We start from the raw sequence: 72,089 nt of genomic DNA, 5'->3' as shown, positions 1-72,089 counted from the left end.
ACAAGAAAATAAGGTGTTTATACCGACAAACTCTACTTTCTTGGAGGAAGAACACATGAGGAATCATAAACCACGCAGTAAGTTAATGTTAGGAGAAGCTACTGAAGAGCCAACAAATATTGTTGAAGATGAAGCTGAACCTTCTAAATCGTTGAGAGTGTCTCGATACATTGGGAGGGTTATTACACGACCCAACTGCTAATTAGGTTTAATTGAAACTCAAGTTGTCATACCTAATGATAGTGTTGAGGATCCATTGTCCTATAGACAGACAATAACCAATGGATCAAAGCCATGGACCTCGAAATGGAGTTTATGTACTTCAATTCAATATGAGAACTAATAGATTTACCTGAAGGGGTAAAACCCATCGGGTGCAAATGGATCTATAAAAAAAAGAGAGAGAGATGCAACTGGGAAGGTACAGACCTTCAAAGCTAGACTTGTAGCAAAGGGTGAGAAGGGGTTGACTATGAGGAAACTTTTTCTCCTATTGCTATGCTCAAGTCCATAAGAATTCTCTTGTCCATAGCCACATATTATGACTATGAAATATGAAAAATGGACGTCAAGACTGCATTTCTAAATGGTAATCTTGAAGAGAATATTTTTATGTCTCAGTCTGAGGGGTTCATAATCCAAGGTCAGGAGCAAAAGGTTTGCAAGCTGAATCGATCCCTTTAAGGGTTGAAAGAGGCATCTAGATCTTGGAATATTAGATTTGATACTACAATCAAATCTTTTGGTTTTGACCAAAGCATAGATGAGCCTTGTGTTTACAAGAATATCATTAAGAATAAAGCAGTTTTTCTAGTACTTTATGTGGACAACATCCTACTTATTGGGAATGACGTAGGGTACCTGGCTGACATAAAAAACCGGCTAGCAGCCCAATTCCAAATGAAAGATTTGGGAGATGCACAGTATGTTCTTGGGATTCAGATCAACAGATATCGTAAGAACAAAACGCTAGCATTGTCTCAAGCAACATATATTGACTAGATATTATCTAGATATTCGATGCAGAACTCCAAGAAAGGTTTGTTGCCTTTAGACAAGAGGTTCATCTGTCTAAGGAGCAATGTCTTAAGGCACCTCATAAGTTGAAGATATGAGACATATTCTCTATGTCTCAGTTGTGGGCAGCTTAATGTATGTTATGCTATGCACTAGGTCTGACATATGTTTTTCTGTAGGGATAATCAGTAGGTACCAGTCCGATCCAGGGTTAGATCACTGGACAATGGTTAAGAATATCCTCAAGTATCTTCGGAGAACGAGGGACTACATGTCGATGTATGAAGCTAAGAACTTGATCCTTACGGGATACACCGACTCTAACTTTCAAACTGACAAGGATTCTAGAAATCTACGTTAGGGTTAGTGTTCACCCTTAATGAGGGAGCTGTAGTTTGGAGAAACATAAAACAGGGATGCATAACAGACTCCACTATGGAGGCTGAGTATGTAGCTACTTGTGAAGCAGCTAAAGAAGCAGTATGGCTTAGGAAGTTCCTCTCAGATTTGGAAGTTGTTCCAAATATGGACTTACCCATTACGTTATACTGTGATAATAGTGGGGTTGAAGCCAATTCGAAAGAACCTCACAGCCATAAACAAGGAAAGCATATAAAAAGGAAGTATCACCTTATACGGGAGATTGTGCAACGAGGAAATGTTATTGTCACCAAGATCGCCTTAGAGCACAATATCATTAATCCATTTACGAAGACTATCTTGGCTAAAATGTTTGAGAGTCATCTAAAGGGTCTAGGTCTGGGAGACTTTTATGTAGTATAATCTAGGGCAAGTGGGATATGTGTAATGGGTATGAGGATGCCCTAGTTTATTCTATTTGTATACTTACTTTCCATGTATTGTACATTATACATTTGACATTTCCAGCTTTGGATTATTTTTATATATATCCCACTAACTAGAGTTTTAGTTCAAGTGGAAGTTTGTTGGGTTTTATGCCCTAAAACTCGTAGATAGTAAATGTAACTTTTGACTATTCATTAATAAATTATTATCGATGTTTGTCAATAAAGCGTTAGTGTTTTTATTATGTTAATCATGCCTAAATAACTCTAATCCAATAAACTAATATTCTGGGTTGTTGTATGAATCTTGAGCTGTATGTGGAGACATACATGGATCACTGTTCAAGATACAACCTAAAGGGTCTATAGTATAGGGATAAGGTTGGGTACTTTATCCTGTAACACTATGGATACGGTCCACTTTGTATTTGATACAAACACACTGATTCAACATGTTTGTGTAGGAGACATGTGAGTGGGGGTATCCTATGCAATGAGTTTGCATGAGACCGAACCGCGAAATAGTAACCCCTAGCTGTAACACCGTTGACTAGTTAGGTTTCTATTTCACTAGGATGACCTAGGCAACTTAGTCTCAATCCTTAGTGAGTTATGAACTCCTGTTCACGAGGGATTGTCCTTTTATTTGTATGGGTGAGAATGGTTGGCTCGCTGGCTCAATAAGCCTATCATTTTAGGGACAAAATCGAGTGGATAGCTGGAAACGTAATTTCATAAGATGGAATTCACTCCTTTCCTGCTTTAGGAAAGTAGATGAGTATTCCCTTAAATAGTATTTCTGGGTCTTGAACATAGGGCCCTGCTCTTTCATTGGCTTGAGAGGGATCTCTATTTGTTGGTTGGATCACAAACAAGTTGTTCATTAGAGGAACATTGGTACTTAAGGATATAGAAGTAACCAAGGGATAAAATGGTAATTTGACCTAGCTAGTGTTACAAACACTCGTGAAAGACTAACTTGCTATTATTGGTCTATATCCATGGATACAAAAATATATCAACAGTGAGAAGAGTGCAACTGTGAGTCTATAGTGGAGTGAACCCACAGTTAACGAATATTGATTGCTCGATTAATGAGATTAGCCAATTAATCTCATATTATTGGAGCTTCTGATCTATAGGTCCATTAGATCCCACTGGTAGCTAAACAAAAAAAAAGATATTGAGGAAATTAAAGTAATTTGAATTGTTCAAATTAATTAAGGGAAAATAAGATAATGTATGTTGATACATTGTAATATCAAGTTTATAATTTAATTAAACTTTATGATATACATTTATTTTTAAATTTGATTTAAAAATTAATTTATGGGAGAATTAAATATTTGAAGGATTTCAAATATTAAATGTAATATGAATTAATTTCATATTAAAACTATAGGTTAAAAATAATGTGCATAAGATGCATATTAACTATAGATTATATGAGAGAAAGATAATTGAATGTGATTCAATTATAAAGTTAAATTAAATATATGATATTTAATTTAATGATTAATTAATTGGAGAATTAATTTTTTAAATTTAATTTATATTTAATTAAATATGTTTTGATTAAATTAATTGAATTGAAACTATAGATTATATGAGAGGGATGTATTAGAATATGAATCTAAAACACATTTAATTAAATAGGGGAGATATTTATTATTATTTAATTGATTAAAATAAATTAAATTAGATTTATTTTATTTTAATTATAATATATAAATAAATAAAATTGAATTAAAAAAAAGGAAAGGGAAAATATGTAACTCCCCACGTTGGGCGTGGCCGATTATGGGGAGAGGGAGTCTTCTCCCTAATTTTTTCCCTCTTCCTCTGACTCTTACTCTTGCAGTGGTTTCAACAGGAAAAAAAAAAAAAAAACCTCTCCTATCAGAAAGTTCTCTCTCAATTTTTTCTCCCTTTCTCCCAAACCGAAAAGAGGGGATTCCACCATCCTGCCTTAGTAGACTCAACTGAGCATACCAATGAAGGCTTTTTGGCAGTGCTATATCTTTTCCATAAGTTTTTTACCAACACGTTTAAAGGTAATAAATTCTTTCCTTTTTTTTTATTTTTTGAATGTATATGTTTATCCTAGGTTTGTTTTCCAATGCAAGTCTGTTTGGTATTAAAATTAGAGTTAGGTCTGATTTTTTTCGCTGCACGGGGATTTAATCCCTTCATGTCATGCAATATAAACTTCGGTTTTGAAGTGGAAATCGATGATGCATAGAAGAGATTTTTGTTGAAAATTTATTTGAAGAAAGTCTTCATTCTGCTGAAAACCAGAAAACTTTTCTCCTTCATTTTCCTAATTCAAGCTTATTTTGAGTCCCACAACTCAATCTAAGGCACCAAAAGAATAGTAGGGGAGACCTTGTGGTGGTTCACATCCAAAGGAAGGGAGGATTGTAGCTAGAATTCGTGATTCAAAGGTATCTTCAAAGGTTAGTGTTGAAACCTTCTTTTTAGTTTATGAGCATGCTGAATTTGAAGCCAAAACTAAGAATTAGAATGCTTTATGATTCAGTTTTCTTCCACTGATGCTTCCTTAATCCAACAATTGGTATCAAAGCATCATTTAAGCATTCAATTCGATTTAATTTTTGCTTGATGGGTGTTTTTCATAAGTTGTATGAAAATGATGAACTAATATGGTTTTTTTGAGTTTTGGCATTGTTTTCTCTTCAATTATGTTGTAATTCTTGTAATTGGCTCTTGTTTGATGGGCTTTAATGTGTGTTTAAGTGTCTGTGATTCATTTAGAGTCATTAGAGTTGCAATTAGGATGTAATTGAAGAAAGAAGTGAAGAAGGTCGAGCAGCAGGAACTGGATTTTCAACCACTGCCCAATACTCAATGTTCGATGCCCCATAATCAATGGTATTTTGTGAAATACTCGATGCACAATGCCATACTCGATGAGCAACTTGATGGTATTTTGTGAAATACTCGATCCACGATGCTGTACTCGATGGTATTCAATGCTCATACTCGATGATATTTTATGAAATACTCAGTGCACGATGCCATACTCGATGGTATTTTTTTGAAATACTCGGTGCATGATGCCATACTCGATGAGCAACTCGATGGTATTTTGTGAAATACTCGATCTGCGATGCCATATTCGATGGTACTCGATGGTATTTTGTGAAATACTTGATGCATGATGCCATAATCGATTGTACTCGATGGCATACTCAATTGTATTTTGTGAAATACTCGATGTATGATGCCATACTCATGGTACTTGATGGCATATTTGATGGTATTTAGTGAAATACTTGATGCACGATGGCATACTCGATGCTTGAGGGCATACTCCATGATCAATGGCATACTCGATGCTTGATGGTACTCGAAGGTTTTTGCCCAGTTCAGCACAGTTTTGAGCATTTGAGGTCTGGTTCGAGAGGTTCGAGTCGGTTCAAGGCGGTTCAAGCGATCCATAAGTGTTTTGAAGTCAGTTTTTGCTGAATTTTGTGATAATTAGGCCTTTGTTTACTTGAAAATGCCAAAACTAAAATCATATCAGTCTGTATTTAATTATTTATGCATATGATATATGTTATAATTAAATAAATCTTGTATGTGCATAAAGTATGCTATATAGATTTTAAATCACACCGTAGGAAGCATGTTACATGCATTGAAAGTATGTTATAAAGTATTATAATATATAGTATACATGTACATGGTTTCAAATGTTTTAATATAAATGTCATATTAAATGTTGAATGCCTTTGATGTATGTTATGGATGCTTAGCATGTCTAAATTTTGTAAGTTGTTATAAAATTGGGATAGACATTTAAAATCCATAACAAAGATTAGTTGTATACTCACATAGGTTAACTACCTATTTTAATAGTTAAAATAAGTTGATGTCTTGTAAAGTATGGTTACAAACTCAACCGGTATATAATCATGTCTAAGGTTGGGGGTACTTAAGTTGACGGTTTACGGGACACCTCCTACCTGTGGATTATGGCCAAATAATTGAGTGTTGTAAACCAGTTTTATGAGTAATACGTGAGCGATGTGAGGTTTTAAAATCGATCTATCACCTAGACATCGTAGGTTAATCTAAATATAAACGTTATATTTGGATAAACACCTAAACTTAGGTTGTTTAATTAGCCGAAACAAACTTGAGTAAAGATATACCCAAAACAAATGTTATGACACTTCAGTGGAAGTTTGATAACATATACGATATAGTTATTAGAACACTTCAGTGGGAATTTAAGAATACTTCAATGAGAGATTAATAACATATATGATATGTTATTTTTAACTCGCACGTCCCTAGGAGTTCATAACGAGATTCATGTTTCGTTTCGTGTCATCCTGGGAGTGACCTCCATTCAGAAATTGTTTACATAAATCGAGATCATGGTGAGTAGGGGAAGTTATTCACAATAAAATCAAAAGTGATGTTTTGATTTTCATTCTCACGTCCTAAGAGTTTCACACCGTGAGATTTATGCAACACTTCGTGTCACCCTGGGAGTGACCTCCATTTGGAAAGTGTTTGCATCAGTCAAGATCAAGGTGAATGAGGGGAAGTTTTTCAATGTAAAATCAAATATACGATATATTGATTTCAACTCTCACGTCCTTAGAAAGTTCACACCGTGAGATTCATATGACGCTTCATGTCAACCTGAGACTGACCTTCATCTAGAAAGTGTTTGTATGGTTCAAGATCAAGGTGAATGGGGGAAGTAATTCATGGTTAGTGGGTGAAGGATATGTGTCAACATGTCCTGCGGTCTATTCTGTTTGTTTGGACCATGATATTCCTTTGCTGGGGTTGCTTGTCATCTTTAAGTCAGCCTTGCTAGTCGTTTAACGATGGCTATCCCCTCGGAGGGTTGTAACATAGGATTCGAAACAACTCAAACTCTAGAAATGGATAGGATTTCTTAGGTCATTTTCCAACCTTGACTTTACTGTTTGGTAGAATTTTTGGGGCCGACCTCTAAAGTCAGAAAATGGAGGGCTACACTTACGAAATTATTAAAGTGTTAGTAAGTTCTGACAAAAAACAGTAGCTAAATGACTATCAGAATATGAGTTATTCTGGAGATAGCATTTAGTTAAGAATGTCTTGCTTTAGTGAAGAAGTATTTGACTGCCCTTCGGTAGCACTTATTCTGACTCACTATAATATCGTTACAAAAATAATGAATTTTGGGTACATTATTACTTGGCTAAAACATGATTGGGTTTAAAAGAAATTCACTAATAAAATTTGTTTATATTTTCAGAATGGCGAGTTCCTTAGTACAACTATTAGCTTATGATAAACTTAACGGGGATAACCATGCTATGTGGAAATCAAACTTAAATACAATACTAGTGATAGATGACCTAAGGTTCGTTTTTACATAGAAGTGTCCTCCTATTCCTAGCTCAAATACAAACCGAAATGTTCGGGATGCATAAGACAGATGGATCAGGGCTAACGAGAAAACCCATGCCTATATTCTTGCTAGCATATCTGATATATTGGCCAAGAAACAGGAGAGCATGAGTACTGCCAGACAGATTATGGAATCTCTGCGTGGAATTTTTGGACAATCGTCCTTCTCCTTAAGGCATGATGCAATCAAATATGTTTACAACTGCCCTATGAAAGAAGGGGCCTCTGTTAGAGAACATGTCTTGGACATGATGGTCGATTTCAACGTGACAGAAGTAAACAGTGTTGTCGTTGATGAGAAGAGTTAAGTTGGTTTTATTCTGTTGGTTTTATTCTTAAATCTCTTCCGAAGAGTTTCTTGCAGTTTTGTACGAATGCACTAGTGAATAAAATAGAGTATAACTTGACTACGCTTCTCAATGAGCTTCAGGCTTACTAGACCATGATGAGAACAAAAGGACTGGAACCAAAGGTAAATGTTACTACTGTAGAAAAAAGAGGATCGTCTTCTAAAAGGCCTAATATTGCTTCTTCTTCAAAGAATAAGGGTATTCCAGTAAAGAAGAACAAAGGGAAAGGGAAAAAGAAACCTACTGGCAGAGAGGGTAAGGCAAATGCTGCAGATAAAGGAAAATATTTCCACTACAATGAAGAAGGGCACTGGAAGAGGAACTGCCCACAATACCTTGCAGAGAAAAGAGTAGAGAAAGAAAGACAAGGAAACTAGTTCTTGTAAACTCTAAGTTTTGAACAAGGAAGAATTTCTTAGAACAACTAGTAAGACATGCAGTTGTTGCTGAAAGATAAACTTGTTTACTTTTGTTATTGTAATGAAAGTTATTTTATCTTTTGTAAAGAACATATTGTATAAACCTTTTGTTATTAATGAAATGTTCATTAGAAAAAGTTGTATTTGTTCTACCCTATAGCAACTTCTGTTATAACCAACCAAGTTAAAAGTCGTTTGCAAATATTTAGATATTTAAAAAACGGCTAGAAACCAATAAAGGAAAATAGTTATTTAACCTAAGTAATAAGTTTAGAACACTTGAAGAGTTCAAGGTGTATAAAACTTGTTAGGTAAAATCTGAAATACTTCAATTGGATTAAAGTAAAGAATATAGAGGGTTTGAGTTTTCTAGGGCTATTTTGATAGAATATGAAATTTAGTGAAAACTCTCTACACCTAGTTGCCTTAATTGTTTTAAACATCATTCCAATTTTAAAGTTCTTCTGAAACTCCATATAAGATGTGGAGAACTCATAAAAGTTGTTTATGATATGTAAAAGATGTTTACGTAATTCAGAAATCTAGAGAAAATATTGGCACATGTGTTAGTGTCAAACTCTTAAGTGTTGAAATATTGTTCAAAAGACATGTCTATTTATAGGCAATCCAAAAGTAGTATATTTTTTCAAGAAGATGAAAATCAAGTGTTTGTGTTGTCAAAATATCAAATTTTCTGGAAAAATATACGAGATCATCATGTATTATTTGTATTCCATAAAAGCGAGTGTATATTAATAAAAGTTATTGACCAAAGCTAATACTGTAACAAAAGTTGTTTAGACAGATTAGATGCATCTTACTCAAAAAGTTAAGGGTACCTTGATGTAGTGAGAATGTATGACAACCTAGCCATAACTTGAATGGAAACTCAAGCCACCAAATATTGATGACGATATCAAGAAACAATGAATTGTGAAAATAAGATGCATTCCCTATATAATTTAATAAGAAATCCATAATATACTAAAGTGTTTACAGCAATCCTCTCGGCTAAAGTGTTTGAGGATCACCTAGTGCGACTAGGATTACAAGTTAAATAACTTAGGGCAAGTGGGAGAAAGACCCATGGGTATGTGAACCTAAGGATGGGTATGTGATACCTAAAAGAAAAATCATGGGTATGTGATGCCCCAGTTTATTGTATTTCTTTGTAAAACTCAAATACTCAGCATTATATATTCATATATATTTTACCACTGGATTTTTAGTCCAAGTGGAAGTTTGTTGGGTTTTATGTCCTAAAACTCGTGGTTTGAAAACAATAAACTAATTATGTAAAACAATAAAGTTGTTATTGATGTTTGATTCAATAAAGTTGTATTGAATATATGAATTGCTTATTTCGTTTTAGAAATAAATCCAATAAACTAAAAGATCCATGACTATTACATGAGTAATTGAACTTTATGTGGAGACATAAGAGTGGATCAGGTTCGAGTAAATAGTCTAAATGATTTATAGTATATGAATAAGGTTGGATGCTTTATTCTAGTAACACTATTAGATGCAACCTACTCTGTAGTTGGTACAAGAAGTTGTAAAGTGCTACAGACGAAGTGATCCTGATTCGTACATGTGATGACATGAGGAGTGGAGGCATCCTATACAATGAGTTTGCACATATCGGACAAAGAAATAAGTCACTCTTACTTTATAATGTTGTTTACTGTTTAAAACTGACTATTTCAAAACAATGACCTAGGTAACTTGACCTTAATCTTGAGCTAACTATGAAGTCCTGTTTATTTGGGATTATCCTTAGATTTGCATAGGTGAGGGTTCTCTCAACAGTGCTGGCTCAATAAGCCTCTCATTTTAGGGATAAGACCGGGTAGATAGCTGGGGACATAGGGTGCAAGATGGAATTCACTCCCACCCGCTTTCAGGGATAGTAGAGAGGTTGTTCCCTTAAGTGCTGACTCCAAGTCTTGAATAAGGGATCCCACCCTCTCAATTGGCCCGAGAGGGTCTCAGTTTCATGATCGAATCACAAACTAATTGTTCATTAGAGGATCAGTGGGACTTAAGGAATAAGAGGTAATCTTGGGGGGTAAAACAGCCATTTGACCCAGCCGTTATTATGAACAACCTGTGAAGGGTTAACTTACTAATCATGGCTATATCGAGTGAACACAATATATCTACAGTGAGAGAAGTGCAACTGCGGGCTTTAGTGGAGTGACCCAGTAGTTAACGAATGAGGGTTAATTCGGTGTAAAGAGTTTAGCCAATTAATCTCGAATCGTTGGAGCCCATGATCTGTAGGTCCATTAGATCCCCCTACTAGCTCACAAATGGATTAGCCTTAGAGTAGTGTGATAAGCTGATTTAAAATGTTCAAATTAGAATTAAGGAAATTAGTAATTACATGTGATATAATTATACGTTTAATTTTGGAATTAAACAAAATTGAAGAATCGATTAATGTTTAAATATGATTTAAATATTAAATCCATGAATAGAGATTTATAATAGTGGAATTGGTGATTAATTAATTTGATATTCGATATTAAATTAATTAGAATTAATTAAATTGTTCAATTAATTATTAATGATTAATTTTATTAGAAAAATTAATTATTGAATTAATTTTTGTAAAATTAATAATAATTCAATTTTAATTAAAGAACTAAAATTGAAAAGTTAATTTTTTAATTTTAATTTTGGAAAAGTTTCAAAATTGAAACAAAAATTGAAAATTAGAAAAGTGGGAATTTCACACTTCTTCACCTAGTAGCTCATTCATGGTTCCACTATTTGTACAGCTCAAATTCTGAAACTTGAGCTGGAATTCATGCAGAAGGGTTATTGCTTGAATGTCATGCAATATAAACTTTAGTTTTGAAGTGGAAACCGATGATGCATTGCAGAGATTTTTGTTGAAAATTTTGTTTGAAGAAAATCTTCATTCTGCTGAAAACCAGAAAACCTTTCTCCTTCATTTCCCTAATTCAAGTTTATTTTGAGTCCCACAACTCAATCTAAGGCACCAAGAGAATAGTAGGGAAGATCTTGTGGTGGTTCACATCCAAAGAAAGGGAGGATTGCAACTAAAATTCTTGATTCAAAGGTATCTTCAAAGGTTAGTGTTGAAACCTTCTTTTTAGTTTATGAGCATGTTGAATTTGAAGCCAAAATTAATGAATTTTATGATCCAGTTTTCTTCCGCTGCATACTTCCTTAATCCAACACTCTGAACTTCATAGGAAAGATGAATTGAAAGGTTAACTTTTGTGAGGCTTGTCAGTATGGTAAATCTCATAAACTTCCTTTCTCTTACTCTTTGTCTCGTGCTTCTCAACTTTTGGATTTGATTCACACAGATTTGTGGGGTCTAAACCTATCAAGTAAGTCAATGGTTACTATTACTATATTAGCTTTGTGGACGATTTCAGTTGATATACATGGATTTATCATTAAAACTGAAAAGAAGAAATTACGATTTTCAAACAATTTAGACAGCAAGTAGAGAATTTCCATTTTTCTTACTTAAGCGAGTAATTAGGGAGATAAACAAGGGATAAGTTGATTTCTATTGTAGGAAGAAGGTTAGAGAAAAATGAAGAAGAAATTCTAAAGTAGGACTCTTGGTTGGCCTTTTGTTGGCCTTAGTAAGTGAAAAATTAGCTAAAGTATAGAAATCAAGAGTAGGCATGCATTGGTGTTAGGAAACATTGACGCACAATGCATAAGGCATTGGGAGAGTATGGCCACCAAGGTTAAATGAAGATAAAGTGTGGTGCTTGGCAAGGCCCATGTTGGACTAATGAAGGCCCATGTGTTGGTGAGAAGGGTGGCTAAGCTAGGCAACATGCATTGGTATATGATGCTTGGCAATGTAAAGTGCGAGTGCCAAGTAGCCATGCGATGGTATGAAGCGCTAGCCAAGCATTGGCGTGTGTAGGCTATTCATGCGTTAGAATGTCGTTAGGTATGTGGCCAGGCGAAGCTCTAGCGGAATGCGCATGATCAGGCCGGTTGGCGCAAGACGATATGCGTAGGAAGTGATCGCATAGTTGCATGTGGGGCTAGACGATGAGCGCAAGGCTGTGCGATGTGCGTTAGAGCTATACGAAAAAGCTAGGCAGCATGTGATAAGGTATGCAATGATGGGCATATGATAAACGTTAGGGTTGCACTATGAGGCAAAGAGATGCACACTGGAGCTAAGCGATGAGCGTAACAAGGTCGTGTGATGCCAAGGCTTGAAGGAGAATGTGGTCATTTGGACTAAGTGTTGGCCTTGAGAAGCTAGTTGATTGCATATGACTAGGCGGAGCATAAGAAACATGTTGGTGTTGGGGTTGATGCCTTAAAGTCTCGTGTCTTGTAGTTTGTAAATAGTTTGTACGAACACTTGTGTTGTGTAATATATGATATTTACTTCACATCTTTTTTTTTTGCTCAGTTGCTTGTTTTATTTGCTTTACCATAAACCAATAAACATAAAATCACTGGTTATTTGTATGTGACTCAAGCATGTATGTGATGACATACAAGTGGATCATGTCTTGAGTGATAACCAAAATGGTCTGTAGTATATGGATATAGAGGGAAAACCCTTATCTTGGTAAACGCTATGGATGGCAGCCCGCTTTGTGGAATGGTCATAAGTGTTGTGACTTGTCACAGATGGTCTGATCCTGATCATTCGTTTTGGAGACAGCGAGTGAGGGCGTCCTATACAAAGATGTATAAGACCTAACCACAAAGTGTAACGTCTCGTCATATAATACCGTTCATGATAGAGACTTCACTTCACTAGGATGACCATAGGTAACATGACCTCAATCCTGAGTTGAGTTAAGAACTCCTGCCATTGAGGGCAATCCTTTGATTTTGTATGGGTGCGAGTGACCAGGTCGCCGATTCAAATTTACCATTTTGGGGATAATCTGATTTGAAAGCTGGAAACTCATCTACACAAAATGGAATTCACTCCTTTCCCCAAGGAAGGGTAAAGTTAGATTAGATAGCTCCCTTAAGGGCTGATTTCGGGGCTTGAACGATGTGGCGCCACACATCTTCTCTTGGCCCGAGAGGTGTTCACACATAGTTAGACTATGTTGTATTGTTCATTAGAGGAATCAGTGGTACTTAATGAGTGAGATGTAACTATAGGGGCAAAATGGTAATTTGGTCCAGCTGTACTTACGAGCATCTATGAAGGGTCATCGTACTCATGATTGATTATATCTGATGGACACAAAATATACCTGTGGTAAGAAGAGTTTAGCTGTTGGTCTTTAGTGGAATGCCTGACAGTTAACGGATGGTAGACTCGTGGCTAAAGAGTTTAGTCAGCTATTCACGGACCGTTGGAGCTTCGAGCCACAGGTTCATTAGGTCCCATGGGTAGCTTGGATAAAGTCGAGAATCAGTGTTTGGGTTAATTTGAAATGTTCAAATTGACAAGAGAAAGTTCGATTATATATGATATAATTGGACTAGTTAATTTATATATGATATAATTGGCTAAATATATGAGATATATTATTTTGGAAGAAATTAGATATAAATATGATTTATATCAAGTAGAGAAAAAATTACTATAGTAGATATGTGATATCAAACTATAGGGTAAAAATATAATATGATTTTATGTATTAATATTTTAATTGGTTAATTATATGATAATTAACCCAAAAATCACGTTCGGACGTGCGTTAGTGGGAATGTGTCGGTTATTGTAACTAATGAATTAAAAATGAAATTAGTTTCATTTTTGAATCGTTCGTAAGTAGTCCGAAAAAAGAGAGAGAGCGCGTTGGTGATAAGTGATCGATCGCTTAAAAAATTGAAAGCCTATATGATTGTCACTCTTCGCCTAAACGATCTTCCACCTCGCGCCAAAATGATCGCACACTAGTTCCTACACGATCGAATAGCTTCCCTAAATGATCGTAGTGTGTGCCGAGTTTTCTAAACGATCATATATCATTTCCTAAGCGATCGTTCGGTAAAATCTTCATGATCGTGTAGTTTCTCCTAAATGATAAGCATCGTGCTTTACGATAGCGCCTTTTCCCCACCCACTTTCTTATCGCCTACACGATCTGGTCTTCCTCCTTCCTCTACCAAATTCACCAAAGACCACGCTTTGGGTTCTCACTCCAAGAATACCTAGAGCTCTTTTCTAGTGGTATCGTCCCCGCGGCGTTCATGTTCGTGCGGTTGTTCGGGCGTTGGTTGATCGGGTAGAGTTTTCCACTACATTGAGTTCCAAAGTTTGAAGAACGTCTTCAACTAGTATGACAACTCTCTCCCTCATTTATTTTTGTTCAAAGCATGCCTTTAATTGACTGTTCATTTGCATAACTGTACGTTTGAATGTATATTGTTTTATTTCGGTCACTATAAAATTGGAGCGATCCGAACGCGCTCATGGAACTCTTCGGTAAGAGATCCTTCAGTTGGTGCATGGAGTTGTTGACTAAGGGTCTTATGGCCGAGGCTAGATATGCGCTAAAGGGCCCTAGTCATGCATTAATAAAGCTTGGCCATGTGGTGGTGGTGTGCTATGCGTTAATGTTGATTATGTGTCAAGGTCATTCGAGGTTAGAAAAGGCATCACGAGTGCATAGGACAAGGTTAGTATGGTGGCATTCGATGATCATAGTCCTAGTTGAACGCATGCATCAAGGGTGAGTCATGCGAAGAGAAGAGTATGCGGCCAAGTAAGGGCTTGCGATGACTTGAGGTTAGTATGGCACAAAGAAAGGTGATACAATGGCCAAATCATGCAATCAAGTAAGCATGCGACCATGTAATTGGAAGGTTGTGATGATAAAGGAAACTTGGAGAGCAAGGCTGAGTTAGCAATTCATCCAGACATATGGCTAACAAAGTGTTGTCTTAGATTCCATGCAAATTGAGGTGGGCGCATGAGAAGACATGCAAATTGAAGGAGTTGCATTGGTTGAAGGTGGTGAGGACACTTTTAGTCTTAATGTGGCAAAGGGTTGGTGTTGGCAGCATGAGAAAAGGGCACATTGACATGCAACCAAGCTAGAGGTCAAGCTGAGAAGATTTGTGGACGCCTATAAATAGGGCATGTTGGGGCAATCAACTCTCACAATCCACTCGTGCCATTTGAGTGAAATTAAAGTGAAAGTGCTCGGTAACGAGTATAGTGAGGAGCCCCAAGCTACTATTGTAATTGGAGTTCTGGAAAAGAAGGAGGTTGTGTTGAAAGTTGGATGGCACAGCTGGATGCATAGGCCTGTTGCGCAGCACTGCCGCGCATCCTCGCCAGCACGAGCGCTCACGTGCATGCCCTCGCCAGACGCGCATCTGGACGGACATATCACAGCGCATGTCTACACGCATTTCACCACCCACCGCTGCCATGTGCGAAGTCTACCGCCCATCAGCATGCGTCCCAGCCCACCTGCACGTACAGACGTGCACCAGCTGCCAAATAACCTCTAAAGGGGCTATTTTGAATAGTTAAGCCTATTTTGGTTATTTTAAAAGGGGGTAAGCTGGTTATTCCAATTTTTAAGATTATTTAGAGAATAATTTTGAATTATTAAAAGAATTATTGACTAATTTGGGTTTTCTTTGGAAAAAGGAGAATTTCAAGGAAACAGCGCTAGGAGCTGATTGAGGAATTTCCTGAGAAAGTCACCAAGAGAAAACGATGAGTGAGTCTAAATGCTTTATGAATGTTCCATGAATGTTTTAGTTGTGATCCTTGACGATAGGATCTAGTATAGCTCTATGTGCACATAGGACAAGTTTAAAGGTTAGGATAAAGGGTTAAGCAAAAGGAACTCTCCCTTAGACAAGGCTAGGTTAAAGGGTTAAGCAAAAGGGACTCACTCTTAAAAAAAAATAGGGCAAAGGGCTGAGCAAAAGGGTCTCTCCCTCAAATATAGATCAATTAAAAGGTGATGGCAAAAGGGTACACACCTTAGTATAGATTATGATTGGGAGTTGAGCAAAAGGGTCTCTCTCTTAGCTATTAATATGTTTAGATATGATATGTTGTATGAAAGCTAAGGTAACTAAGGGGACGAACAAAAGGTTTCTCTCTTAACTTAAGATCAGAATAGTTATTCCTTCCAGATGTTAAAGCTATGCCTTCAGAAAAGATAAGTTTAAATTATATAGACATGATGTGTTTGTCTAGTACGCAGTTCAATTTTAGCTTCCAGTATTGTGCATGAAATTTATGTTATGTTATAAGTTACTCACTTAGTTAGTAGCTTACTCAGTTTAATGGTTCTTTCCCCAGGTACTGGTCATTTTCCTTAAAGACAACTCTGTTGTTGCACTACCACTTAAGAACTTAATTAAAAAGGAATCAAGGTGTTGATTTTGTAAATAATAGTACACATAGACTAGTTATGCATTTTTGGGCTCATAAAGTGTACCATGTACATAAGTTGTAAATAAAAATAATTTTATGAAATATGGTTGTTGTATGTTCTCTTAAAAATTTCCGCTGTAAGTTTATTTGTTTAAACAAGTTAGGAAAGTTGGACAATAGATTTCATGAAAATATGGTATCTATTGTCCTCACGCCTTCTGTTGAGTTAAAAAGGTGAACTCGAGAGGGGGTGTGACACCATATCAGTCCCATGAGTTTGATTTTCATATTGAAAAATGTGTCTTTTTAGGGTACAGTGGCAATCACAAAGGGTATAGATGCCTCAGCCCCTTCGAATGTATACATACTTTCAAGTATGTGTGTTTTAATGAACAAGACTTCCCTTTTTCAAAAGGATTTCTCAGACATTCTGGTTCACATTCCTCTGATAACCATACTTTCTCCATATTATATTGGCCACCTATTCACTCCACCTTATCCACCGATGTCTCCTCTACACCCCCTGTGGTGTCTCTCACCATGCCTCATCCTTCCTCACCCTCCCTTGCCTCAACCTCAACTACATCATCTTCTTCTGATCAAAATTGCACTGTTGGGATGTATGCCCTAAAGCCTCGTAGTTATATGTTATTTGGTATAATGTTTGATTATTTTATACATGAAATAATCCATTAAAGAAAGATCCAAAGTTATTTCATGTAACTTAAACTTGTATGTAGCTGACATACAGGTGAATCATGTTTAAGTAATAACTTAAATGGTCTGTAGTATATGGATAAGATTGGGTGCCTTATCTTGGTGATACTATGGATACGATCCACTTTGTAATTGATACAAAAATTGTAAAGTGTTACAAATGATTTGATCTTAATCATTCATGTGTAGACATATGAGTAAAGGTACCTTATACAAAAAGTTTGTATAAGACCGGACCACGAAATGATTAATCTCTCTTTATAACATCGTTGATTGAAGAGATTAACATTTCATAGGATGACCATAGGTGATTCAACCTCAATCCTAAATGAGTTATGAACTTTTATCTATGAAGGCAGTTCTTTCATCTATATGGATGAGAGTGGATAGATTTGTCAACTCAATATATCTACCATTTTGGGGATTTGTCCAAGTAGGGAGCTGGGAACATCGCTACACAAGATGAAATTCACTTCTTCCCATTTTTAGGGTAAGTAGATGAATTGCTCTCTTAAGTGCTGACTTCAGGTCTTGAACAATAGAGCCCCTCCCTCTCACTGGCACGAGATAGGCTTTTTTATGGTAGGACCATAAACAGGTTCTTCATTAGAGGATCAGTAAGACTTAAGGAGTTAGATGTAATTACAGGGGAAAAACAATAATTTGACTAAGTTGTAATTATGAGCAATTCGTGAATGGTCGATTTACTGTTGATTGGTTATATCCATGGATACAAGAATATATCTACAATTAGAAGAGTGCAGTTGTGGATCTTTAATGGAGTGACCTGCATTTAATGAATGTTGATTAATTAATTAAAGAGTTTAATTAATTAGTCTTGCATCATAGGAGTTTCTGATCTGTATGTCCATAAAGCCCTCTTGCTAGCTCACTAAGGGTCAAATAAAAATTAATTCATTTTGGATTAATTTGAATTGTTCAAATTAAATAAACAAAAATTAATTCATTTTGGATTAATTTGAATTGTTCAAATTAAATAAGGAAATTAATTGTAAGATAAAATTAGTATAATGTATATACATACATTATAATATAAAGTTAGTTTTGAATAAGATTCCAAATTATACTTTATTATATGAGAGAGATAAATATTTGAATAAGATTCAAATATTATTTATGAGATTTATAAAAAATTATAAGTAAAAATTAATATGAATATGGTTCATATTAAAACTATAGGTTATATGAGAGAATAATGTACTTGAATAAGATTAAAAATACTAAATAATATTAATGAAATTCATATTATAATTATAGGTTAAATTCAATATGAATGAGATTCATATTAAAAGTATATGTTAAGATTAATGTGAATGAGATTCATATTGAAACTGTAGTATATGAGAGGAAATACATTTGAATATGATTCAAATATGACATAATTAAATATATGATATTTAATTAATTGATATAAATTAATTGGATTAACTAATGTTTATTTAATTTATTTAAATTAAATAAGATTTAATTTAATATTAAATTAAATAAAGTTAAGTTCCCTATAATTAGCAAGGGAGTTATCGTGAGATTGAGGGGAGTTATTTCTCCTCTCACGTGTAATTCACAGAAGGGTTCTGTGACATTGATGGAAGGAGAGGAGTTCTTTTGGACAATATCTCACACTCAATTTCCTGTCTACATAATAAAAAATACACACACACTCTCTCTCTCTCAAAAAGAATTTTTGTAGAACTATTCAATCTATAAAAATGGCTCTTCCCTTCTCCAAAGTAGAGATCTCATCATCTCAATTCTTGCTAGAGAATAGCAAGGAAGGTTCGTTGGTGGTGTACTATCGGAGTCCATGTAAAGAAATTCAAATGAGATGTTTGTGGTACGAAGTGTTCGTGACATAGAAAAGGAAGTATTGAAGAAAGTCTTCAAGGTAAGTCCCCTTCCTTATTGTAAAAATATGATTATGTACTTTATGTTTATCCTTGTATTTTGTATGTTTCTTTGTTTTCACAATTTTCAAAACAAATTTCGAAAGCACATGCATTCACGTACTTTTGCTAAGGAATTCGCTTCTTTCAAGTACATTCCTTGCCCCACTATCCTCCCTTACTTTACTTGTCACGGTGCCCTTGCCTATCCAAGGTCCCATCATCACCTCACCCTCACCTGAGCCTTCACCCCCATCTGCTACCAACACCATCATTCATCTTATGGTCACTTGCAGCAAGGTTGGGATTTCTCAACCGCGTCAGTTTTTTGGTTGCCTCTCCCATCTCAGCTTCCCTATTGATCGGACTCAAACTAAACCTCTTCAATTTGTTGATGTTTCTCCTATTGTTATTTGGCATCAAGCCATGACTAATGAAATCATACTCTCAAGAGAAATCACACTTGGGATCTCGTCCTCCCTGATCCGTCTCAGCACCTTTTTGGTAACAATTGGGTTTTCAAACTCAAACGTGCAGCGGATGGCTTTATTTAATGTAACAAAGCACGATTGGTAGCTAAGGGTTTTTCTCAGAAACCTAACATTGACTTTCATGAAACATACAGCCCTGTGATCAAGCCTGTGACCATTCGTCTAGTTTTTTCTCTTGTTGCCACTTGGAATTAGCCTATTCGTCAGTTGGATGTAAACAATACTTTTCTCAGTGGCCCTTCGAAAAGAGGTTGTTTATATGTCTCAACCTTAAGGCTTTGTCAATCCTCTTAAGCCTCACCATGTGTATCGTCTATGTAAGGCCCTCTATGGGCTCAAACAAGTCCCTTGGGCTTGGTGCCATTAACTTCGTCTTCCCTTAATTTAGTGAAACTTTGTTCAATCCAAGGCTAACTCTTTTTTATTCTATCATCGTACCAAGTTTGCCTTTTCTTTTCAATTCTTCTTTGATTTACAAACTCTTCGGTTCTCCAATTAATAAGAACATCATCTTTCCCACTCATATTTTCAAGGTTCAACGAAACAAAAGAATGTTAGCTCTGATATCAACTTGAAAGACATTATTGACAGAAAATAATGAATAATTTTGTACAAGAGTAATACTAAACTACAATTTTGGACTTTCCCCATAATTAAGGAGTCAAATATGAAACTATCAATTATGTAAAATCTAATTAAATCAAGAATATAAACCCTAAAATTATGGAAATAAGTTAGTAAACAAATATCAACATTATATTTAAATAAAGTTAGTAGATATAAATTTTGTACTAATACAATAAAATCTTTTTAATTAAATATCAACATAAACATAATGTATTATGTCTAATTTGGTTATTATATCTTAAGTCATATTAACTTCAATGTATATGGTCTTTTATATCTAAAATTAAAATTTACCTAGTGATTTTTTTTTTAAAAGTATAAATGAACGCGAAGTTCAAATTTAAAAAAAAATGAAAGAAAAAACATGTCGAAACAATCAAACTACTTCGATTTCATGAACAGTAATAAAATTAGAAACTAATTATGCCTTGTTTGATAATAATTTTATTTTTAATTTTATAATTTTAAAATTTATGCTTCATTTAAAAAAAAATCTTTTGAAAATTTAGTGATATTACAATTTCTAAAAGAAAAATGGAGTCAATTTGGTGGATTTGATGGAGCTTCATTCATGGTAAGCCCAGTAGTTGAAATAGGCCCTTGGAAAGACGAGACAGGCCGTATGGGGATTTCAGTTGCTGCGTGCGGTTGCATATTAATCATAGTGGATGGCAGCCAGGTGATAATAATCCAACTAAATGAGGAAAGAAGCTCCGAGGAAAGCTATTATTACACGGAGAAACTAATGAGAATGGGCGGAGATTTCAAAGCTTAACATCTTCCAACGGTGACGAGTCACAACTCACAACTGGGGACACTATAACTCCATTTTTCCTCTCTCGATTTTGCCTCCATATCTCCGCAATCCGCATAAACTTCGAAGCTCTTCCCTGTTGCTCCTTTTCTGCTCAACGTTCTTTCGCCTTCTCCGCTGCCTTCGAGTTCACTTCTCCCTCTCTTCCATGGAGTCCTCCGCTACGCTTCGATCCTTCCACTGTAAGTCTTTCTCTCTCCATCTCTCGCCTTGTATGCAATTTTCTTTCATTTTTCACTTGTCTGCTTGCGCTGCGCAATGATTTTGCCTTTTCCTCACCGTCGCGAAGTTTTCCTCGTACTGTAATGTTAATTTTTGGATGCCGATTTTTTTATTGAGTAATTCTTTGAAATGTGAGTGTAATTTCGCAATGTTGAATTATGAGTGAGCTGAGCTTCTCTGACCGTGAATTTTCATTTCGGAAATGGAATATAGTGTAGCATTTCCGGATCTAGTGTATGGTTTACTTATATTTTGAGCTACGATAATTGGCGGTGAAGGATTTTATTCACTCGTTTCTTCGAGTTTTGAACAAAATTCTTTCAGACATTTGCGTTTCTTGAATTCTCTTTAGTTTAGGTAGCCTTGGTATGTTAGCAGCCTAGCAGGCAGCATACCTTATTTAGCAAATTAGTTTCGTGGACTTAAAAGTAATGTTTGCTTTCGGCCGTTGATCATGAACAACCTGAGGATGAAAGATTTAAAATATTTATAAGGAATCGCTCACAATAAGAATCTAAACGTGTATATTATTTTGTGTGGTTCCAGATTTTGCAGGTGGTTCACGTCTGCAGTTAATTGAGAAACCAAGTAAAATGTATGTGTCTAATACTAATAAGTCGAGCATTCAAGGACCGTCAATTTTTGGTAAGCCCATCCATACTCTAACAAACCTGAAGAGGACAGTGGTATCATGCACAAAGACGCCTGAAGTTACTGAAACTGCTAAACCCAAGGGTAAGCTTTATTGTAGTAGTTGAAGTTCCTCTGACTGTATAGGCGATAGCCATTCTTATCCATTGTAGCAGTAAGCATGAAGACAAAATAGTATCTATAACATGATTATTTGTCGCAAACGAAGTTAAAATATCACATCTAGGTTTTCAATATATGGTCTTTGTAATTCATGTGTATGTCGTGACATGTCTAGGGTGCCAAAAAGTGGTCCTTAGGGAGATTTTTTATGTTTCTCTTTGGGTTTGTGTTTGGGTTTCAAAGACTTATTGTAATTGTACACTAGATAACTTTACTCCTAGTTGGAGGCCCTTTCTTTAGTAGGGCCCTTTTGTGCTTGGTTTTTCTGTATCCCATTGTATTATTTCATATTTTTCCAAATGAAAGTAGTTTCTATATATATATTTTTTAAAAAAGTGTCAAAATTTGAGTTTATATATATATACACACACACACACAGCATGCATGAATAAGCATTCCTGCTAAAATTATGCTTTCTAATGCCAGCTACTGATATGGCAATATATTTGATCATCATATGCACCGTATTTGTTAATTTATAAATTCGTACCTTTTGCTCAGTTGGGTAAAATGATGTCCATATTTCTGTTGCATTAAGAAGAGAGCTAGAGGTATGATCTGGTTTTAAGGACACGTATAGGTAGCAGATTCAAGTGTTGCTGTCTCCCACATCCAAGACTTAATTCCCTACGAAACCTTGTTGTTACCTTGTACAGGAATTCTCTCTCAGCCCCAAACTGGCTCCTTACTGTATGGCTATCGGTCTCATTTTAAGAAAGCCATGCAGGAAATTCAAAACTGCCCCTCCAAAATTGACCTGGTCTTACTAAAATATTCATATGCTTCTTTGTCAGATATGTCAAGCTCGCTAAGTGTTAAGAACAAACTCCTACTTTAGTAGAACGAAATCATCCCTCTATCGAAGATAACTTACTTATGCATGAGTAGTTCATGTGTTTCATCCATGGTGAACTATTTCAGTTTCTTAGTTGCAACTTTACTATTATGTTTCGCTTTAAACTACCACAGAGTTACGCTTTTGTTGGCTTTCATACCTTCAACTTGATATTGACAGATAGCGTCCAGGGTTCAGTACAGAAGAAGCCTGCAGCAAATGCAACTTTTCCAAATGGATTTGAAGTGAGTTTAAATTTGATCTTCTGTTCCTGTTTTTTCCTAATGAAAAGAAGACACTTTTCATGGGCACGGCTTCATGAGTAACCATTAGAACTTCATCTGAAACTTTGTATGACGAGAAACTTACTGAAACTCGTATGTTATGGGTTTGTCCTTCATGGTTTTTATACACATGGGATGAACCTTGCAATATGGTACTGAATTAGAGTGTCATGGCCACCCGCTGAAACAGAATAGACCTTGGAATTATACCCATAATATTAAAGAGTTTTTTTCCCCGATTACTTGCTGAGTGTATTTGTCAGTGCTTATTCAAAGACAACCGTAAGTTTTGTGCCTTGTTCATTCATAATGTCTTCCTGAAGTTCGAATATTCTTTTCTAACAGTTGAGAAGTTGAATTTTGCACTTGAAATCTACTGATTCTGATATCATTTTTTCAAAGTTGATTAATAGTAACGTTGTATATGCCTCTTTGAACTATTACGTCCTATCCTTCTGAATTGAACTGACTTATCTACTGTTTGAAATCATCAGGCATTGGTGCTGGAGGTCTGTGATGAAACAGAGATCGCTGAACTAAAACTAAAGGTGTATAGAAATTCCAATTTTATGAAATGCTTTTTTATATTTGAACAGCCACGCAGGGATAAGAGTTCTTCAGTTTATCCTTCACCTAATATCATGATTTTCATGAGAACGAGAAGAACACTATACGAGAGACTCTTATAATGATATACATCACATGGTTGTCAACCAATGAAAAAAGAAACTGCATTTTGAATCTGTTTAATTCTCTTTGTTTAGCCCAGACTAAGTTTTAGGGACATAAAGATTGGAGAGTTCGGAATGCTTGTATTGACTTGCCTTTTTGTTATCTACTGTAGGTTGGAGAGTTTGAAATGCATTTGAAGCGGAATATTGGAGTAGTAAGAGCTCCTCTCTCTGCCATTTCTCCAACAGTACCTCCGCCAATTCCATCCAAACCCATGGTTGAATCAGCTCCTACCTTACCAGCACCTCCAAAACCTTCTTCAGAGAAAACAACTCCTTTTACGAATGTTCCCTTAGAGAAGTCGTCAAAGCTAGCAGCTTTGGAGGCATCTGGATCAAAAGGATACGTTTTGGTATCTTCTCCTACGGTATGTAATGCATTAATATGTCATTTCTGTTTCATCTGAAAGGAAGAATATTTAACTCTGAGAAATCCTAATAATTGAAATTTTGCTTGTGCTTTCATTAGGTTGGATCATTCCGAAGGGGCAGGACAGTAAAAGGAAAGAAGCAGCCTCCGATCTGCAAAGAGGTGTTGCTTTCAAGCCTACTTTTTATCTTCAGTTACTTATTTAACTTTCAAATTGTTGAATCAAGGGACAGGATCCTGTCACTTTAACTGGAAACCCTGGATAGTCCAGATCTTCTTATTCTTTGGAAAAAAGAAAGAAAGAAAACCCGGCACGTTAAAATACTGGACAGTATTAAGTACCTAATATATACCACCAAGTGGATGGATGGAAGCGTGACTCTATCATTTAGTGATGGTTTCAACTGGGATTCTTTGTGCTACTGCTAAAAAATTGTGATTTAAAGTACGATCAATCCTTAGAACAAATGATCTGTTCTATGAGTGATCAACCTACTTCAACTAGAGCCGTCTTTTCTAATTTCTCAGTTTATATGAAACCTGGTCAGATTGATGATAGGAAATGCATGAATAGTCATCTCACCCTAACAATGAAGCTAAAACTTAAGTTCTTACTAGCCTCGATCATGTTAACATGTTTACAACTTTTCAAGCACCTTTTGCAAATTTAGTTTTACATTTTTGTCAAATTTAGCAACAAATCACATAGTTCGTGATGTAGCTGCTTCTTTCATGCACAGAATGACGTAATAAAGGAAGGACAAGTAATTGGATACGTGGATCAGTTTGGCACTGAACTTCCTGTAAAGGTACAGGTTAACATTTCAATGCAATATTTTTAAGCAAAACCTCAATAGCAGCAGCAGCCATTGATGCTAATTTTTCACCCTTAATTCATTGTTGAGCAGTCAGATGTAGCCGGAGAAGTATTGAAGGTTCTCTTCAAGGAAGGAGGTACGATTGTTCTGTTTACTCTGATTATTTTTTAAAAATTGTGGAAGTATAAAATCTTACTATGTTTATGCAACTTCTCAAAGTCTGAACTATGGTTGAATTTGAAGTTCATTGAGGGGTCGTTTGGATTAAGGTTTTATAGATTCCTGAGAATAAAGATGTCTAAAAATAAGATGTCCTTGTCTGGGAATCAAAGATGACTGTATTTAGTTATGTATGAGAATAGAAATAGGATGTATGAGAATGTGTTATACTTTTTATTTAATTATAAAGTATAAAATTAAAAAAAATAATAATTTCAATAATTAATTATCATTTGTTAATTTATTTTTATTACATTAAGTTATTAAATCAATTTTAAGCCATTAAAATTTAACTAAATTTACCCATTCACCCTTTAGTTTAATATATTTATTATCAATTCAAATTTTTATATTGCACATTTATATTATCAATTTTTATTAAAAAACTATTGGTAATTAATTTAAATATCTATTTTCTTTTTTTTTTCTCATGTAATTTTAATTAACTAATTGTTTAATGTCAATTTTAAGCCAAATATACAAAAGAAGTTGGTATAAACTAAATGATTTTTAAATCATCAAACAATATTTTTAATTTTTAAAAAATAACTATGATTATAGATTAAATCTAGGAGTACAAGTGTACAAGTTGTTTAATTGAAAAAAATTAACATATTTTATTATGAGTTAATTAATTAATATTTTTTAAAGACTAATTAATAATTTTAGTAAATAATTTATGATATTAATATATATTATCTATAAAAAAGGATTTAAGCAAATATAATTGTGGTTATTCATATTTTCTTTAAAAGATTATGGTTTTTCATATTAATTCATAATAATAGAATAAATTATTATATTAACATTATTATTAATAAAATTGATTGTATATGTCAATTATAAATTTAATTTAAACATATTAAAATTAAATAAATTAACCAATATCAACAAAGAACAAAAACAAATAAAATGAAAAGACAGAAAGTAAGAGAGAGAAAAACCATTGGAAATAGAGAAAACATATCTATTTGAGTGGTTATGAAAAACCTTTATGGATGAGAATATGAAATGCATTGGAATAAGATAATTTCATTCCCAAGGTTTTAACTTGTACCAAACATGGTAATTGAATATCATTTCTTATTCCCACCTTTTATTTCCAGAACCAAACGGGTCATGAGAGTTTCCCTCTTAATTTTATTTAATGGCTTGCAGAAGCGGTTGGCTACGGCGACCCCCTCGTTGCTGTTTTGCCAGCGTTCCATGGAATCCGTTAAAACTTTTTGAGGATCAAGGTTTGCAGATTTCTGATTTTGATCATTCTTTTTTGTCTTGCTGTCTCTCTACTAAAACGTGGTTAGACAACGGGGGGATTGATTGCTCATACGTACTTTGTGTAGGTTTTTGAGTTTTGTTATAATAAAAGATTTTAATTAACCTGCCTATACTTCTAATCTGGATTCATTCCTTTTATTTCTTTCTTTCTGTGCGAGTCTGATTATAATTATTTTTGTGTGATAGTACTACTGCGAGATAGGTGGACGCTGATATTTTGGTCATTTGATAAATTTTTTTAAACTATTTTGGGTTTTGTGTTGTTTTATTTTTCTTTCTTTTTCACAAAGTAAACGTGCTAAATGTTTGATGAGAAACTTTACATTTTTGTGTTGATAAAACAAGAAAAGCAGAATAGGTTCGATAACATTTTATTCATAAAAGCTAACATGAGCCACTCAACTGGCATGACCGTTATTTTCATACTCAGAAATTTAATTTTCAATCGTCATTGTTTAAAGAATTTTTTATTTTTGGCTTTCAACTTTTCATTTTGTTAAAAATGTTTTTTTTTTTTTTTTGTTTTGTTTTACTTTTTGTTATCGAATACATTTTACTTACTAGTTTGATGTAAGAAGCTTGATTCTCTTATCTCGTATTTATTTATTTATTTATTTATTTTAAAAAAACATTACGGTATTCTATCTCTTCAGGTTGATTCTCTCATAATATCTTCTCTCTAAGATTCGTCAAACTTTTCTCACCATTTTCTTTTTCATTCTCCAAAGGTTTTTCATCCCTTCCATGAGTCATGCATCTCAGATCTCTCTATGAAATGAATAATTCAACTCAAAATTCTATGAAATCTTACGCAATCTGATCACAAAATCATGTTTTAGACATCTTTTAGCAAAAACAACAAAATTCATTTGAAATCCATTTTGGAATCTCTCAGACTCCCAATCAAAAATGTTATTTCTTATTTATAATTCTATTTTTATTCCTCCGTCAAAATTTTCAAAGTGCTTTAAACTTTTTAAAATATCTTAATGTTTACCGGATGAAAGTCCCAAATCTTTACATATCCATGGGACAAGATGGATCAGAGATGACTTCTCAATCCTTCATTTGACCTTCTGGGAATTTTTTTTTATTTCCCACCTAAATGAGACATCCCTCCAAATTAGAGGGATAGGTCCCCATCCCATAGAGAAAATGGACATCTTTACTTTGCAGGCTCTACTTGTGGATACCTTCATTCCACTCTGCACTCCTGGTCCAGGTCTCCAGCTTCTTCATCCATGTCTACTTATTAAACCCATAATAATCATATCTTGAAACACAATATAAAGTGAGTCTGAATCTACTAAATTTTTTTACATAAAAAAACACGACTATAAGTTTTGAATATCCATATAAAGGAGAATAACTACAAGCCCTCCAAAACAAACCGTCCATCATTATTAAGCTTCTCCCCTGCCCAGGCTATTATAAGCTATTTTCAATCGTTGAACTAACTTTACCACGGCTAAAAAATCAAATGACATACCGTTTCCGAAAGTTCCATGTTTTTCATACCACCGAAAACATATATTGTATCTCCAATCACGGCAGTAGCAGAGTAGCCCCTTGTTTCATTCATGGGCTCTATTATTGTCCACACACCGCGACGAGGATCAAATACCTCTACAGTTGCGATGAAGTCATCTCCGTTATATCCACCCAATGCATATCTACAAAAACAGACTCCGCCATCATGGTTTAAGAAATAATACGTTACTAAAATATTTTGAAATGGTAGTTTTATGAATGATGATTTTGTTATATGTTTAACAAACGATTTTATTCATAATAAACTAAAATGGTGGTAGTAAATTACTATTTGACAATCAACAAACGGTTATAGACAATTTTTTTTTTTTTTTTTTTATAAAAGAAAATGAATTTTATATACACATAATTTCTACTCAAACCAGTATTATATTTTTAAAATTGTGATTAAAATATGTAATCTTTGGATTTTATCCCCCCACCTAACGTTTCACCTTTAATATTGATCATTAGCTTTTGAAATGGATATGAGTTCAGCTAATAAGGCAGTTGAAATTAATGGAAAAGAGGAGAAAAACCTACAATTTTTCGTTGAGTACAGCCACGCAGTGGCATCCCCTCCTTGTAGACATACTTGCAATTTCTCTCCACGATTTCTCCCGCGGGTCAAACATTTCTGCTGATCTGAGGTTCCAAATATCTATCAAGTCAAAGTCAAATTCTCACGGGATTCCTAGCAACTCCCAACTCCATGAACTCTTATTATTGTTATTATTTTAGTTTTCACTAGTCTATTTTCATTATTATAATTATTATTCTTTGCTGTGCACTGTTTTGGACTACCAGACAAAGAATGTATTTTATTATCAGCGTTGACTGTCGAGCTAGGAAGAATAGGCGATATGCCTCAAATCATCCATGATTCAATAAATGGCAACCTAAGAGAAACTACAAGGATCTCCAAAGAAAAATTATGCAACCTAGATGGAGTAAAGTCAGGCCAAAAATCGTCAACAAGAATTGATTTATGCACATCCAATACTGCAGTGAATATAGACTTACCGTAAGTAGTTCTTCCCATCAAATCCTCCAACAGCATAGAGAATGCCATTGAGTTCGCCAGCAGCAAGAGAAAATCTCTAATTAAATTAGACCTTGTTAAGACATGCTGCCTTGTCCACAATACAAATTTGAAAATTCCAACTTTCTAATTTGAAACTAGGAAGTAGAAGGTGAAATCTTCCTCTAGAAAGTAAATGTCATAAAAATTGATACTCTTTTTTAAAAATGGAAGAAGCACTAGTAACAGTGACCAAATTCATGATCTTTTACATAAGCTTAGATAACTGACAAAAGGATAAAAGTAAACGACTCTTGAATTTTGCAAGACCTACCATTTCCTAGCTTAAGAGACATTATCCAGCTATTTCTATCGTAACCAAATCGTTCAAGGATTGAAGTATTAGTAACCCTTTTCATGAGTTGTTGTTTAAAACCCTCACCGTGCGTTTGTGATGTCATATTCTAAAAGTAAAAAAGATACCTCGTGTCTCATGGATGAAGTTAGGGTCCACCTTCCAACATCTAAATCGAACATTTCTACTTCTGCGAAACATTCAACTCCATTTCCACCACCAATTGCAAAAATTTTATTGTTTAAAGATATTCCAGCCAAACTTCCCTTCTTTCGACCCATTGAGGGTTGATTAACCCACTGACGGTTTCCTAGGTTATATGATTCAACTACAAATAATAAAAGTTGCGATGTCACTATCATAGGTCAAACCAACATAGAGAAATGATTTAATAACAGAAGCTTGAAACAAATACCTGTATCATACCACACGTTTCCATTAACACCACCAAGAACATAAATTTCACCATTTAACTTAGCTGTTGAGGCATGTGAACGCACAGACCTCATTGCAGGAAGAGATTCCATAATATCCCTGGAAGGATAATAGCAATTCATGGTTGATAACCAAGAACCATCAAAGCCTCCCAGTATCAATATCGATTCATCAAGGTTTGCAGGAATCTCTTCAGTTGACTGAAGCTCTTTTCCTCCCATGCTACTCTGCTTAGAATTCATACCACTTTCTAACATCTCACACCAGCTTCTTAAACTTTGAATTTCATTTTTTGATCCAGCCTATGTTGCAACACAATTATGCCTCAATTTAGTTAATCATGAAGATGAAAATTTGAAAGAGGCGTAAACACATTAACAAAACTCAATTTAAAGAGAACATTCAATTACAGATCTGAATAACAAAGAAGCATCGCCATGCAAAATGAGTCATACCAGCTCCTGCTCCAATAAATTGATTTTTTTAACTTGTGTTCTGTGTAACAACTTCAGCTCTCTGACTTCGGCTAGTAACTGTTTTCGTGAATTGTAGACCATAATGTATAGATCAGACGAAGTAAAATAAATAAAGAGTAGACAGGTACATGTCTTGGGGACCAAAACAAATAAGGGGGCAAAAGGGATGCCCAAGTACCTGAGTTACAAGCTGACAATCAGAACTCAAATGAGTTTGAATGTCCTCATGATTATCCTCTAACGAATTCTCTTCATCACTTACAAAAAATGCATCTCCCTCCATATTTTCTGCTGCGTCTTCAATATTTGTATAAGGAATATTCACCTCCAAAGCTGCTGACTTATACTCATCACATTCAACTTCGACATCATAATAGGATGAAGTGAAGAATGCAGGTTCTTCAATTTCACTTCGTCTTTCAGAACCATTGATAGGAGCTAGACAAGACTTGCTTTCCTCTTCAGAAGAATGTGGTGCACAAGAAGGCCCCTCCCACTGGTAACATGAATTATTTGAATTAGAAAGGTTTAATTCAAATGTCATTTTCTTGCAATCTTCACCATCCTCTCTCACATCCGTATGGGATCCCTTGAACAAGGAGCTCCACTTTTTCTTTGAATCTAGACGAGCAACATTCATGTTTGAAGAAAACACCTCACTGTTGCTGTCTTCTCTTACATTGATAGTTTGCAAAGATTTGAGTGAACTGCTCGGTCTCTCCGGTGGGGAAACTGTCTCCAGGATTGGTGAATATGAAAACAAAGCAATCAACCTGTTTGTCTGTCGTTGGTCCAGCTCAAACCAAAAAAGCTTTGCCTCATAATAATTGTCAGCAATGATAGGCCTAAACTGATCTTCCAACAAGGGGTGACACTGCATCCGCGTCTTAAATTTAACCTTAACAACAAAATAATGAGATCCTGAAAATTAGGAACATCCAACAATCTTCTACAAGTCTAAGCATCGGCAGCACAGTTAGTGTTTTGAATAAAAAAAAAATACCTGTGCAGAATATGGAGTATAATCCATACCATCAGCAGCCCAAGCATACGGACTGATATTCAGATTACCATTGCTAGTAGCCTCAAATATACCATGAAGCTTCCTGTCACTGTAGTTAAAGAGAAACAGAGGCAAACCGGGGTTGATATTCCGTACATAAGAGATATGTGGAGTCGACAATCCTATTCAAGAATTTAGAATTCATTTGTTGTCAGGGAAATGAGAGAAATAAGAACACTAAATTGTTTAAAAATAGAATGTCGATCAGAGAAGGAACTAGTAGGCAAACCAAACAATTGTTCGGAAAGACATTCTTGCATTGTGTTGTGCTTGCAACCGAAAATAACTCCAGCCAATTTACTTTTTCCAAGGTTTCTGGCGGTCACGCTGCCATTTGACGTCCAAGGAGGTAAGCCTTTTTCCTGCATTGTAAAGGTCCGAGTCTTCCTCCCACCGCCCATCTATGATCGAAGAAAAATTCACGAAAATTAAAAGACCTTAAAACTGAGTTTCAGATGAAAATAAACTTACAGAAAGTATGCATTCAATATTTAACAGATTAACCTCAGAGAATGATCAAATAGACTTGTCTAAAACAATAGAGATACAATGCAAGCTAATACAGAGGTTGACGATGAACGTAATACTTGAAAACAAAACTGAAGCGAAATCTAGATGTATCAGTTACAGATGAAAATAAACTTACAGACAGTATGCATCCAAAGATCAACAGTAGATTATCCTCAGAGAATGATCAAAAAGACTTGTCTAAAACAACAGAGACGCAATGCAAGCTAATACAGAGGTTGACGATGAACATAATACTTGAAAACAAAACTGAAACGAAGCCTAGACGTACGAGACTCACTGGAAGATGAATAAGAAATCGTGAGAGTCGACGGAACTTGTCGCCGGCGGCGAATACGTGTGCGAAGACCCGAAGAACGCCACAGAAGAAGAAAGAGAGTGAGGAAGTTAGAAATGCGAGACGTGAAAGCTTTAGGCAGAGCCTAAGGGCGGGACTTTAATGGAACTGGGTTAGAAGACGAGCAGTTAAGTTATGATTCCTGGAATTACGATTTTACCCTTCTCCTATTAAATAGTGCCATAAAGACAAAAGGGGAAATTTGTCATTTCCAATTTCTAAGTTTTCCGAGGTTGATTCTTCTCAATCTCAACCTCTCTCCAATTTTTTTAGTCTAATTTAATGCTTTTCGAAAAGTTTGAAGTTTGTTTTAATTTGAGGGGAATATACATTTTTTTTTCTACAATTTGTCTTTAGTTTTTATTTATTCCCAAGTTTCTTCAATTTTATTCTTAAAGTTTAAATTTTATTTCTATTTGGTTAGTAATGATTTGTTATTAAATATTCACTTTTCTTTTTAGTATTAATATTTATTAATTAATTAAAAAAATAAAATAAGAAAAATTGTAACAAATGACAAAAATTAGACTAATTATTTATACATATAGCAAAATTCTTAAAGTTACTACAAATCTAGCAAATTTAATTTAATTTTTTTAATTTTGATTTTACCCTCTCACCTTCTATAATTCAAATGTTTGAGATTCAATTTCTAGCACTATGTAAGTTTGAGGGCTCAATTTTTACAACTGAAAATTTGAGAGTGTATTTGCAACTACTATCATACTTCAGAGGTCTAAAAGCACAGACATAGATACGATACATGATACATATACAATATGATAAGGTACATCAGTTTCTAAAAAACCTAAGATACGATATGTTGAAGATATATTATTATACATGTGTGTGTATATATATGATAATGCATAATTAATTGTTATAATAATTATTTTTAAGTTAGATTAAAATAGATTCAAGAAAATAGTGAAAACTTGAAAAAAAAAATCCAATAACGTTGAGTGATGGTTGAGCGACTAGGATAGACGGTAAGAAAGAAGTAGAGGATGAAGATTGAATGATGAAGTTAAGGATGAAGGGGAGTGTGAATCATGATTTAGATACAGAGAAGAGAAGAATGAAGATTTGATTATGTTTCGGGTTTTTCTTTTTAACTTTTAATGTTTTTATCATTTTTTATTTATTTTATTTTGGATTGCTCGATTTAAGTGAACTTTTATGTTTAGGGCGTGACTTTAAAATGTTAAAATCACTTTTGTCATTTTCAAAATCACAGTAAAACATGTTTAGTCCTTCAAAACTAATTTTGAGTAATTAATAATATGTTTTTGAGTGATTTTAAAAATGATGATTTTAATGATTTTAAAATCATTCTGAAACACGCATTTAAATACAATGGGTTGTGATTTGGACTTTTGTGGGTTGGCTTAAATTTAAAAAATATATATTTATAATAAATAGTAAAATAAAGGAAAAATCTAAAAATATATTATATTTGTATAATATTTGCAAATATGAAAGTGTTGCTACCAACTTTTGAATTTTTTTTCTAATTTCGCCCTCTATTGTCTTACATTGTTGCACATCTTCTTCTTATCCTTCTCTTTTTATTTTTATTTTCTTTATTTTCTTTGATTTTTTCTTCTTTCCTTCTTTTTATATATATTTTTTTATTTTCTTTCCCTTATCCAATTTTTCTTCTTCACTTTTTTTTATTTGTTTATTTCATTTTCTTTCTCCGATTTATGATTTCAGTTTTTGCTTGTTCCCTTTCTTTTTTATTTTCTTTCCTTTCTCCGGTTTTTGCTTCTTTTTTTTTTTTTAATTTTCTTTCCTTTTTCCAATTTCTTCTTCTTCTTTTTTTTCTTTTTTCTTTTTTTTTTTACAAAAATTTTCTTTCCTTTATTCGGTTTTTGCTTCTTCCTTTTTTTTCATAATAATCGTGAGGTTGAGTCTCGCACCAAGACTTAAAAGTAACCAATTCATAAGTAACTTAACACCAACAAGCCAATCATCAAGTTTGATTATTATATATATATATATATATATATATATATATATATTTTTTTTGCAAAGGTATTATAATGAAACATTAAATATAAATAACAAATGAAAATGAATTTGAAAGAAACTATTTTTTTAGTCCACAAAATTGTACTATTTTTAGAAACATTTCTTAAAAATTGAAATAATAAATGAGAATAGTTATTAAACAAGTTTATTTTTCAAAGAATGAAATATGCGAACGATATCAAAGAGGCAAATAGTTTTTTTTCTTTTTATATGACTCTAAGAGTATGATGTCTATTAGAAATAAATTTGAAAAAATGGTATAGATGACCTAAAATGAAGGGCACAAATGGAAATATTTATGTATTTGTGAACCGTAATTATGAGTATTCGTGGGTTGGGTTGGGTTTAGGGATATTTTAGGCCCAACCCTATGCTTCGGTTTGTGTATTTTTCTAATCCAAACTAACTCTTGTTAAACTACGACCCAAACCAGACCAACCCGTAAAAAATGGGTTGGGTTGGTTCGATTCCATCGGTTCCCTTTAAAAAAGATTGAGAGGATCTTAATTCTTTACTCATGATCTCATACGGAAAATGTTAAATACCCTAATAATTTTCAAAGATATGAATCAACTATATAGTATTCATTGAAATAAAAGAAACATACATGGAATCAAATTAAAATACGATTCACTAATAAAAATGTTAACACATAAGATTCCACAATAACAATATCCAAAATATATGATAACAAAAAAAATCTCCAAAATTCACAAGAAATATTATAATGTCAACAAAATTCACAATAAAGACAACAATGTTTTCAAATGTCTACAAAATCCATAAGTAGGACTATAGTTTCTACAAAAGTCTTCAAAATCCATAAATACAACGGTGGTATCCACAAAATCCACCAAAAAGAGCAACCTATTGAATTTATGAACAACCAATAGATTTGAACAATCCATTCATGATCCTGATAAAACTTGCTCCTTGAACCCTAAACAAGATTTAAAAAATAATTTATATAAGAATGTTATTACAATTTCAATATATTAATATGGAGTAAATATATAAAAGATAACAATATATACCTGATAAAACTTGATAAAAAATTTCCAATTCTTCAATTTATAGACTAAGATCTAATAATATTGACTTCACACATAGCCAATTTTGTGTACATATTAAAGTCTCCACCATCTCAAGACTTAAAGAACTTCTAAAAGAGTCAAGTATTCTACCTTATGTACTAAATGTTGATTCAAAAGCAACTGTTGACACTGGTATGACTAAGACATCTCGAGCAACTTATGATAAAACTTTGTATTTGGGAGCATTTAATTTCCACCAATTCAAAATATCAAAATTTTTTGTTAGATCCTCATTAGGTTTTGACAAATATCTCTACACATCATTTCTTATTTCATTCAAATTTTTCTCTTTTCTTCTTCGTTTGTATTATAACTGTAAATCTATTTCCATGTCATCACAATCCTCACTTATTTCAACTATGTGACATGTTTGTTCAAAAGCATGACCACTTCAATCACTTGTCATGTAAAACTCATACAATTACATCAAACTAACTTTCACCTCATCAATCATTATTCTAGCAACACCATTCCTATAGATACTTATGAAACAAAAGGACACATAATCCACTTATATCATGGATCAAGCACAATAGCTAGAAACAACACTTTGTTCATCTTGTCAAGAGATCCCCAATACTTATAAAATTTCATTCTCATATTGGAAGCCATAATATATATCACACTATTTACATTTTGGCTCCAACCTATTAAATGCAATTGAATCCCACAAAGTTCATGAAAAAATGTATTAGAAGTGACATAAGTTGAACCACTAACCTTAAATGTAAGATCATAGAACATCTTCAAAAATTCGACAAATGTTCTAACATGGTTTCAATCGGATAAGGTTGACGGCCCCTTTCTTTTCTTTCCATTCTCATCTTCAGTAAAGTGATGTACAAAATCTTCATTCACTTCTTCTATGCATTGAAAAGCCTTTTCAAATTTTAAAGCATGATCAAGCATCAAATATGTTGAATTCTATCTTGTAGACACATCCAAACAAACAAGGGCTTTAGATTCAATATTTTCATGTCTAACACACTCTAGAAAAATTTTCAATCGCTTAGGAGAAGCTCTAACATATCTTACGATATTTGGCACACTAGCTACCAAATCATACAATTCTTTCAATCCATCATTGGCAATCAAGTTCATAATATGAGCACAACATCTCATATGCAATAATTCACCATTTAAAATAAGAGACTTCCAAATTTTTAGTTTTCTCTTCATATATGAGATTATTGAATCATCTAAAGTTGCATTATCAACAATAACTTAAAAAAATTTATCAATACCCCAATTCAATAAACAACATTCAATTACTTTATCAATTGTCTCTCCTTTATTATTAGAAACTTGACAAAAATTCAATAGTCTTTTCTATAAATTCCATTCAAAATCAATAACTGTGTTATAGGAACCATGTAATTGATGTTCTGTAAGGAAGTCTAAGTATCTGTTGCTAGATTCACTCTTTGACCACTTTTGATTAAAGTTGATTTCAACATTTTTCTGTTCATCCACATACGTCTGATAAATATCCCTAGCAATTGTGATTCTTGAAGAAATATCAAACTTAGGATATGCAACATTACAAAATTCTTTAACTACAGACCTATCTAGGTTATCACTTAAGGCATGATCTACTTGCATATCACATCTACATGCTTAAGTTTACATAAGATAATCATGGAGCTTTGTTTATTGGATATGAGTAAATGGCAGAATGAAATACCAGTTATTTTATTCATAAAACAATGTGTATAATTACAAACAACGAGACTCCAGGAGAATTAGGACACCAATCCCAACAATGGTAGACTTCCTAGATTAAATTAAAATGGGGTAAAAAAGAGATAACCTAGGTTTGAATAATGTATTTTATTCAAACCCATGGGAAAATAGTAGACGTCCTAGATTCTTGTTCCAAACAAGTATTAGGCTTAGGATGTCTAACCCATCCATTCCGTGTTGGGGTTGATGCCCTAAACTCTCGTTGGGTCTTGTAGTTTGTAAACACCTATATTGAATAAACGCTTGTGATGTAATAATATGAGTTATTTTCTTCCCTGTTGTCTATGAAACATAAGATGTTTTATTTGCTTTACCAAAAACGAATAAACTAAGATCCATGATTGTTGTTGTAACTTAAGCATGTATATGGAGACAATACAAGTGGATCATGCCTTAAATGATAACCAAAATGGTCTGTAGTATATGGATATAAGAAGGATCAGTGGTACTTAAGGAGTTAGTTGTAACTACAAAGGCAAAATGGTAAATTGATCCAGGTGTACTTACGAGCATCTGTGAAGGGTTATCATACTGTTGACTGGTTATATCCAATGGACACAAAAATATATATATGGTGAGAAGAGTGCACCTGTCGGTCTTTAGTGGAGTGTCCAACAGTTAACGGATGTTGGATCTCGTGACTAAAGAGTTTAGTCAGTTATTCACGTACCGTTGGAGCTTCAAGCTACAGGTCCATAAGGTCCCCTTGGTAGCTCAATGGATTCAAGTTGAGAATAAGTTTTTGGGTCAGTTTGAAGTGTTCAAATTGACAAGAGGGAGTTTGATTATACATGATATGATTAAACTAGTTCAATTATATATGATATAGTTGACATGATGTATGAGATACATTAATTAGAGGAAAATGATACAAATATGATTTATATCAAGTAAAGGACAAAAGGACTATGGTTTAAATGTTGCATATGATGTGATATTAAAACTACAGGTTATAAATATAATATGATAAGCTAGTTATTATATTTATTTATAATTAAAACAATTATGAGATAATTGTTGGTGGTTTCTCCTTAACCGTGCGTGAAAGTGGGAGGTTTTATTCAGTTTTCATTACTGAAGGATAAAATGAAAAATGTTTTCATTTTGGAAGAGAATCGTTGTATTGCTTCATTCAAGTACACTGTCTATCGTTTAGCTCACGAGTATGCACCATTGTCTAAATGATCGCATAGCTTCATCTAAACGATCACATAGCTTTTACTAAACAATCGCATAGCTTTTACTAAACGATCGCGTGGCAAGCGAGTTTTGTTAAATGATTGTGTGTACGATCACACTTGATTTACTAAACGATTGTGTACCTTTACTAAATGATCAAGCACCACAGTCTATATGATAGACACAAACCTCTCCCATTTGCTTCGTCGTTGAGTGCGATCATTGTTTTCTCATTCCCTCTACCAAATCCAACAGAGCCCACATCTCCTGGATTCTCATTCCGAGACTACCAAGGTCACTGAGTGGTGGTGTCCAAAGAGGTTACTTGTTCGTGAAGAATTTTGTTCGTGACCAGAAGATTGGGTAGACGAACCGGGCAATAGCGAGAGGTGTTGTTCCAGTCTCCACGAGAGCAAGAGAAAGTTAGAAGAAAAATTCTTCAAAGATATGTCTCTCGTTCCTTTGTATTTAATTTATGAAAGCATGCCGTAATTTGTTAGAAGATGCATAACTGCCTTGTATGTTCATGAATGCTTGTAATTCTGTCACAGTGAATTTGGAATGATCTTGCTTCCGCTCATAGATTCTCTTTGATAAAAATTCCTTCATTCCGAACCCTGAAAACAAACACCCATAGTGTATTCTGGATCAGTTTTTATGATAATTTTAAATGAAAAATTTAAGCTATTCATTTTTAAATGAAATTTATATTAGTTTTGTCTTTTGTACTCTAAATTAATTCATTTGGGCTATTAATTTTTGAGACAATAATGTTGGAATAAAAATGATTTAGTTATTTTTATAACCAGAAAATTTTAGTTATTAGTAATAAAGTAACATAGATTTGAAATTAAATTTTATGACAAATTCAATTTGACTTTAAATTTCTAATTTGTCTATTTTTAAATACCAGATTTATTTTTATAACAAAATAGTAAATTTTGAAATTTAGTATACTGACACTTTGTGAAAAAGTTAGTTTTCCCCTAAAATGACGTAATTTAGTATAATGACACTTTTATGAAAAAGTCAGACTATGAAAAATGGTTCACGACTATGATCCAATTGGCACAAATCAGCTAATGTATGTGGGGAGGGGGTGAAATTTACACAAATTTCAATTCAAACTTACTCAATGGTTTCTTGCAGAGCACCTGGAAACCTCTGCTCTTCATTATATGTTGTTGTTTAACATGAAGTTCTAGGTGTTCCTTTCATTATATGTTGCTGGCCAATTCAACTTCAGTTTTATTTTGTTGTTTAACATCTTCATATGATTCCATAACTCCTAACCTGCATAATACGGATGAAAGAGAACAAAGAAAGCTCTTTGCAGTAATTGGGAAAGTGGTAAGAAAAAATGCATGTTTCTTGACAATAAACCAAATCTTTTCCTAAACTCTTCATGAATATGCTTTTTGTTCATTCATCTGCCATCCTTCATTGTATTAAACTTGTCTTCCTGTTCCCATGATTTATATTGCAGGCATAGCCGTAAGCCATGGTCAAGATTTATCAATACTGATAATCAACATCTTGTATCCCCTGAGGTCACCGTTCGTCCACTGTTCACTGCTGCTTGTCGTACCGTTCACCGCTCTCCAGTCCAGTCTCCACGGTTACTCATAAGTCATGATTTTTAGGAGTCATTTATTGAAACTTTTTAAAATATCATTTTGATTCTTATACTTTAATTTGGGGTTTGTTTAATTTTAGTGCATATACTTTTAAGTGTTTAATTTGAATCCCTATATTTTTAATAAATCTTAAATTTAATCCCTCAAAGTTAAATTTATATATGAATATGTTTACAAAATTTATACTGAAAAATACTAATAAATAACAAAAATTATTGTTTGCTAATGTTGAAATTATTGTGTTTCACTATTGGAATTTATTTTAAAGTTGAACTCTTTGAGTCTTTGTGTTTGTTAAGATTTAATTTAAAATTATTGTTTAAATGTTAGAAGGTATTATTCACAAGCTTATATTTTTAAAAATTAGAATTATATTTGCCATTTATATTTTTTTGTTTTTATTGTTTGAAAATTAAGTATAAGTCTAAAGAGGGTTTTTTAGATTAAATATTTGGTAGGTTGAAAACAATGTCTTCATCACCTTCTACAAATAAAGATTCTCCAAGTCTAATTTCAAGTCCAATTCCAAGACCAATCCCAGATCCAACCCAAAATTCAACCCCAAATTTAACTTCATGCTCCTCAAATGATGATAATTTGAATGTTGACGATTGCGTTATTCTTAGTGAGGATATTGAGAAGGGGTCTTTAAAGAGGAGATTGACATCAGTTGTTTGGAACCATTTTAAGAAGAAAAAAATAAATGGAGTAGATAAGGCGGTTTGTAATTATTGCAAACGAGAATTAGGGGGTGAAAGTAAAAATGGAACCAAACATTTGCATGACCATATCAAAATATGCCCATATAAAGGACTAAAGGACATATGACAATCACTATTGAATCCTAATCGAGAGAAAAGAACAATACATTGGGTTTATATAACTTCGATCAGGAAGCTGCCAAAAAAGCATTAGTATGATGATAATCAAACATGAATATCCTCTCTCAATAGTTGAGCACGAAGGTTTTAGGAAATTTTGTAATATCATCCAACCATTATTTAAGATGGTGTCAAGAAACGCAATAAAGAATGAGATTTTGAACATTTATGAGATTGAGAAGTTGAAAACCATGACATTGTCGAATGAGATCAAAGGAAAATTTTTCCTTACAACGAACATGTGGACTTCCAACCACCAAATAAAATGTTATATGGTTGTCACTACATATTTTGTGGATGATAGTTGGGTTTTGCAAAACAAAACAATCAGGTTCATATATGTCTCTTCTCCACACACTGTTGAGATGCTTCATGAAGAAATAATGGAATGTCTGTTAGACTAGAATATTGATCGAAAATTGTCATATGTAACTAGATAATTGTAGTACAAATGACTCCATGGTTAATATGCTTGTTGATAGTTTGTGTGGAAACTTAATATTGGATGGGAGTTTATTTCATATGCGGTATTATGCTCATATTCTGAATTTAATTGTGAAAAATGGGTTGGCAGTGATAGGAGATGGAATCGAAAGAGTTCGTAGTAGTGTGTGGTTTTGGATACATACACAAAAAAAGAAGGAGAAATTTGAGGAAACTGCTCATCAGTTGAATATTTATGATGGTCAGATGTTGAGTCTCAATTGTTGTACTAGGTGAATTTCTACATATTTTATGTTAGCTACTACATTGAAGTACAAGGCTGTATTTTATTGATTAAAACAACGAGAGCCAAAGTACAAGTATTTGTCTTTGGATCAAGATTGGGTATTAGCAAAAGAGATGTGTGAGAAACTGAAAACTGAAAAATTTTCTGGATCCAAATATCCTACTGCTAATCTTTTTTTCCCAAAAATTGTAAACTGAAATTGGCTATTTCTGACTGAACAAGTTCTGGCATTTAAGAGATAAGAGACATGGCTTCAAATATGATTTCAAAGTTTAATAAGTATTGGAAGAAAATTCATGGGGTAATGGTTGTAGCTGCAGTTTTAGATCCATGTTACAAATTGCAGTTGATTGAATTTTACTTCCCTAGAATTTATGAAGATACTTTTTTTTCTTGAGGTGGAAAGGATTAAAAAAATTTGTTCAAATTTGGAAACAGAATATCAACTAAAGCATGAAGGTGAAGGTGATGATTATCGCTCTAAAATTTAGATGGAACATCACAAAATATAGAATTTGATGATTTTAATGATTATGACTTATTTGCATCAAATTCCAATAATATGAATCAGAAGCAACAGTTTGATGCATATTTGGATGAACCTGTCTTACCCTGATCATCTAATTTTGACATTCTGAGTTGGTGGAAATTGAATGGGATCAAGTATCCTATTTTACAAGAAATTATAAGAGACATATTAGCCATCCCGTTATCTAGTGTTGCATCAAAGTCTGCTTTTAGTACCTGTGATAGGATTGTAAGTCCACATCGTAACAAACTTCATCTGAAGACAATAGAGGCTTTGATGTGTGCTCAAAATTGGATTGAAACGGAAGGTACTAGCACGGGAAAAGAAATGGTTAAACATTTAGCAACTGTTTTAGAAGATGTAGATGATTTCGATGAAGATGGAGTGGTGACTGAGGTATGCTCAAGAATTAACATTATTTTTTTTATGACACTTTTTAAAGCTTGTTGTCTAGTTTTGTTTTTTGTTTTTTGTTTTTTTTTTTGATGACATTGTTTGTTAATTATATTTTAAATATAGGAATAATACTCACGACTAAGGATGGAATGATGTCAAGAAAAGAGAAAAATTTGAATGTAAAGTCATCGTTGAAGAGAGAAAGACAAGCAATTTATGATTGTGGTTGTTGTATTTGTAATTATATAAGACATTTGCCTTTAATTGACTTCCAACTTTTATTCAAACTTTATTTAATTTAAGTTGTAAACTTATTTATTGGATTTGTGAGCTTCTAAATTATGTTTATTTAATAGATTAGTCTATTAAATTTTGTTATTTTTTGTGGACTAGTCAACTTTTATTCAAATTTGTTTATTTAATTTAAATTTTAAAGTTTTTTTTTATAACTTTACATGCGTTGGAGCCAGAGTTCTCTTGATACTAGCATTTTCAAGGCCAAATTTTCTCACTAAGTTCTTGGCATATTTACTCTGCGAAACAAAGATTTCCTCATCCAGTTGCTTTATTTGAAAGCCCAAAAAGTAGGATAGCTCCCCAACCATGCTCATCTCAAATTCTTGTTGCCTTTTTTTCACAAAGTGCTCGACCATCTCCTGTGACATTCCACCGAAAACAATGTCATTGACATAGATTTGAACTACAAAAAAGCTCTTTGTAGATTTCTTCACAAAATGAGTTTTATCGATACCACCCCTCATGTACCCATTATTGACCAAGAATTAGAACAACCATTCATGCCAGGCTCTGGGGGCCTATTTAAGACCATAAATTGCTTTGTTGAGCTTATATACATAGGATGAAAACAGTCAACAAAACCCTTTGATTGAGCGACATACACTTCTTCTTTCAAATACCCATTTAGGAAGCACTCTTTACATCCATTTGATATAATTTAAATTTCATAAGACATGAAATACCAAGCAACAGTCTAATTGCTTCCAGCCTCGCAATAGGAGAAAAAGTTTCGTTAAAGTCTATTCCTTCTAATTATGTGTAACCTTGAGCTACTAATTTGGCTTTATTTCTGGTCACATTCCCATTCTCATCAGTTTTGTTCTTGAAGATTCACTTTGTCCCAATTACATTCACAGAGTTAGGTCTGAAGACAAGTTTCATCGTTTCTAACAAACTGCCCTAGCTGATCCAACACTCATCTTCAAGGGCTTCTTTGACATTCTTTGACTCAGCCTGAGAAGTGAAACAAATATTACCGATCATTTCAAGATAGTCGACTTTGTCTTTCTTTCTTATTGTCACCCCTTCATTAAGATCGCCAATAATGTTACTAAAAGAATGGTTTTTAAGAACCCTATCAGAAGGTTGCTTGTTACTGTTGGGGTTGATGCCTTAAATCTCATAGGTTTTGTAGTTTATAATTGTAATGTACAAATGATTTATTTATTTAATAAAATATGAGGTATTTTATTCGACATTTAGTAGTATTAACCCACAAAACCAATAAATAAACATCCAAGGTTATCTTCTGTAACTTAGACATGTATGTAGAGACATACAAATGGATTGTGTGTAAGTGATAACCTAAAGGGTCTGTAGTAGATGAATAAGGCTGAGTACTTTATCCTGGTGACACTACGAATACTACCCGCTTTGTAGATATTACATTTTATTGTAAAGTGCTATGAGTGATCTAATCCTGATCCTTCATGTAGAGACATGTGAGTGGGGACGTTCTATATAAGAAGGTCTATATAAGACCAGACTACGAAATGATTAGTCTCATTATATAACGCTATTAGTGTTGGGATTGATGCCCTAAACTCGTAGGGTCCCGTAGTTTGTAAACACATGTATGAACAAACAATTGTGATGTAATAATATGAGATATTTTATTCACTTCAGTTTATGAAATATGAGTTATTTTAGTTTCTTAACCACAAACCAATAAACTAAGATCCCTAATTATTGTTGTAACTTAAGCATGTATGTGGAGACATACAAGTGAATCATGCTTTAAGTGATAACCTAAATGGTCTGTAGTATATGAATAAAGGAGGAAAACCTTATCCTGGTGACGCTACGAGTGTGGCCCACTTTGTAGATGTTACAAGTGTTGTAAAGTGCTACAAATGGTTTGATCCTGACCATTCATGTATTGGACATGCGAGTGGGGATGCTCTATACAAAGGAGTTTGTATAAGACCGAACCACGAAATGTTTAGTCTCGTTATATAATGTCGTTCATGACAGAGACTTCCATTTCACTAGGATGACCATAGGTAACATGACCTTAATCCTGAATGAGTTGTGAACTCTTGCCTATTAAGGCGGTTCTTTGATTTGCATGGGTGCGAGTGGCCAGATCGCCGACTCAAACCTACCACTTTGAGAATTCGTCTGATTGGGGAGCTGAGAACTCAACTACACTAGACAAAATTCACTCATTCCCTAAAACAGGGGTAAGTAGATAAATTTCTCCCTTAAGGGCTGATTCCGAGGCTTGAACAATGTGATGCCACACCTTCTCATGGCCGAGAAGGGTTTACTCATAGTGGGACTATGACGTATTGTTCATTAGAGAAATCAGTAGTACTTAAGGAGTTAGATGTAACTACATGGACAAAATGATAAATTGGTCTAGCTTTATATACAAGCAATTTGTGAAAGGTTATCGTACTGTTGATTGGTTATATCTAATGGACACAAAAATATATCTGTAGTGCGAAGAGTGCAACTGTCGGTCTTTCGTGGAATGTCTGGCAGTTAACGAATGGTGGATATTGTGATTAAAGAGTTTAGTCAGTTATTCACGCACTGTTGGAGCTTCAAGCTACAGGTCCATAAGGTCCCCTTGGTAGCTCAATGGATTCATGTTGAGAATCAGTTTTTAGGTTAATTTAAAGTGTTCAAATTAACAAGAGGAAATTTGATTATATATGATATAATTAAATTAATTAAATTATATGTGATATAATTGATTTGATGTATTAGATACATTAATTGGAGAAATTAATATAAATATGATTTATATTAAATGCCATAAAGGAGAAAAAGAACTATGGTTTACATATTGCATGCGATATGATATTGGTTTTAATTTAATATGATAAATTAGTTATTATATTTATTTATAACAAAACAATTATGAGATAATTATTGTTGGTTATCTTTTTCTCTATTGACCGAATGAGTTTGAAGTTTCAATCGGTTTTGATAACTGATGGATAAATTGAAAATCATTTTCATTTTTTCATAATCGATCGCACATAAAGAAAAAAGATATATGATAGTTTGAGGGTGTAAACGATCAAGCATCGAGTATGCTATACGATAGCTCTTCACTACTCAACGATCAAATACCCAAGTCTATACGATAAGACTTCAGTCTTGCCGAGAATACCAAGGTAGCCTCTTGGTAGTGTCGAGTTTGTTGATCGAGGGTAGAGGATCAAGTGTTACTTGATTGTGTTCGAGGATATTCTAAAGGTGTTGCGTTCGTGCTGTTGGGCACCTTGCTGGTGTTGATCGAGGGAATACTCGAAGAAAAATTCTTCAAAGGTTTGAATCACTCGATCTCTTTGTTTTAGTCCTTGAAGCATGTTGTAATTTACTTGATGCATAACTGTCTTGTGTTAGATTGTAAATGTTGTTGTTCTTTCACAATAGGGTTTGGAACGATCTGCTTCTGCTCATAGGTTCTCTGTTTTAAGAGTTCCTTCAATTAGTAGTAGAGACTTACATTTCACCAGGATGACCATAGGTGACATGACCTGAATCATGAGTGAGTTGTGAACTCCTGCCTATTAAAGCCATCATTTGATTTTTTATAAGTGAGAGTGGATAGATTGCTGACTCAATAAGCCTATCATTTTGGGAATTCGTCTGCTTGGGGAGTTGGGAACACAGCTATACAAGATGGAATTCACTTCTTCCATAATGTCGGGGTAAGTAGATAAATTGTTCCCTTAAGAGCTGATTCCTAGGCTTGAACAATGTGACGCCACACCCTTCCTTGGCTCAAGAGGGATTTGATCATAGTTGGACTATGACTTATTGTTCATTAGAAAGATGAATGATACTTAAGGAGTTAGATAAAACTAAAAGGCAAAATGGTAATTTTGGCTAAGCTGTACTTACGAGCAATTTGTGAAGGGTCATTGCATTATTGACTGGTTATATCCAATGGACATAGAAATATATATGTACTGCAAAAAGTACAGTTGTAGGTCTTTAGTGGAGTGATCAACAAATAATGGATGTTGAGTAATTTAATTAAAGGAGTTTAATTAATTATTCAAGTACGATTTGAACTTCAATCTACAGGTTCATAAGATCCCCTTTGTAGCTTAATAGAGATTATTGACAATTAATTTTGGATTAATTTGAATTGTTCAAATTAATTGAATGAATTAATTATATATGATATAATTAATATAATGTATTTGATACATTATAATATAAAGTTTATTTTGAGAGAAATTAAATATTTGAATATGATTTAAATATTAATTATATGAATCCTAATTATATGGATGAGATTCATATAATTAAATTTAATATGAATATTATTTATATTAAATGCCATGAATTATTTAGAGTTTTAAAACTATAGATTATATTATATTCGATATAATGTAAACTATAGGCTATGTGTTATATTTGATATAACAAATAGTTATATATATATATATAATAAGTTAGTTATTATATATATATATTATTAAATTATTAATTTAATTTAATTTTAAATTAAAGGGAGGGAGTTACAACTTCCCTCAGAGAAGAACGTGTGAGTGGGAGGTTACTTCCTACAATATTCTTCTTGGTTTTTTATGTAGAAAAGGTCTCTTAACTCTGGATTGTTCTTCTTGATCTCTCAGCAAGAACACACAGAGAATTATCATCTCTTCTAAATCTTTCTCCCTCTCCCAAAATAAACAGAGCCCACACACTCTTGTTACTCTCACCCTACCCTAAGGAGAATATAGAGAAAAATCTTATGGTGGAGGTCATTTTGGTTTTTCGTTCGTGATCGTTTGAAAAAAGGAGATCATGAAGATTTATTGGCTTTAAAGGCAATAGTGGCTAATCCAAACCCTTCTTCCTTTCTCTATTTAATTTGTATCACATGTTGTAAAATATGTGGAATACCTAATTGTGTTTCTCTGTAATTTATTTTTCTGTGAAATTGAAAATTGGGACTGATCCCTGCTTCTGCTTCGAACTTCACCATTCCATTTAATTGGTATCAGAGCTAGATTTTCGGTTCCTATTTTTATTTTTCAAAAATTAACACTCATATTATAGTGGGAATTTGCATTACTATACCGTTGTTGTTGTTCATGTTGATGAATGATGATGGTTTGCAATTATGGATGTTTTTGGGATTGGGCTTTAGATTTTATTGCTTTAAATTTAAAAAATTGGTTTGTAAGGGCCCTTTTTTTGGGCATTAACTATTGCAATTGAGTCTGTAATTTAATGTTTGAGTCGCTTGTGAGTTTTTCAGCAACATTCTGGAGAAAACGAGGCCTAAATCGGAGCAATTCGTGACTATACAGTAGGCGGTTGTACAATAGTGTTGCAGCACTGCAAAGAGACAAACAGAGATTTTTTCCGTAGCGTTGTAATGCTCCAAGACGAAAAAACGCGCAGTTCGGGAAGCCTGGGCGGTCCGATTCACTTGGTTCGAGCGGTTCATGGTTGGTTCTTTTTTTGGTCCGATTCAGTAGTCTTTTTTATGTAATAGTTAATTTATTTACAATTTAATTAATTAAATAATTTATTAATTAATTATTTAGGAGTCCAGTCTCGGTTTAATTTTATTTAATATATGTTATAATATAATGTATCTTACCATGAGTATGTGAAGAGGTTCGTCAACTACTCGACGCCATTGCCGGGCCTATCAGAGGAAGTCTTGAGGGATGCGTTCTTGAACGGATTGGAATCGGAGTTGCAAGCCGAAGTCGTCAGTCGGAATCCCAAAACTTTGGACGATTGTATGAAGGAAGCCCAGTTAGTAAATGATCGAAACATCGCGCTCAGGTTGGCCTTGAAGGAGTTGGGCCGAAGTGGGCTGTCCAAAAGTGGCGACATTACTTGTTAGGAGGAAGATTCACTATGATTTCAGATCAAAAGGCCTTGAAGTTTCTGGTAGAACAGAGAGAGGTGTAGCCACAATTTCAACATTGGTTAACCAAGCTTCTCGGATATGATTTTGAGATACTTTACCAGCCCAGATTGATGAATAAGGCAGTAGATGCCCTGTCCAGAGTACAGCTACCTTCCGAACTCCTTAGTTTGTACTCATCAGCCATGGTAGATGTGGAGCTCATACTAAAGGAGGTGGGGGAGGATGAGGAACTACAACAGATCATATCCTTGTTGAAAGACAATCCGGATGGTAAACCCAACTACAAATGGTCAAATGGAAGGGAGGTTAGTAATTCCTAAACAATCGACCTTAATACCCTCCCTACTGAACACCTTTCATAATTCTATACTTGGAGGACATTCGGGGTTCTTAAGGATCTCCAAACGCATGAGTGGGGAGTTATATTGGCCGAGAATGAAGAGTGATATAAAGAGATATATGGTAGGGTGTGATATTTTCTAAAGGAACAAATCAGAATCACTAACTCCTGCAGGGCTCCCGAATTAACCTTAGAAGAATGGACCATGGATTTTATTGAGGGGCTTTCGAGAGCAGGGGGTTTTGATTCCATATTAGTAGTGGTTGATAGACTGAGTAAATATAGGTACTTTATTCCTCTAAGACATCCATTTTCAGTGAAGCAAGTGGCAGAAATCTTCATTCAAGAGATTATCAAGCTCCATGGCATTCCCAAGTCGATTACTACTGATAGGGATAAGATATTTTTGAATAATTTCTAGAGAGAGGTCTTTGCAGCCTTGGGAACCAATTAAGGGGAAGTATGACCTTCCATCCTTAAACAGATGGACAAACTGAGCGAGTAAATCGATGCCTAGAGACCCACCTTTAGTGTTTCTGCAATGAACAAAGGTAGCTAGCTTTTGGGATGTGGTTCTCCAATGTGGTACTTAACTGGATTGGCTCTCCCACCTCAATAGCTAGCTTTTGGGATGTGGTTCTCCAAGGTGCTTAAGTACCTAACAGTATACATATAGAAAATTCCACCATAGGTTATGCACTTAATCATACATCACGAATATTATATGTTATAATATAGTTGCACGATTTAATTTTATACCATGCCCATGCATCATATAATATAATTGTTATAATATGTGTTTGCATGCATTAATGATATTATCATGCATCACTATATTATAATTGTTATAATATAGAGTTAGAATGTATGGATGAATGCCATTATTTTATTTCATTACTTTATTATATAAATATTATGTATGTTAAGTAATGAAATGGGAATTGCATGAAGTGTGTCATTACTTTAGGTGACTTTATAATTGTTATAATTTTTCGTAAGGATATCAAATGTAATGTATGGTTTTAATTTGTTTCATTTATTTTATAATTGTTATAATTAATGAAATTAGAAATTAAAATCAATAATTCAAAATTACATGCAAACTTAGGTCCATATCTTTTTTAAAATAGTTTAAAATATGATTCACATACCTAAGTTCACAACATTTCTAATGAGATTAGAAATTAGTTTAATTTTTTTAATCAGTTTAACAGGATTAAATTGGTTTTAATAAAAGATTAAAATTGTAGCAAATGTATCTATAAGGGACCTTTGTCTAAGGCTAGTTTTGTCTAAGCTGGGGTATTTAAGCTGATGGAAACGGAACACCTCTACCTAGGAACTAACTTGGAAGGTGAATTAGATAGATTTGTTGCATGCATGCAATTATTGATTAACGTTTACTAAAATATTTAATGAACATTAATTAAAATTATTTAACTATCTAAAGTAAGTGTTACTTTTGGGTAAATTTAAACAATCACTTAGTAAAAATAATTAACCATATTTTTCTAAGTTAAATTAACCCTAGGTAAAACACTCAGTGGGAGGAAATTGGGGTATATGATACTTCACTTTTTCTTCATATTTCTCCCTCATAGTTCACACCATGAGATCTATACTCGGCCTCGAGGTACCTTTTCTTGTGCCCCCCTACGGGTGGTATTTGTATAGGTCAATACCAAGGTGAATGGAAAGAGTGTTTATAATAAGTGGGAGTGGGACGTGTGTCAACACATCCCACGGTCTATCTCATTAGTTTGTAGTAAATTTTCATACTCGGCCTCGAGACACATTTGCTTGTATCCCCCTACGGATGACATTTGCATGACTATTTACTCAAACTCTAGAAATGGATAGGGTTGCTTTAGTTTTTGCCCCAATCAGTTTCCCTACGGTTGGCTCATTGTGGTGGAACTCTAGAATTTAAAATGAGGGGTTACTCTTACAAGAAAATGTTAAGCTAGTTAACAATTTATGGATCGAACAATGGTGACTAATATTTATAGGAACAAGGAGTTGTTCTGTATATTAGTTGAGATGATCTCATTTTAGTGAAGGGATATTTGATCAAGGTTTTTACCCTACCTCACTGAAACATCATTGCAAAATAGATGTCACATAGGGTCATTAAATTATTTTGCTAAATTTAATTGGTTTTTTAAATTGGGTATTGCATGAATACTAATATAAATAAATTGTATGTTTCAGCAATTTTTCCAAAATGACTTCCATGAAATTAAATATGCTCGATGCTGACAAATTAACTGGCGATAATTACATCACTTGGAAAAACACTATTAATACAGTTCTAATCATCGATGATTTGAGATTTGTCCTTGTGGAGGAATGTCCTTTAGTCCTAGCTCAAAATATCGCTCAAAACATTCAAAAGGCATACGAGCGTTGGGTACGGGAAAATAAAAAAGCTCCAACATATATTTTGGCAAGCCTTTTTCAAGTCTTGGCCAAGAAACATGAACACATGCTCATTACCCGTGAAATCATAGGGTCCTTGTGGGGAATGTTTTGACAACCATCCACACAACTCAGGCATAACGCTCTTAAATTCATCTTCAATGTCCGTATGCAAGAGAGGACATCTGTTCGAGAACATGTTCTCAACATGATGGTCCACTTTAACGTGACAGAGATGAATGAGTCTATCATCAATGAAGTCGGTCAGGTTAGCTTCATCCTGGAAAATTTACCTGAAAGTTTCCTACAATTTCGTAGCAATGTTGTTATGAACATGATTGATTACAACCTGACCACTTTGCTCAATGAGTTGCAGACTTTCCAATCCTCGATGAAATTCAAGGAATAGAAGGGTGAGGTAAATGTTGTCTCGTCCTCCAAAAAGTTCTTCAAAGGTATAACCTCTAGAACTAAGTTTTTACCTTCCTCTTTTAGCACCAAAAAGTGGAAGAAGAAGAAAGGTGGAAAACCCACCAGCTGCTGCCCAAAAGGGCAAGAATATGAAGGTTGCAAAGGGAATTTTTTTTCCATTGCAACCAGAAGGGACATTGGAAGAGGAATTGTTCCAAGTACTTGGTAGAGAAGAAGAAGGTCAAGCAAGGTAAATGTGATTTATTTTTATTGGAAACTTGTTTAGTGGAATTAACCATGTTTGTTCTTCAATTAAGGGAATTGATTCCTGGCGGCAGCTGACACCTAGTAAAATGACGATGCGTGTTGGAATTGGGCACGTTGTCTCTGCAAGGGTAGTGGAAGGACTCCGACTTACTTTACAGAAAAATTATATTTTATTGGAAAATGTATTTGCAGTTCCTGACTAAAGAGGAACTTAAATTCTGTAAAGTGTTTGCTTGAACAAAATTATACTTTATCGTTTTTATGTAAATAAAGTGTTTATTTACCAAAATGGTATCAATATTTGTTCTGCTAAGCTGGAAGATAATCTTTATGAGCTAAGACCGTTAGCAACAAAAGCTCTCCTTAATACTAAATTGTTTAGAATTGCGATAACTCAAAATAAAATGGTAGAAAATTTCTCCTAAAGAAAATTCCCATCTTTGGCACCTAAGATTAGGACACAATAAATTTCAATAGGATCAAAAGACTGGTCAAGAATGGACTTCTAAGCGAGTTAGAAGAAAATTATTTCTCTGTATGTGAGTCATGCCTTGAAGGAAAAATGACAAAAAGATCTTTTACTGGAAAAGGTCAAAGAGCCAAAGAACCCTTAGAACTTGTACATTTAGACCTACGTGGTTCGATGAATGTTAAGGCAAGAGGAGGGTTTGAAAATTTTATCATTTTTACTGATGATTATTCTAGATATGGATATGTTTATTTAATGCAACATAAGTCTGAAGCCCTTGAAAAGTTCAAGGAGTACAAGGTTGAAGTTGAACATGCATTAAATAAAAAAATTAAAATATTTCGAGCTAATCGAGGTGGAGAGTACATGGGTCTAAAATTCCAAGACTATTTAGGTTCTGATATATTGAAGAAACTCTTATACAAGAGTACCTCTGAGTGGAAGCGGATCGTTCCAAACTCATTATGACAGAATTACTGCATTTACAATCTAACAGAACAGATATGCATTTAACTACTAATCACAGGCATACTTTTAACAATTGAACAACAAGAGAACGAAATACGTCCAGTTGAATAACTCTTCTTCACCAAAAACTCGCTCTCAAACAGGGACTGCACCTCTCGCTCTCGCTAAGAAAGTCCAAGCAATCATTCACCAAATCACCGGTCGTCTACCCACGAATGGCCTCCACACGAACACAGCAATGGGAATGACACCACCACTTAGAACCCTTGGTATTCTCGATGTGAGAATCCAAGAAGTGTGGGCTCTGTTGGATTTGGTAGAGGGAAAGAAGACACGAAGATCGTATACCACGACCAAGCAAGTGGGAGAATATTGGGTCTATCGTATAGCCAATGTTTGATTGTTTAGAAGAAGGTACACGATCGTTTAGCAAATCCTATGCGATCGTTTAGAAAGAAGTGCGCGTGTATACGATCGTTTAAAAGCACGTAGTGTTACCAGGATAAGGTTTCCCTCCTATATCCATATACTATAGACCATTTTGGTTATCACTTAAGGCATGATCCATTTGTATGTCTCCACATACATGCTTATGTTACAAATGACAACCAGGGATTTTAGTTTATTGGTTTTTGGTAAAGCAAATAAAACATCCAATGTTCCTAGACAATAAGTGAAGAAAATATGATATATTATACATCACAAGCGTTTGTTCAAAATTATGTTTACAAACTACAGGACACGAGAGTTTAGGGCATCATCCCCAACAGATAGAGCATGGAATTTTATCCTAACTCTCGACACCTTGTACACCTCAGCAGAATGATTTGGTCAATGATGAGTTATGCTTCCTTACCTAACTCGTTTTGGGGTTATGCAGTCTGCATTTTGAATTGTGTTCCATCCACAAGTGTTACTGGAACACTTTTGGAATTATGGAATGATCGTAAAGGTAGTATACGTCGTTTCAGGATCTAGGGTTGCTCAGCAAATGTCTTTGAGGCAAATCCTAAGAAATTGGAACCTTGTTACAAACGGTGCCTATTTGTAGGTTACCCTAAAGGAACGATAGATGGTTACTTCTATGATCCTAAAGATAATAAAGTATTTGTATAAAAAAGGCTACCTTTTTAGAAGAAGACCACATAAGGGAGCATAAGCCCCATAATAGTGTTAAATGAACTTTCTAGTAAAACTACTGAACCTATAACAAGAGTTGTTGATGAACCCAATACCTCAACAAGAGTTGTTGAAGTTGGTTCATCTAGTAGTTCAAATCCACCTTAAATGTTGAGAGAGCCTTGATGTAGTGGGAGGGTTGCGAATCCGCTTATTTTTTACATAGGTTTAACAGAAACCCTAGCTATCGTAACTAACGAAGATGTTGAAGATCCATTGTCTTATAAGAAGGCAATGGAGGATGTTGACAAGGATGAATGGATCAAAGCTATGGATCCCGAAATGGAGTCTATATACTTCAATTCTGTTTAGGACCTTGTAGATCAACTTGATGGGGTTAAACCTATAGGTTGCAAATGGATCAACAAGAGAAAATGGGGTGTTGATGGGAAGATGCAAACCTTCAAGATTAGACTTGTGGCAAAGAGTTATACCTAAGTTGAGGAAGTCGACTATGAGGAGACTTTCTCACCTGTTTCCATGTTGAAGTCTATCTGAATACTCCTATCCATTGCTTCATATTATGACTATGAGATTTGGCAAAAGGATGTCAAGATTGTTTTTCTAAGTGGCAGTCTTGAGGAGACCGTATATATAGAGCAGCCTGAGGGATTTATAACCCAAGGTCAAGAGCAAAAGGTTTACAGGCTTAATCGTTCCATTTATAGATTGAAGCAAGCTTCTCGATCTTAGAATATAATATTTGAATTTGCGATCAAATCTTACAGATTTGATCGGAATGTTGATGAGCCTCGTGTTTACATGAGAATCGTCAATAGTTTAGTAGCTTTTCTTGTGTTGTATGCAAATGATATCCTACTCATTGGGAATGATGTAGGTTTACTAACTGAAATTAAAAATTGGCTAGCGACCCAATTCCAAATGAAAGATTTGAGAGAGGCACAGTTCGTTCTGGGTATTTAGACTTTTAGAGATCGAAAGAATAAAATGTTGGCCCTGTCTCACGTATCGTACATTAACAAGATGCTTGTCAAGTTTTTGATGCAAAACTCCAAGAGAGGCTTGCTCCCTTTCAAGCATGAAGTTATTTTGTCTAAGAAACAGTATCCTAAGACACCTCAAGAGGTCGAGGGAATGAGACAGATCCCCTATGCATCGGCTGTTGGTAGCCTAATGTATGCGATTTAATGTACTAGATCTGACATTTGCTATGCAATGGGGATAGTCAGTAGATATCAGCCTAATCCAGGATTTAATCACTGGCCCGTTGTTAAGAACATTCTCGAGTATCTTCGGAGAATGAGGGACTACATGCCTTTATATGGTTCTAAGGATTTGATCCTTATAGGATACACGGAATCTGATTTCTAGATTGATAAGGATTCTAGGAAATTCACATCAGGATCATTGTCCACTCTTAACGGAGGGGCAGTAGTCTGAAGGAGCACCAAGCAGGGGTGCATTACTGAATCCACTATGGAGGCTGAGTATGTAGCAACTTGTGAAGCGGCTAAGGAAGTTGTATGGCTCAGAAAATTCTTGACTAATCTGGAAGTGGTTCTAGACATGTCTAAGCACATCACCCTTTATTGTGATAATAGTGATGTTATGGCTAATTCCCGAGAGCCTATGAGTCACAAACGCAAGAAGCATATAGAGCGGAAATATCATCTCATTCGAGAGATTTTTCATCGAGGGGACATGATCGTCACACATATAGTTGAAGGATCTCTTAACAAATAGCATCCATGAGCGCGTTCGGATCTTTCTAATTTCACTATGACCGAAATACAACATATATATTCTAACATACAGTTATGCAAACAAACAATAATTAACGGCATGCTTTGAACACTAAAGAATAAGGTAAAGAGTTCTCATACCAGTTGAAGACCCTCTTCAAGCTTTAGAACTCAGAAGCAGTGGAAAAACCTCCACCCGTACTCTGTTGCCCAGCAAACACGTCATTTGCAACAGCACGATTAACCACGAACAAGTGAACGTAGCGGAGACGACACCACCAAAATGAAGCCCTTGGTATTCTCGGAAAGAGAACCCAAAGTGTGGTCTTTGGTGGGTTTGGTAGAGGTTGGAGAATGAACTAATCGTGTAGACGATAAGCAAGTGGGTGAGAAAAGGAAGCTATCATATAACTAAGTGCTTATCGTTTAGAAGAAGCTAGACGATCATGTAGTTTTTATTAAGTGATCGTTTAGTAAAAGGTGGATGATTGTTTAGAAAAAACATGACACACTATGCGATCGTTTAGGAAAGCTAAGCGAACGTTTAAAGACTAGTGTGCGATCATTTAGGCGTGAGGTGTGCGATCGTTTAGGCATTGAGCGACTATCGTATAGGCTCTCGACTTATGCGATCGTTTACGTTTCCACACTGATGCCAAAATTTTCGAACTCTTGCAAAATGAAAGCTAATTTTCATTTTATTCTTCGGTTACCATAACCGAAGCGATTACTCCCACTAACGCACACCCGAGAGAAAATTTAGGCCAATTATCATATAATTAACCAATTAAATAATTAATAAATATAATCATATTATATTCTTACCCTATGGTTTGATATCACATATCTACTATAGTAATTTCTCCTCTACTTGATATAAATCATATTTATATCTAATTTCCTCCAAAATAATGTATCTCATACATTTAGTTAATTATATCATATATAATTAACCAGTCCAATTATATCATATATAATTAAACTCCCTCTTGTCAATTTGAACATTTCAAATTAACCCAAACACTGATTCTCGACTTAATCCAAGCTACCCAGGGGACCTAATGGACCTGTGGCTCGAAGCTCCAACGGTCCGTTAATAGCTGACTAAACTCTTTAGCCACGAGATCCACCATTCGTTAACTATCAGGCATTCCACTAAAGACCAATAGTTGAACTCTTCTTACCACAGATATATTTTTGTGTCCATCGAATATAACAAATCATGAGTATGATGATCCTTCACAGATGCTCGTAAGTCAGCTGAGCCAATTTACCGTTTTGCCTCTATAGTTACATCTCACTCCTTAAGTACCACTAATTCCTTTAATGAACAATACAACATAGTCCAACTATGTGTAAACACCTCTCGGGTCAAGAGAAGGTGTGTGGCGCCACATCGTTCAAGTCCTAGAATCAGCCCTTAAGGGAGCTATCTATCTACTTACCACTGCTTCGGGGAAGGAGTGAATTCCATCTTGTGTAGCTGAGTTCCCAGCTCCCAAATCAGACGAATTCCCAAAATGGTAGGTTGGAATCAGCGATCTGGCCATTCGCACCACACAAATCAAAGGACCACCCTCAATGGCAGGAGTTCTCAACTCACTTAAGATTGAGGTCATGTTACCTATGGTCATCCTAGTAAAGTGAAGTCTTTGTCATGAATGGTGTATAACGAGACGTTAACAATTCGTGGTCAGGTCTGAAACAAACTCTTTGTATAAGATGCCCCCGCTCGCATGTTCCCAACACGAATGATCAGGATCAGACCATCTGTGACAAGTCACAACACTTGTGACCATTCCACAAAGCGGACCGCATCTGTAGCGTTACCAGGATAAGGTTTCCCTCCTATATTCATATACTACAGATCATTTTGGTTATCTCTCAAGACATGATCTACTTGTAAGTCACCACATACGTGCTTAAGTTACATACAGATAACCAGAGATTTTAAGTTTATTGGTTTGTGGTAAAGAAAATAAAATATATAACTGAGCAAAAAACAAGATGTGAAGTAAATATCATATAATATATAACTGAGCAAAAAACAAGATGTGAAGTAAATATCATATATTATATAACACAAGCGTTCGTACAAACTGTTTACAAACTACAAGACACGAGACTTTAAGGCATTAACCCCAACAATAGTTTCAGCAACAACGTTGCTGATCCATTTACAAAGGCTCTCACAACTAAGGTATTTGAGGGTCATCTGTAGAGTATAGGTCTACAGGACATGTCACATCTAGTCTAGGGCAATTAGGTTTGTACTAGGCGTGTATTATGTCCTAGTTTCTTGTTTTGTGTACTTTTATATTAGTATGACTTTTATGATGTACACCCCACTAGCTTTAGGACAAGTGGGAGATTGTTGGAGGTGATGCCCTAAATCTCGTGGGTCCTATAGTTTGTGATTGTAATGTACAAATGATTTATTTATTTAATTAAATATGAGATATTTTATTTAACATTTAGTAGTATTAACCCACAAAACTAATAAACAAACATCCAAGGTTATCTTCTGTAACTTATTTTGGGACTGGTGTCCTAAATCTTTTGTAATCTCGTAGTTTGTAAAGTTTGTATAAACATATTGTTGATAATAAAATAAGTGTTATTTTATAAGCATATACTCAATCCAATAAACTAAGATCCGAGGTTATTTCATGTAATTTAAACAAGTATGTAGAGACATACAGTGGATCTTGTTTAAATAATAACCTAAACGGTCTGTAGTAGATGGATAAGGTTGGGTACCTTATCCTGGTGACACTACGTGTACGACCCACTTTGTAGGTGTTACAAGTGTTATAAAGTGCTATAAATGATATGATCCCGATCATTCATGTGGAGACATGTGAGCAGGAGTATCCTATACAAAGAGTTTTTATAAGACTGGACCATAAAATGATTAGTCTCTTTATATAACCCCATTAATAATAGAGACTTACATTTCACTAGGATGACCATAGATGACATGACCTGTATCCTGAGTGAGTTGTGAACTCTTGCTCATAAAAGCAGTCCTTTGATTTGTATGGGTGAGAGTGGCCAGATTGCCAACTCAATAAGGCTATCATTTTTGGGATTCGTCTGACTGAGGAGTTGAGAACATAGCTACACGAGACAAACTTCACTTCTTTCCCGATGCAGGGGCAAGTAGATAAATTGCTCCCTTAAGGGTTGATTCTAAGGCTTGAACATAGTGGCCACACCCTCTCCTAGCCCGAGAGGGACTTGGTCATAGTTGGATTATGACTTATTGTTCATTAGAGAAATTAGTGGTACTTAAGGAGTTAGATGTAACTACAAGGGAAAAACGGTAATTTTGGCCCAACCGTACTTACGAGCAATTTATGAAGGGTCATCGCACTATTGATTGGTTATTGATAACGGGCAGAAATGCACGTTATTACAGCGCAAAGTTATAAAAAAATGGTAAAAATATACAATATTGCATCCAAAAGCATTAAGTTCACAACATTGCGATCGCATGCGTCTATCGCATTAAAACAGCTAACTTATGTATTTTCGCGCATAAAATGCATTGACGCAAGGCGGAAATGTGATCCGAAGAAATTAACGTCCGAGCGCATTAAGAGATTGCGACTGCAAGGCTATGCGACCATTTGCGCTCGCGAATATCTACTTAAGAAGATGGCCACATAGAGCTGGCACATCAAGGTGGGCGCATCTGGGTGAAAGCTTAATAAATCACGATGGGATAGAAAGCTGATGACGGTCGATTCCGAATTAAGTTGACAAGCCGTTAACAACCTACTGTAGCAAATACACTCAACTTTTCGGTGACAATTATTCAGCGCATCAGACAGAGAATTAATGCCATCCCATCAGTATAATCATAAGAGAGAAGAAGCTTTTCACCCTGAAGCTTTATAAATACGGAAGGCTATCTTTAGTGAGCCAGTTCGTTCAGTCAACCAGTTTTTAGAGTTCACCCTTTAGACGATACTTACCCTTGTTCTTAATTTCTTATACTTAGAAGGCGGAAGCGAGAGAAGGGAAGAGACGCCGAAAAATCGTCCTGGTCAGCTCGTGAGAGTGCCAGGGAGCGTGGAAAAATAGAGAGAGGGTCGACTCTTGCGAGAGCAAAATTATCTTTTGAGCAGAGTAGAGGAGAACAGTGCAAAAGCCTTTGGAAGTAAGAAATTGCTACCAGGCTCTTTATTCTTATTCCGCATTGTCATTCTGTACTTCGATTATATATTTATAACATGGAACTTGCTTATCTACATCTGTTCACTCTCTTTAAAACATGCATGAGTAGCTAAATCTATCGAATTGGTTGAGAAGTACTTAGCTAACATGACCTAGAATCTTCATTGCATGTAATCATCTTGTCTTATGTTGTGCCCAACACCCTTTAGAGCTACTTGAGAGAGAGTCTAAAGAAAGAACATAAGATTGAGAGAGCTAGGTTAGAATCTAGACTCGAGAGAGCAAGATTAGATCTACATAAACAAGAGATAGGGACTTAGAGATAAGCTCTATTTGTTAACATGCATCGCATGCACCCTAGAGATAGGTTATGGTAATATGCGGCCGCCTTGTATGTGTGTGTGTCATTCGTCATCGTATAGACAAGAATAGAGGCTTAGATGTAAGTCCTATAGATATCATCGCATATATCACATGCATTCTAAAACTAGAAGCTGTAGCATTTTCATTGAGAGATGATTTTCTATTGTATGTATGTAGCATGATTGTATAACATGAACACAATCCTAGGAAGTGTTAGCTAAACACCTTCTCAACCCGTTCCACCACATACTCATCGTATCTTCCATATTATTAACGTTTTTCTCAACTCCGCCGCATACATTTTGTACTGTAAACAATAAACCAACCAACTTCTTGATTTATTTGTTACTGCAAAGTGATCTAAAAATTACCACCACATATTGTTTTCCTTAGTCCTTTAGTTCGACCCTGGGCTTACTAGACAACTCAGTAGGATTTATACTTGGATCTTACTGAGAAAACTTGCATGCTCAACGCATTTTGCACCAACGTAATCCTTACCATTATTTCATCACATAACAACACGCATCAAGTTTTTGGCGCCATTGCCGGGGACTTCGGCAATACATTGTGCTAACGGTAATTTTCTGATTTTCTTTACAACTTTCAATCTCTTGCGAATTACGACCCAGAGATTGAAAGAATGTTCCGACGGAGAGATAGCCGCCAACAACAACAAGAAGAGAAAGATAACATGGCGGAACAACTTGGAAATGGAGCACCAAATGAAAATAATGTCATGGAAAATCCCATCCTATTGGCGAATGACCGCAATAGGCCCATTCGGGGCTATGTGTCGCCCAACCTCTACGGTTTCTCCTCAGGAATCATGAGGCCTGCTCTTGACAGATCGAGATTTGAAATGAAACCGACGATATTGCAGATGATCCAAACTGTCGGACAGTTTGGTGGTAGGCATGATTAGGATCCGCAAGCCCACTCCGGAGTTTCATCGAGATCTGCAACACTTTTGTGTTCCCTAACATCTCCACTGAGAAGGTTCGACTAACTTTGTTTCCATTTTCTTTGTGCGACCAGGCAAGAAAATGGGTTTATTCTCTCGAGCCCAGGGAGATTACCTTATGGGAGCAAGTAGTAGAGAAGTTTATGAAGAAGTACTTCCCTCCGACGGATAATGCCAGGAAAAGGAAGTTGATCACCAATTTTGAACCGGATACTGACGAATCGCTCAACGACGCTTGGACGAGGTTTAAGAGGCTGGTAAGAGATTACTCGCATAACGGATTACCATACTGCTTACAGATGGAGATTATCACGGATTAAACCCTGCTTTGCAGACGACTGTCAATGCGGCAGCAGCTGGAGGTCTGCTGGATAAAACTTATGATGAGGCCAAGAATATCCTTGATTGCATTTCTAAAAATCATGAAGACTGCAGAGAAAGCGACCAAATATTGAGAATCAAGGACAGTGACGTGAACAATGGTGTCATCCATCCCTTCAGAGTCAAATGACTCCAATGATGAACTTGATACAGAGAATTGCAATTAATAGCCCAGCAACGCATAGTGGGCAAGTGAACGCAATCAACCAGACGATCGCAAGTTGTGCTACTTGCGGTGAAGGACACATAATGGAGGAATGCCCGCGGAACCCACAATCAGTCTATTTTGTGAAGAATAATATGTTTTCTAACACGTACAATCCTGGGTGGAGAAAACCACCCCAACTTCGCGTGGAAAAATCAATAGCAAAATTTTCTATCAGTGGCACAAAAAGAAGGGCCGCCCGAATTTTTCCTACGAACCAACGGTCAAACGAATAATCAAGTCAGTAGTTCGCAGGCGCCGCAATCTTCCACTTTTGAGAGTTTGTTGATGCAGTACATTGAAAAGAACGAAACTGTGCTTCAAAACCAAGCAACGTCTATCCGCAACCTAGAAATTCAGATAGGCCAGATTGTAGGCGAGCTCAAGAACAGACCGCAAGGGGCTCTGTCGAGTTCAACAGAACTCCCACGCAATCTAGGGGGTACGGGTAAAGAGCAATGTCAAGTTGTGACATTGTAGAGCGGAAAGATTGCGGAAGGGGAGAAGAAGGAGCCTAGCTGGACTGCTCCAATTGCGTTGGAACCAGAGATTGCATTGACTCGAGAAGAAACAGAAGAAAAAGAGGCGATGGAACCAAGGATTGCGTCCATCTCGGAGCCGAAGGAACATGGGACCGTAAGAATACAGCTGCCACCTTTCTCGCAGAGACTAAAAAAGAAGAAAAATGACGAGGTACAGTATCAACGCTTCATGAATATGTTAAAACAGTTGCACATTAATATTCCATTCACTGAAGCGATTGAGGAGATGCCTGCATATGCGAAGTTTCTAAAGGATATGGTGACAAAGAAGATAGGCACTGGTAAGTTCGCAACGGTGGCTTTGACGTAGAGTTCAAAATCTATAATCCCATTGAAAATGCGCGACCCTGGGAGTTTCACTCTACCTTGCTCTATTAGAGGGTTATACATCGGTCAAACACTATGCGATCTCGAGAGCATCATTAACTTGATGCCCCTGTCAATTTTCAAGCAGTTGAATGTGGGGCAACATGCACCCACGACGAAGACTCTCCAATTAGCAGATAGATCTCTTGTGCATCCAGAGGGGAAGGTGAAGGATGTTCTAGCTACAATCGACAAATTTATATTACCAGCAGACTTCATCATCCTGGACTACGAAGCAGACAAGGATGTGCACATCATCCTGGGGCGACCATTTTTATCAACCGATCGCGCCCAGATTGATGTGTATAAAGGACAGATCACCCTGAGCATGAATGGACAGAAGCTCAGGTTTGACATTATCCAAGCCATGAATTATCCTAATGAAGAAGACCTTAATGAATCCGATGATGAACAAAGTTTGAATGACGAAGAGAAGCCTGGAGATGAAAATGAAGATGAGGATGCGATAACATCCATTGTAGCATGCAATGCGATCACAGAAAAAACAACCAAAGAAGATGAGGTGATCTTATCCCAAGAAGTTAAGCCAACAGTGAATGAAGAAAGAAAAACAACAAAACCGTCCTTAGAACAACCACTAACAATAGAGCTGAAGACCCTTCCAAATCACCTGAAGTATGCGTTTCTGAGGCAGAATGAAAAGCTACCTGTAATCGTTTCCTCTACTGTGAAACCCGAATCTCCATTTTCCTACTTAAGTAAGTGATTAAGGGTTAATTAGGAGAAAGTTAAATCCTATGTTATGTAAATAATCTAATAATTTTACAATTGTCATAATAACTGTAATAATTGTCACCTTCTGTGGATCAACAATTAGTAAGAGTGAATGTAAACTATAATGGTTAGGTATTATAGTTACGATAACCATATTTGATCCTAAAGTACGGGTAGAGAGGACCCTAAAAGGATAACAAGAAGAGAAAACCTTGAAGACTTAAATCCTGAATAGTGAAGAAAAGATTGAAGAATTGAGAAAAATATAGAAAATTATTTGGGAAAATTCGTGTGGAAGTTGCACAGAGATAAACCATATTCACAGTAGCTAATAAGATTGGAAAGAATGAGAGTGGAGAGAGCGACACCAGTGAGAGTGGAGGCAGCTAGAGAATGAGAGAGAGCGAGATTGGCTGAGCGAGAGACTGGGAGAGAGCGAAGTTGGAGAGAAAAGGTGGAGAGAAAGAAGGAGACAGCGACACTACCGATAGCCAAATGAGTGAGAAGACTGGAGAAAGCGAGATTCTTAGCGAGAGTTTGAGCGAGAAAGTTGGAGAGAGCGAGAGTGGAGAGAGCGAGATTGTAATCGATGAAAGTGGGAGAGAGCGAGAGTGGAAAGAGTGAGACCAGCGAGAAAGTGGAAGAGAGTGAGAGCATCCTGAACACCTCATTTGAACGTCATGCCCACGCGATCGAAGGCAACCGCCTGTGCATCAAACGACCGGGCATTTATGTGTTGAATTTGGCCACGATCTTATAGATTATGCATTGAAAACCCTAAATTGAATACAAACAAAGCTTGAAGACATAAGGGCAAACATCAATTAAAATTTAGGTGTCTGATTAAGAGAAATTCTTAAACCCTAAGAAATTGTGTTGGATGCGTTTGGGAAGAACACATTGAACCAAGGTGAAGTCAGCCTACGTTAATAAAGGGAGGATTAAACATTTGGCCATGAAGCCAAGTAGGTGGTGTCAACACCATAGGAGGTTTGGACGCCTATAAATAGAGCCTTTGGGATTTCATTTTCAAATCACAAATCATAAAATTCGTAAAAAGAGGGGGAGAGTAGAGTGTATTGGACAGTGAGGGTGAAGGAGAATGCATCAACTTGAGATGAGAAGATCTCCCAATATACTCGAGCGTTTGATGTAATTCCAAAGCCATCTGAAAGATAAGAGAGTCTAGTTTTCATGGTGAGGCTTCTGGAGAAGAAGCTCTAAGGAATTGGGCTGGAGAATGAGAAAAAGACAGAGGGGTCGAGCTATCGGGTAAGCTGGGCTAGTCTTGATGTTTAGATTATTTCGGCTAAACCATGAAGAGTTATGAGCTAAGATTTTATGGTAATCTTCTTGAGAAATTTTAGAATAGTTTTGTAGAAAGAAGTATCTCAAAATAAGGTTTAGAAATATGAGTAATCTAAGCTGTAAGTTGGATCTGGATTCTAGGAATAAAAAGGGAGCCCGAGGTAGAAAAGAGAATTATTAGAAAGGCTCCTAAGCAATTAAGATGAGTGTTATAGCTTTGATCATTAACACATAGTATGAGTGTTATAGCTTTTATCATTAACACATAGTGTGAGTGGTATAGCTTTATAGTTTCGATATATCATGAGTGTTATGTTGCTTTGATAAATAAAGAATATTGTGTGATAGTAAATGCATATTATGAGTATTCACTTAGCTTTATACTCTGATATTGGAATATATGCATCTGTAGATACAAAATACATGCTTTTGGTGATAGGATGATTGCCATGATATTGCTTGTGTGTGACTATGGAAACTGCGATTATGCCCGGGATGTGGTTAGCATGCTTAACAAAAGGTGCTTGGCAGGAAATAATGGTCAACTTCAGTCGGCGGGAAATAATGGTCGGCTTCGGTCGGCGGGAAATAATGGTCGGCTTCGGTCGGTGGGAAATAATAGTCGGTGACAACCGACGGGAAATATGGTCAAGTACCTAAGCATTGCTAGCAGGATAAATAAAATGGTCGATGTGCACATTGGCGAGAATTGGGGTCATAGGAAGGTTTCCATAGATGATGGTATTGTTTGATGATAGGATATGCTTGCTATATGTTGATGTTGGAATACAAATTAGTAGCTGCGTGATTATACCATTGATTGCACTTAAGTTCAGTGTGAGTGCCAACATGTGATTGGTTTCCCAAAATGATGATTTTCAAAATGATTTTCATCTTAAAAAGAACCATTCACTAGGCTTAGTAGTTCTCACTCTTCAAAATGTTTTCTTAATCTCCCCTAGGTAGCGGAAGATGAGGAGTTCCAGGGTGCTGCTAAGGTCAAGGTCTACCACGTGCCCCAATTACACTTCCGGAGGGTTTTTACAGTTGTCATTGTAAACTTTGTTGTTTAGTCCTTAAGTTGTATAAACGTTATATCATTGTCGTAATAAAAGATAGGCCTACTTAATTCGTTATAGTTTATCTCTTTGAATTAATTATTCCGCTGTGTATAAGTTATAGTATGGTATTAGAGTTATTCTGCAAGAATCATTAGGCAGTAAGTGTCAGCTCAAGGGTTGGTAACTGCTGCAGTTGCATCCCTCTCCCAGGCTAAAAAGGTGGTCTGGGGGCGGGGTGTGACATCTGCACTTAATGAAGATCAAGAAAATGCACTGCTGAGCATTCTGAGAAAGTATGTAAAAGCAATTGGTTGGACGCTTACAGACATTAGAGGAATAAGCCCCGCATACTGTATGCATAGGATTCGTCTCGAAGAGAATCACAAAGGATCGATCGAACATCAGCGCAGACTCAACCCTGCGATAAAGAAGGTCCTAAAGAAAGAGATAATCAAGTGGTTAGACGCAGGCATCATCTATCCAATAGCTGACAGCACGTGGGTCAGCCCCGTGCAATGCGTGCCAAAGAAATGAGGGATGACGGTAGTCCCTAATGAAAATAACGAGCTAATACCACAAAGAACCGTCACCGAATGGCAGATTTGCATGGACTACCGCTAAATGCGGCAACAAAGTAGGATCATTTCCCTTTACCTTTTATTGACCAAATGCTGGATCGCCTAGTTGGAAATGACTTCTACTGCTTCTTGGATGGGTATGCCGGTTATAACTAGATCATGATCGCCCCTGAAGATCAAGAAAAAACCATATTCACCTACCTGTATGGAACATTTACGTTTCGACGCATGTCGTTCGGCCCCTACAATGTGCCAAGCACTTTCCAAAGGTGTATAATGGCCATTTTTTCGAAATATCTCAAAGACTCTTTAGAAATATTCATGGACGACTTTTTTGTGTATGGGCAAACATACGAAATCTATCTTAACAACTTGGAGAAGATATTGAAAAGATGTGAGGAGACGAACCTCGTGCTTAATTGGGAGAAATGCCATTTCATAGTGAAGGAAGGCATTGTGCTTGGGCACAAGGTCTCCAGGGACAGGTTGGAGGTGGACAAGGCAAAAATTGAAGCGATTGAAAAGCTCCCACCTCCAACAAGTGTAAAGGCTGTCAGGAGCTTCTTGGGACATGTTGGATTTTATAGACGTTTTGTCAAAGACTTTTCAAAGATTACACGACCACTGAGTGTATTGATGGAGGCAGATAGAAAGTTTGACTTCGATGACCAATGCCTCAATGCATTCATGATTTTGAAGAACGCATTAACGACTGCACCTGTGTTTATCGCACCAGACTGGACACTGGCTTTTGAATTAATGTTCGACGCAAGCAGTTATGCGATGGGAGCAGTGTTGGCACAGAAGAGAAAAACAATGCTATATCCCATCGCATATGCGAGTAAAACCTTGAATCCTGCTCAAACAAACTACACCACCACAGAAAAAGAATTGATTGCACTGATATTTGCGTTGGAGAAATTCAGAGCCTATTTGCTGGGAACTAAAGTACTCATCCACACTGACCACTCGGCGATAAAATATTTGATGACAAAGAAAGATGCGAAGCCGAGATTGATTAGATGGGTTCTCCTCCTCTAGGAATTCGATATGGAAATAATTGATCGCAAAGGGATGGAGAACCAAGTTGCGGACCATTTATCCAGATTAGAAAATCTAGAGGTTAACCCCAATAAGTCAGAGGTGAGCGCAACTTTCCCAGACGAGTAGTTATTTCAGATTGAAGAATTGTCATGGTATGCAAATGTGGTAAATTATCTGGTTTGCGAGCAATATCCCGAAGATAATACCGACCACCAAAAGAGGCGGCTCAGACATGAATGCAGATCATATTATTGGGATGAGCCAAATCTTTATAAGAGGGGTTCAGACCAGATTCTGCGTCTGTGTGTTCCGGATGCTGCTCACCAACGCATATTATCACAGTGTCATGACTCGCCTTATGGAGGGCACTTTGGAGGCCAGCGCACAGTAGCGAAAGTATTACAAAGTGGGTATTATATGCCAACACTATTCAAGGACGCAAGAGATTACGCGATAAAGTGTGAACAATGCCAACGCACGGGTAATATTTCATGAAAACATGTAATGCCCATGAACATCATTTTAGAACAGGAATTGTTCAATGTCTGGGGCATTGATTTCATGGGACCATTCCCACCATCGAATGGTCACAAATATATTTTTCCAGCCGTCGACTACGTTTCCAAGTGCGTAGAAGCGATAACATGCGCCGCAAGTGATGTGGCGGTAGTCTCCAAATTCCTGAAGAAAAATATTTTCACTCATTTTGACACCCCATGTGCCATCATAAGTGATGAAGGCTCCCACTTTGTCAATCACACTATCAAAGAATTGCTGCACAAATATAATATCCTCCATAAAGTGCCACCGCATACCATCCATAGACAAATGGTCAAGCTGAAGTGTCCAACCAGGAGATCAAGTTGATATAGAGAAGGTGGTGAAGCCTTCACGAAAAGATTAGGCAAAAAAGCTGGATGATGCGTTGTGGGCATACAGGACCGCCTATAAAACACCTATAGACATGTCCCCATATGTGTTGGTATTTGGAAAGGCATGTCATTTACCACTCGAGCTGGAGCATAAAGCACTGTGGGCGGTGAAAAAGCTAAACTTTGACTTAAAGGCTGCAGAGGAAGCAAGGAAACTTCAATTTGTCAAGTTGGAAGAATGGAGAACTCACGCATACTGATAACGGGTAAAAATACACGTTATCATGGTACTAAGTTCTTAAACAATGTTGGATTGCGTTGATAGAATATGTTAAATTGCGTCTATTAAGCATAAATTCTACATTATTGCGGTTGCATGCGTCCAACGTATTAGGGGCAGTTGATCTCTATATTTTTGTGCAGAATAATGCATTAATGCAATGCAAAGAATGCAATCATAGGAATACATCGGTCGAGCGCAACTTCACCGCAAGACTTTGCGTTGATTGTGCTTGCAAACATCCACCTAAGAAGAATCACTGCAACATGGTGGCGCATCCGGACGAAAGGACAATTAAGATCGATGGGACAGAAAGCTGACGGCAGTCGGATCTAAATTAAGTTGACAGCCGATAACGGTCACAAAGTACATCCAGCTTTATCGGTGACAACTATTCAGCGCATCAGTCAAGAATTAAAGTTGTCCCATCTATACAACTAGGAGAGAGAAGTCGCCTTTCACCTTTGATGCCCTATAAATACCAAGTGCAATCTTCAGAGAAGGGGTTAAGTAGTCGATTACTTCATCACTTTACAAGTTCACACCTTTGTTCATAGTTTTCTTTTCCATTTCACAGTGGAGCTAGAGAAGAGTGGTGACACCGGAGATCGTCTAAGGTGGCTCGAGAGAGAACCTTGGGGTGTAAGAGCAGAGAGTGGCTTGACTCTCGCAAAAGCGAGAATATCTTTAGAGCACAAGTAGAACAGTGTAGCACCTAGTTGCAAGAAATTGCTCCAGGCTCTTTACTATACTTGCATTGTTATTCTGTACTTCATCTTCATATCTATTCAATGGAAGTTCTATTTCTACATCTACTCACTCTCTTAATACGCATGAGTAGCTAAACTAGTTGAATGGGTTGAGAAGAACTAAGCTAACATGATCTAGGAAGTTCATTGCTTGCGATTGTCTTATTTTATGCTCTACGAAACATCCCTTTAGAGTTGCTTGAGAGAGAATCTAAAGAAAGAACGGAATGTCTCGAGAGAGCTAGGTTAGAATCTGACTTGAAAGAGCAAGATTAGGCCTGCATAAATAAGAAATAGGGACTTAGAGATAAGCTCTGTTTGTCAACTTGCATCGCATGCATCCTAGGAATAGGAATGATATTATGCGGTCGCATATTTGTGTGAATGTCATGTTGTCATTGCATAAATAGAAATAGAGGTTTATGTGTAAACCCTGTAGACTTCTCACATATTTATCGCATGCGTTTAGCCTTAGAAACCGTGGTATTCACGTCGAGAAGTGGTTTACTATTGTATGCATGTTGCATGATCGCAAGGCATGAACGCAACCTAGGGAATGTTAGCCGAAACCCTTCTCAACCCATTCACTGCATATTCATCATATTTTCCGTTGCCAACTCTTTTCGAACTCTGCCGCATTTATTATTATTTTCATTACACAACAACAACTCAACACTTGTTTATTCAATCGATTACAGCAAGTTTTCATAAAAATCTCTAACGCAACTATTTTCACAAGTCCCTGTGTTCGACCCTGGACTTACCAGAAAACTCGAAGGAATTTACACTTGAATTCCGCTGGGGAAACTTGAGTGCACAACATAATTCCATCAACGCATATCATCCATTTTCCACACTTAATAACATAATGCATCAAGTTTTTGGCGCCGTTGCCGGGGACTTCGACAAAATAGTTGTTAACAATAATTTTTGTGAATTCTTTGTAGAACTCTCAATCTCTGGCGAACTACGACTCGGAGATTGAGAGAACATTTTGAAGGAGACTAAAGGACCGCCAACAATAACCACAATCCGATAAAGAAGAGATGGCGGAGCAGCCTAGGAATGAAGCACCAAACAATAACAATGTCATGGAAAATCCAATTCTGTTGGCCAATGATCGTAATAGGCCCATTAGGGACTATGCATCACTAAACCTCTATGATTTCTCTTCAGGAATCATGAGGCCTGCCTTAGACAGAAGTAGATTTGAAATGAAATCGGTGATGCTGCAGATGATCCAGGCTACAGGTCAATTCGGAGGAAGGCGTGGCGAGGATCCACACACCCACCTCTGAAGTTTTAGTGAAATCTGCAATACTTTTGTGTTCCCAAACATCTCTGCTGAGGAGGTTCAACTAACGCTGTTTCCATTTTCTCTCTGTGATCAGGCTAGGAAATGGGCCTACTCGCTCGAACTAGAAGAGATCACTTCTTGGGAGCAGATGGTGGAGAAGTTTATGAAGAAGTATTTCCTACCTACAGAGAATCCAGACGGAGAAGGCTTATTACTAATTTTGAACAAGATATGGACGAAACGCTCAGCGATGCCTGGGCGAGGTTTAAAAGGTTGGTCCGAGATTGTCCGCATAATAGGCTGCCAGACTGTCTTCAAATGGAAATTTTCTACCACGATTTGAATCCTGCTTTGCAGACCGCTGCCTGACAAGACTTATGATGAGGCAAAGAATATCCTGGATCGCATCTCCAAGAATCATGAAGACTAGAGGGAGAGCGACCAGAGATTAAGACTCAAAGATTCTGACACAAATAACGGTGTTATTGTTTCATTGCAAAACCAAATGACCGCAATGATGAATTTGATTCAAGGAATGACGATCAGTAGCCTAACACCGCAAGGTGGGCAAATCAATGCAATAAGTCAAAACACCACAAGGTGTACGACTTGCGGTGATGGGCATGCGATGGATGATTATCCACAAAACCCACAGTCTGTATATTTTGTAGAGAACAACCCATTTTCCAACACCTACAACCCCGGGTGGAAAAACCACCCAAACTTTTCTTGGAAGAATCAACAACAAAATTTTCAATCTGTGGCACAAAAAGAAGAGCCACCAGGTTCTTTCAACGCAGTAACGGTCAACAGAGCAACCAAGCGAGTAGCTTACAATAACCACCGCAATCTTCTTCCCTAGAAGGCCTATTGAAGTAATATATAGAGAAAAATGAGACGGTGTTTCAAAGCCAGACTACGTCCATCTGCAACCTTGAATTGCAAATGGGCTAGATTGCAAATGAGCTCAAAAGTAGACCGCAAGGGGCACTGCCAAGTTCAACCGAGCTTCCACGCAACCCAGGGGGTTCAGGTAAGGAGCAATGTCGGTTGTGACATTGCACAGTGGAAAGACTGTGGAGGGAGAAAAGAAGGAGCAGAACAGATCAACCTCCATCGCAGCTGAACCTGAGATTTCGACAATGCAAGAAGAAGGAAAAGAAAATGAAGCAGTAGAACCTGAGGTTGCGTCAGCCTCAAAGTCAAATGAAACAGCAACCGTGAAAGTCCAGTTACCACCTTTCCCTTAGAGGCTAAAGAAGAAGAAAAACAAAGAGGTACAATACCAATGCT

At 35.7% G+C, this 72,089-nt stretch overlaps 2 protein-coding genes across 2 annotated transcripts; one reads left to right on the top strand and one right to left on the bottom strand.

Moving 5' to 3' along the window:
- Positions 1-20,809: 20,809 nt before the first annotated feature.
- On the top strand, positions 20,810-26,608 carry LOC120076853 (biotin carboxyl carrier protein of acetyl-CoA carboxylase). Its single transcript, XM_039030800.1, has 9 exons — positions 20,810-21,101; positions 21,688-21,876; positions 22,970-23,034; positions 23,568-23,621; positions 23,918-24,172; positions 24,274-24,336; positions 24,915-24,983; positions 25,083-25,128; positions 26,370-26,608. Exons 1-9 carry the CDS (start codon positions 21,068-21,070, stop codon positions 26,429-26,431), a joined length of 837 nt encoding a protein of 278 aa, XP_038886728.1. The 5' UTR covers positions 20,810-21,067; the 3' UTR covers positions 26,432-26,608.
- Positions 26,609-26,994: 386 nt separating this feature from the next.
- On the bottom strand, positions 26,995-32,390 carry LOC120076281. The gene is made up of 9 exons (XM_039030048.1): positions 31,599-32,390; positions 31,310-31,491; positions 30,435-31,204; positions 30,241-30,244; positions 29,811-30,132; positions 29,524-29,723; positions 29,043-29,119; positions 28,563-28,664; positions 26,995-28,162 (listed from the first exon to the last, which is right to left on the bottom strand). The coding sequence occupies exons 1-9, from the start codon at positions 31,768-31,770 to the stop codon at positions 27,958-27,960; spliced, it is 2,034 nt and encodes a 677-aa protein (XP_038885976.1). The 5' UTR covers positions 31,771-32,390; the 3' UTR covers positions 26,995-27,957.
- Positions 32,391-72,089: the final 39,699 nt, after the last annotated feature.

This window comes from Benincasa hispida, chromosome 4 (genome assembly GCF_009727055.1).
Source record: "Benincasa hispida cultivar B227 chromosome 4, ASM972705v1, whole genome shotgun sequence".
Taxonomy (NCBI): domain Eukaryota; kingdom Viridiplantae; phylum Streptophyta; class Magnoliopsida; order Cucurbitales; family Cucurbitaceae; genus Benincasa; species Benincasa hispida.
The sequence above is the reverse complement of the archived record's forward strand: the minus strand, read 5'-3'. Positions and strand labels throughout refer to the sequence as shown.

Coding starts and splice junctions, on each gene's coding strand:
- LOC120076853 (XM_039030800.1), top strand. CDS start 21,068: ATGGAGTCCTCCGCTACGCTTCGATCCTTCCACT. Junction 24,173..24,273: donor TTTTGGTATCTTCTCCTACG/GTATGTAATGCA, acceptor TGCTTTCATTAG/GTTGGATCATTCCGAAGGGG. Junction 24,984..25,082: donor GCACTGAACTTCCTGTAAAG/GTACAGGTTAAC, acceptor ATTGTTGAGCAG/TCAGATGTAGCCGGAGAAGT.
- LOC120076281 (XM_039030048.1), bottom strand. CDS start 31,770: ATGGGCGGTGGGAGGAAGACTCGGACCTTTACAATGCAGGAAAAAGGC. Junction 29,724..29,810: donor AAACGTGTGGTATGATACAG/GTATTTGTTTCA, acceptor TATTATTTGTAG/TTGAATCATATAACCTAGGA. Junction 29,120..29,523: donor CTTCATCCATGAGACACGAG/GTATCTTTTTTA, acceptor TAATTTAATTAG/AGATTTTCTCTTGCTGCTGG.